The 72,089-nt window shown below is 40.5% G+C and overlaps 2 long non-coding RNA genes across 2 annotated transcripts; both read right to left on the reverse strand.

Annotated features, from left to right (window-relative positions):
* Nucleotides 1-11,299: 11,299 nt before the first annotated feature.
* Nucleotides 11,300-16,139, reverse strand: LOC137471910 (uncharacterized). Its single transcript, XR_010997922.1, has 4 exons — nt 15,293-16,139; nt 13,741-14,564; nt 12,663-12,856; nt 11,300-12,374 (listed from the first exon to the last, which is right to left on the reverse strand). It is a non-coding gene; the product is annotated as an uncharacterized lncRNA (long non-coding RNA).
* A 3,176-nt stretch (nt 16,140-19,315) lies between these two features.
* On the reverse strand, nt 19,316-22,137 carry LOC137471911 (uncharacterized). The gene is made up of 2 exons (XR_010997923.1): nt 21,572-22,137; nt 19,316-19,500 (listed from the first exon to the last, which is right to left on the reverse strand). It is a non-coding gene; the product is annotated as an uncharacterized lncRNA (long non-coding RNA).
* Between the last annotated feature and the right edge of the window lie 49,952 nt (nt 22,138-72,089).

Here is a 72,089-nt window from a genome sequence, read left to right on the forward strand (position 1 = left end):
AAAGCTTTTCATCATTCCCAGCCTCACAGGGAAGCACGGGACATTAAGAATATTACAAGATATTGACAAATAAACTTTTGAGAAAAATTGACTTTAGTCCAGCTATACATTTACTGCTCAAGGTTCCAAAGTACATTAAGTAAAAAAGACAAAGACAATTAGGAATTTTAAAAGATACTTCAAAATTGTTCCCGGCACAGGCAAAATGAAAAAAATCAAAACAATAATGAGCTTTTTCACCTGCTTTATTGGAAAGCTGTAACATCAAGTGAAAAGACCCCTGACCCAAACTCAGAGTTTTAATTTCATTGGAATTCCAGTACTAACATACTCATTTTCTTTGCAGAAAAGAAACTTCTTTGGAAGTAAACACCAGCCAGAGAGCTTTTCAGGGCCAAAAAAGAATCTGGCAATTTCAACATTTTCTTCCAATTGGGGGCAGGGACAGGGACGTGTTTGAGCAGACCAGAGGGGTTTCAGAATTCAAAAGCCAGCATATTATCTCAATGTCTTATCTAAGGAGAAACTTAGGAAAGCCAAACCCAATATTTCAGACAAATTTCCTCACTCAGTTTTGTCTCCTGAGCAGTTTGGGCATGCACAATGAGCCTCAGTTGGTGCCACTGAGCATGGTGAACATATTTGTCCCAATTTTCATTTAGTTAAATATTCCCATTCAAAACACTGCCTAATTAAAGTATCCATTATAATTCCATAATGACAAGTTAATGGAAAAAATCTCCTCTGGAACTCAATTAAATTATTTCTGTTAATAATTGGTGAAAAGAAACCCTGTTAAATGCATACTTAAAATGCTATACAAAGTCATTGCTTCATAATATACAACAGGTTCAGCCTATTTCTATGAGGGATGTAAAGGTTAATGAAATACCGCCTAGATCATGCAATTTTCTGGGAACTTGGGCATGTAAACATCAACTCAGCAGTCTGAGGCACATTTCCACTTGGCCCCTGTATCCCTTGATGGTCAAATATGTTTTAACAAGAAAATCCTACAGCTGTAGGACAGTCCAGGAAGAATCAAGCCCAATCATATGATTCACTGCTCACTTACTGGAGGGGGAGGGGAAAAACAATTCTATAAAGCTAGTAAATTTAATGCACACATAAAGAACACAAAATATCCAACTCTGAAAAGATGTATTACCTTGCTATTTTCCAGAGTATGTGGTACTTTAGGTTATCTTATTTACACAGTTCAGTGAGGGCTTCCTGTAGGCCTACAAAGAGCAAAAAAAATCATGCATTCCAGATGAAAATATTGCACTTTGGTGGGATAAGGATTTTACTCTTGACTTTTCCTTGAGACCACATTTTGTTCGCATGTAAAGGTCAGAACTTACGCTGCTACACTGGATGCCTTCCTCAGACGACAGTGAGAGTCCAATCCTTGTTTTGTAAATCCACTACGTATTTAATTTAATGAAAGAACACACATATACACATATGAAATTTAATTTATGCTTTTAGTACAACTTTAGAACAACATGCTTTTTTAATCCAAGAATGCACTGAAGTCTTAACCACCTCGACCAAGAGTATTTCTATTTTTTTTGTTTCTGTGTTCTTTGCCCCAGCACTGCGTCTTACTTGCTTTTTGGGGGTAGAAGGACTTTTTACAAGAACATGTAGCAATAAGACAAGGGGGAATTACTTTAAACTGAAAGAGGGTGGGTTTAGATTGGAGATTAGGAATAAAGTCTTTCATGTAAGAGTAGTGAGGCACTGAAACAAACATTCCAGAGTTGTGGATTCCCCATCCCTGGGAGTGTGCAACACCAGTTGGGATGGGGTTTTGAGCTGCCTGGTCTAGTGGAAATTATCCCTGCTCATGGCAGGGATGAGATTGCCCTGGCTGGAATGAGGTGATCTTTGAGGTGTTCCAACCCAAACCACTCTGTGGTTCTATACTGGTGGAACACTGCCCATGCAATTAAGACACGGGTAGCAGGTGGCTTTTCCAAGTCTCACTTACCAAGGAACAAAGGAAGCTGCGGGTACAAGGGGTCTCACGCAGACCTGTCCCACTGGATGCAGCTCGACCATGAGCCAACCACTCTGCTGCACAAATACAACAGCCTGAGAGCGTCCCCTGAGCTGTCCCTGCTCACATCCCCTGGGGCTGGGACACGTCTCAAGGTGCCCCCCGAGGCACAGAGACCTCTCTGGGAATGACACGGACAGGTCCAAACTGAGGTCTCTCTAAACTGCAACTTGAATGCACATCCCCTCCCGCTGGGGTGTGAGACCCCTCACCTGACAGAGAGCCTTCCTTAACCAAGGCAGGGGAATCCTCTATTCCCAACAGATCCTCCCTAAGTTCCTGATTAGTTGTATGCTAAATTAATACTAAATAAATCCATACAATTAATTCCTCTAGATATAAACTGCTGTCCAAATCTGAGATCAAGATTGGACCTAGATGTTAAGCTCCATCAGAAATTTAGAAAGCTAGGGCATCCACTCAACCTCACAACTCAATGGGAGGGCCTCCCTTACCCTTTTATATATCTGGAGTCTGTGTAAATCACTTTAAACCCATTCTATCTCGATTTTCCTTTGTGTTTCATCTCACTAGTAAGCATTACAGTGAACCTTGCCATCAAACTTTGTTAAGTGACACTTTTATAAACTCATATGAACTATTTTTGTTAATACCTTTCATGGTATTTTTGGCATTCAATACCTGAGAATGACAAAGTAAATACATACCTAAAAATTACAAAAAAATTATTTAATACTATTAACTGCCCTTTTTAGAATCACCTTTCAGAAATCACATCTTTATTTTGCATTCTGTAGCAATCTCATTTGGTCACACTTATAAAAATACTGTAAAATCATAAACACAGAAGAAAGGGAATCTATTCAAATTAGGAAACAAACTGTTTTACCTTCAAGTTAAAAATGAAAAATCATAGTATAAAGATCAGCTATTGCTACTGGAGTCATCTCCAAGACATACAGCAGAAAAATAAAACCCAGGGTGTTTCACATTTCTTTGGGAGCCAAGTCAGGCCCTGTGCAGTCAATCGTTGCTATAGCAACATATGAATCAGGGAGAAGATAACACATCTGAATGCAGAAAATTAACTTACCTATGATCATCCCGTTGCATTTGATAGGATGTGTATGCTCATTTGGAAGGGAAAGATCATTACATTTTAATTACAATGCATCACTTTCAACAATATCCAAAAAAATTCCTGCATGAAATATTTGAGGCCAAAGGGAATATTATCCATTGCACATCATCCTTGCACTTGGGGTGGTTTGATTTTTATTTCACCATCTTCCAATAACAGAGCAGTGAAAAAGTGTAACAGCTTTTTATATATCCTCTCTCTCTCTGACATTAAATACAAAATTAGATCCCAATGTTAGGAACTTAAATAAGTCTACAACAAGGTATATTGCAAACCTAATCACTGTGCTATTGTTTAGAAATTTACCATGGTTGTGAAGGAAAAAAGGTCAGATGGTAGAAATCCTCATTTCAATGCATTTTTAATCCAAAATAAAGATTTACTTTGCCTTGAAATCAAAGAACTGATAACAGTTGTTTAAACCATTTAGTATAGAAAATGAGAGGAAAAGGAGAGTAAGAACTCATGTATTTGAATTTTTTAGAATCTGTTCAGGATTAAATCATATTGCCCCAAGCTGTAATCAATATGTTCAGCATATGAAATATCCCCTGCCACGAGAATATAATCCAGAATTGCCATCCTAATTATCCAACAGCTTTGAAACCACCTTTCTTCTGCTAGAGGCTACACTTAAAAGTTGCCAACCCGCACAGACACAATGCAGAAAGACAGCCTCAGACATCAAATGCTGCAGCCACAGGCAATCAGGTAGCTGGGTCCCACGCAGCCTGTTTTGTCACCCCAGTCAGACCTTTTGTCCTGAACTTTCCTGGGAAGAAAGCACGCAGGGAGAGCTTGCTGCTGAGAAATCTGTGCTGGGAAATCGGATGCAGGTCCCAACAAACAAGCCTCACCTGCAAGCAGGTGAGCTGCAGGAGGAAGAGCTAATCAAGTGCAGGATAATGTAAACCTGCCGCACAGAGGAGAGCAGAGTCTTCAGCAAATTACATTTGAAGCTCACAGAATGAAAAATGCCAATTGTGTCAGCTGCCATTGACACGACTCTGAGCTGCTGGTGGAATTAATACCACCAGGAAAAGCATGAGAGACCCTAATAGAAGGCAGTCAGAGGAAGTTACTAGAAATTACTAATGACATTTCTTTGTACCAGCCAGACTTCATAAACTTCATCTGACTCCTAAAAAAAAAAAAAAAATCTTGCCTAAATCTCAGGATTGTTAAAAAGTTTAGTATAAAGAGACATACGGTAGTGGCAAATGAAAATCAGCTTCTCTCTTACAAAAGCAGAGATGGGGAGAAATGGGAGTTGCACATCAGCCACCTTCATTATATTGTGGAAAAGCAGAAATGTAACTGAAGGCAGAAGCAACTCCTGCAAAAGTTGCTTTTAAATGCTGGACAGAAACCTGCAAGGACAGGTTCCAGCTATGAGACTCTCATGAAAGTCTCACCAGCTACGCACTTGTTTCTTCTTTTTGCTTTGGCAAACTCAGGGATCCCTTTTAACCTTCCCAAAGGAAAATAGCACTTCAAAATATCACCACCACCCTGCAAAAAGAAAACAGATGCAACTCAAACCAAACCTTTTCCCCAAAACACTCCCCCAGACTGGTGCTAGAGATGAGAGGTTAGAATTCAGTAGGATTCGCTGCTGTGATTCCCAGAATACCTCTTGCTGTGGAAAATTAGCTCAGTGCCTGACACAAAGACAGATTTTACAGCTTTGTCCCTATGGTCAAGCACAGAGAATCATTGACACAAGACTGCAGTACAAACAGATGGGAGAACTGGAGGTGCTTTGGCATCCCTGAGGTGAAATAACTGCAAAGCAGCCCAATCAAAGCACAGAAGGCAGAGGAGCCACAGCAGCCAGCCAGGAAGAAACGCTTCCTCTTTTGCCACAGTTTAGGGGAGCTTGAGGGATGCTGTGAAAAAAATGTTTTGCACCAAAGGGAATCCTCTTGAAGCAGTGACAAAATGCCAATGTGACCAGTAAAAAGGCAAAATGAACCACAGGCCAGTAGGCTGGATTGATACCCACCCTTCCCTCACCAACGTGGTTTTTCCTCCCTTCCCCGTTAGCATTTCAGAACTCACAGGGCGTTTCCTGCCTGTGTTAACCAGTCAAAACACACAAAAGACAGAAACACACAGCAGTACCATGACCCAACTCTGTCTGCTTAGCAGTTAACAAAAAAAAGAACAAATTTATGAAGTGAAAAAAAAATCAAATACTATCTATGTATATATATATATATATATACACACACATCCCACTGTATAAGAAGTAAAAGAAGAGGGTGAATGCCTTTCTATGCAAAGGAAGATGAAGAGCTCTTTCAATTGGCAAAGAGGAAGGATATGGGTCTTGATGTTTGCATTTGATCATCTTGTTGCAGTGTAAATGTTTATTACATCTTTTTTTTATCCAGAAGCAGGAATGAATTCCATCCAAGCTAAGAGTAAAGCCACATCAGTTTCAGATGCCAAGATTACTTCTGGCAAAGTATAAAAGCAGTTTTTCTTTTACATTGTGAGCTCCATTTGCTGATATACAAACAGATGTGAAAGGAGCCTCCAAACCACAAAGTTCCAGATCAAAAATCGTTTGCTGTTTGGCATTAGCTTTCCTTGAGGACAAACCTCCTGGGAAATCAAGTTGGGAAGCCAACAACCTCCAGCTTAGATTAGAGAACACTTGAGAAGCTTAAGAACTTTTCAATGAACTGATTTTGGCTCAAAAAAAGTTAATTGCTGAGCATTTGGTTCAGTGAATGTTTAGAGCTACTCCCTTACAGGAAGGGACCTGCACCATGCAGAGGTGGGTGCAACCAGACTGATCTGGGGTCAGCAGCAACACAAGCTGGATAAATGACCTTTGAGGGGCTGGGACAGCTCCTGGTGACCCACACACGGTGCCATGGGGACATCCCACCCAACCCCACGCTGAGCTCTGTGTATCATGCTGTTCTGTACAGTGCAATAACCAAGCTGAAGTTCCTTCAGCTGTGCCCACCAGGGAGCTGCACATCGATGTGGGGAGCAGATACCAGAGGGAATTTATCTGACTCGGCTGAGTACAAGAATTCAGCATCCAAATCCAGCTCCAACATTTATCAGAATTTCAAATCCAATTTCAAATGGACTAGAAGTGAACACATCCTCTATGCTGGGAAAATTCTTAAAAAATAACTTAAGACATATTTTGCAACCACCATGCCTATACAACACAAATACACAAAGGGAGCTACAAATCCTGCCAATTCAAAAGCTGGTTCCCCCCTTCCAGTCCTACTGACCTGTCAGTAGTCAAACCACAGCATCTGAAGTTCATCCATTATTTATACCCTAAGCACTTTGCTAAGAAGCTGGATTTAACTTCTGAGTTACATCATTTATGCAAATCTCACAACAGCAAGAATAAACTGCCTGGGTGACAAAAAGCCTGGTCTTGAAAGGCAGGGCATCAAGGTGCCCCCCTCCTCCACAATTTTATTGCAAACCAGTCAGAATTTTTTAGTCAGAAAATAAAAATTGTTTCCTTCCTTTATTTTTTTTTTACTTGTAAGAGCATAAAGTCATTTAGGCTGAAAACGCCTTCTCACATCCAAGTCCAGCCATTAACCCTTCACTGCCAAGTCCACCACTAAACCTGATAGCCTCAACTACACATCTTCTAATTAATTTGAGAGATAATGACCCAAACTACTTCCCTAGACAGCCTGTTCCAATTCTTGACAGCCCTTCCCGTGAAGAAGTCTTTTCTAACATCCAATCTAAACCTCCCCTGGTGCAACTTGAGGCCATTTCTTCCCATGCTGTTGATTGTTACTTGTGAGAAGGGACCATTTTGTAACAACCAAAAAGGCAGCAGTGCTACAGCATCATGTGGGAAAAGCAAACACTGATGCTTGTTCAACAAACATATCCCCACATCATTTGTTCCCCAAAGTTTACACAGTGAAGTTTTCACCCTTTTCTTGATTTTGCTGCTGCCCTAGGAAATTATTATTCTGCTCACTGAGAAAACATTCCCTCATTTCCCTCTACCCTGGGAAAAATGTAATATATTAAATGGGACAAAGTAATGTTGGTGGGGAAAAAAAAAATCTTCCACTGAGGAGCCAAAATATCAAAATATTCATTTTAGTGAAGACTTTGTCTGACAATAGTTTAACGTTTTTCCATCAGATCCAGCAAGAATTGGCCTTCTGCCTCCCTCAGGCCAGCCAAGCATCTCTGCTGCCCATCTTGCATTGCCCACGGACTACAAAGTGTCCCTGAGGGGGCATCCCAGCAATCTGAGCTTTTAAAGAAAAACAGAGACCACCAGACTTACACACAGCGTTGAAATGCTTGCCTGACTCCATCTGCAGGGAAAGCTATTCCATTGGAAATCTGGACTATATATCAACCACCTCCAATTCCTTCTGGGTTTGTACTTTGTCATTAAAATTTCACTTTATCGTGGCAGAAAACTGTCACAAATTCCAGGGTGTGAGAGATGAGAGTTAAGCCAGATGTGGCACTGATTGCAATAAAATATTTGCAGTAGCACTGTACTACAGGTAACACATGCAGAAAATCAAATATTCTTTGCATATGTCGTGCCCTGACAGCCCTTTATTTTAATTAAAAGACACTTGTAAATACTATGTGCAATCTTGTAGAACAGCAGGAGCATGTGTGTATAAAAGGAAAAATTCATACATTTCCACAGGACAAAATAAAGAAGTGCCATGGGAAAATGCTTTGCTTCTTCATTATCCTGTATCAAACAAATGTGCAGTTCAGATGAAGGCTTAATGCAATTCCAGCCTCATTTATATACTTCAGATAAAAGTTAGTAATAAATCAAATCAGCCAGGAGATAGAAACTTAATGCCTCAATAGCTATGGTGCATAGATTAACAAAAAAGCAAAAATATTTCAATATTAGGACACATTATCGATGTGTATCTTTTATAAAACTCACTCAAGGCAAATAATGAAACAATTTTTGATAAAACATTACATGTGATCTGAGGCATAACATGCAAATATATCAGCAGCATATTGACCCAACTTTTATTTTTACAATTTTTCTCTGAACTATAAGGAATAATGAGACATTGGCAAGAGTAGTTTGGTGTTTTTCCCACAATATGCCACTAATTTTTAAGATTACCAGTCCTTAATGGTAAAAAATATTTGTTTGCTTCCTTAATAATACGACTATTTTCCCATTAAATACTCAGCTGCATCCATTTAAAATTGTGAATAGGAGTTTCACCAGCTCCAGCATTAGACTTTCTTTGTTTACCTCCTCACAATTTAGGAGACTGAATTCTTTATGTGAGCAGTGGTGAGAAGTCAATGGGACAATTCAGAGTGGCTCTGTTAGATGCATGAGTCAGATAATGTGAAGACCTCCCCACCGTGCTGAAATTTGAAAGGTTTATTTGAATAGCAAACAGATTATGTCTATTCAAGACACAAAATCTGAAAAAATCCACAATTTGATTGAATTAGATTTCAAAATAATCAAAACCATGTCATTACAAACATGGTGCAGCTTTCTGTACTTCAAGGATGTTGCTGTCTGGTTTTTTGAGGTCCGTTATGAAGAAAGCCACTGATTTGGGCCATGCAGTTAAGGACAATGAAACACAGACATCTCTTGGTATTCAGTAATTCCAAAGAAAATAGTGAACTTCAGAACCAGTTGGCTCAATCTGTCCTAAAGGGACGGACTGACAGCTGGCATCTTTACATTTTCACAAGCAGCCCCTCTTCCTAACAGCATCAGATTTTGGATTTGCCAAACCTCTCTAGGTCTAAATGCATTCTTGATTCTTAACTTCCATGCTTTGTGCCTGGAAACCCTGGCATCTTTTCCCTTTAATAAAATTCACAAGTCTGGTATTTCCTACTTCACCCACATCTTTCCTTTGACCCTCACCCATGGAGTTGTCAGCAGCATGACTTGAGTAAAAGGCAGGACATCATCTTCGTGGCTATTTTCCAGGCAGACTTCCTCTGTGGTTTACAGAATTTTTATTTAGCACTGAGCTCTGGTGCTGCTGTGAATGTTCTAGGACGTGCCGGCCCCTGACAGCCAGAGGACTGCTATTGCTGTCTCCAGCACACCTTTCCTTCTCATAAATGCCTCCTTCCCTCAGGGGAGACAGCATTACACTTCCAGCTGAACAGCTGTGCTGGTGGCAATGCTGGTGCTTCCCCTAACAACTGGCAGCAGCCATGCTGCTCACTATATCTAATAGCTGTAAAAAATTTAACATCCCAACAGCAGCCAGCAAACAGTTGGCATTGCTATGACTAGGCTGCTTGCTAAAATCCGTGGCAGGTATTTTTATTGCACTTTAATTGCAGAGGGTAATTCAGAAGACATACCTGTAATTTAAGTCTCCAAATTAGGGCCTGTGATTTATTACGAGGGCGCCAGCAGAGTTTTATTGCAACATAACTGTAAGCATCTGAGCTCAGGCAACCCTGATCTCCAAGTATTCTCTGCCAGAGGAAAAATATCAGTGACAGGGCAAACAAATCTAACTGGGGGATGGGGAGGAAAAAACCCACAAGCACACAAAACACACAGAAGGAAGACAGCAACTGATTTTTTCTTCATCTAACTGGAAGAACAGGGTTTTCCTTCCTGTAAAACAAAGCAGCCCAAATGCCAGAATTTTCTACATTGTACATGGCTTGCAGCACGGAGCTACTTACAGGTGCCACACACCTCTACCCCTGCATGGTCATCTCCTTGCAGCTCTCTGCTCATGATCCTTGCACTGCAGCTACAAAGAAAATTCCTATGGAAGGTTTTCCTGTGCGTGGGGGGACCTGTGGGATAACAGACCCGCACAGGATCTGCTCGCTCCCTTCACACAGCAGTGACCACACAGAGGTTTTTTAATTAACATCCAGGGCCTAACTGACTGTCAGCAGAAGGAAAAGACCAACAACATTTGCTGTGCACAGCTTTGGGGCAATTGAAGAGTTTTTCCAGAAGTGTGGATTTCCCTGGAAAAGCAGCAGCCTCCACTGTCTGACTCCAGCACGGAAAGATTTCAGTTACGATGATGCTGTAGCAGGAAGCACATAAACACATTACTTCCTAATTATTTGAGTTTTGGCTGCTGTCTACTTTTGGTTTAGGAAAATGAGAGGGAAACCTTCCTGCTCTTCTGATTACTTTTTTTTTTCTTCACACAGCTCCTATAAGCCAAGTCCACAGAAATGCCTGTGACTGGCCACAGATTGTCACTCCTAAATATCTCCCAACAACATAGCCACCAACCACGAGAAATTCCCTTTGTCACTTTACAATATATCTCAGCAATAAGAAAGCAGTGCTTAATGCTCCCAAATCCACAGGTATCCAGTGACAAAAACATCCTTTAGGGGAGAGGAGTGGGCTTTGGATCCAGAGGTGGACACAGATAGAAAACTCAGCTGCCTGTGACCCAAGGGTGGTGTCAGCTGTAATCAGGAGCCATGAATTACTGAATTACCACAGCAGTTCCAACAATATAAAATCTACTATTTTGATGATTAAAATTATTAAAATTCCACAGTTTCTTCCAGCATCCTCTTTAGTTCCCCCAGCAGCCTATTAGCTATGTTTTCACCTGTCCACATTTTTCCCCAATGGGAGAAGATACACTTGTGTGAAACAAAACCATTCTTGTTCACTAAAATGCTGAAGCAAAACACTAAAACAGTCTTAGCACTGCTCCATAATCCCAATCTATATTTAACAAAGCTAAATTCTATTTATGGATTCAAACACGTAAAACATGTATAGTACCAAGCAAACATCTCCAATGTCATTATCCCAGTGACAGAACAATATAAAACCCAACAACAGCTTCTCATTGATCAGCTAATCAAGCATGTTTCTAGGAGTTTGCTTACCATAAACAAACTACAATATGGCCAAATCCTTAAATATTTTCTTTGTTAATAATTCTTTATTGCTGTATGTCTGCAGTTTTACAGATTAAAGTCATACTTCGGTCTTGTCCTAAAGAAGCAGATTACATGGTCATAGCTGATTGTTATCTCATAAAATGATGAGCATTCATCTTAGACTGGCTGTCAGGCAGTCATTGGCATTTCCATCTCCATCCCTATATATTCAGAGACCAAAATAACATCCAGAGATGTTGTTATTTGGAATGCTTTTAATCATTTTTCCACCAGAGCACAAGGAGAAGCAATGGGGCCCAAAAAGTCACAGCACTCAATCATCTTTCAGCCCTGGTTAGAATCAATCAGCAGCTGTGAATGGCCACTCTTCTGACGATGTAGGCTAAAAGAAAAATAAGAAGGGGGGGTAAAAAAGAGAGAGAAAGAAAACATTAATCACTGTAAATCAATAGAATAATGAAATCATCTTGCATTGGAAATAACAAGAAGGGCACTTCATTTAATCACAATTTCCCACAGTCCAGACCCACTTTCTACCCCAAGTTATGTACACACATAGAGAGAAAGATCAGCTGTGCTCACCAGCACCACACACTCATTCATCTTATGGTTTTTTCTTTTATTTTTTAATGGATATTTTTTCTCTTGCCTCAAGGGTATTTTCAAAGACAAACCCAAGGCATGGTAGGAGACACCCAGTTCTCACCATTAAGTCATTTGCTTCCCATACTAAGAAGTTTCAACATGTTTTTCACCTAATAAAACCTGGATTCTAACAGTAACCAGCTCTGCACAGATGATCAGTTGCTTTTAGAAAACTGGGTGAGAGTTTAGCCAGGGAGTAAATGTTTCACCATCCTTGTAGCCAGCATTAGCGGTATTGACCAGAGAAAAGATCACAGAAACCTATTCCCTGCCTGCTCCAATTACAGGAGCATCAAAAAGAACTTAGAGAGCAAAAAGAAACTTCCACAGCCCAGAACGCCAACATAATTTTCTTTTTTCAACACCATTTTCTTGGTGCTTTCAAAGGCGTTTAAGGTGCAGGAATTCCATGCCAGTGTGTGTTGTGACAGAGGGACACTGCTTTTAGCCACATGAAAGAATCCTTGCTGAAGTGATCCACTCACAGGCTAGAAATGGGATGCAGGAGTTTGTTTTGTCTGGTTCAGGCTTTTGTTGCTTGGCAAAATCCACTTCACCAGTAAGCCAAAATCTCTTTTTAGCCAAAAGTCTTTTGAAAAAGAAGTGATCAGTGTTCTCTGCTACTCTTTGATTACAAATGAGATCAAGTATCAAGGTTGTCAAAATCTGAAAAAGGAAAAAAACAAAACCTCAACCTATTTTTTTAATTGGTACCATTTAATTTCTAGCCAGCCCAGTGAACAGAGGTTTCTCCAGGGAGCCTGAAAAGTAAAAGGTCTGAAGTTCTCAGCCATCCTCACCAACATGGCTACGACACTGCCAGCACCAGGACTTCCCACTACAAAGCTGAAGTGGCCAGGCTGATCTGTTCATGTCAGTTGCCACCTGCTTGCAATAAAATCATATTCAGTCAGAATAGATGGCCCACTATGCTCTTGTTCTTGAAGGGTTTACCAAATTCCTACGAAGATGAGAAGCCTCCTGAACATCTGGCACCATGAGACCTTCAGCTCCCCAGCCAGGCCATAATATGTATAATTTAAGCACTACTGTGCAGGTCAAACAACATGCACAGCCTCAATTTAGAAGTATTCAATAGGCTGAAAGACATTCAATGACACTTTCACTTGGGATGCATCACACCTGTGCTGGGGAAAAAGAAATAGCAGTCACAAATGGGATTTCGAGATAAATTTTCATTTACCATCAAATATAGGCTTTCTTCTGTTGCATTGGGAGCCCTTTTTTTTTTCACCAAATGACAGATATCTGTCCTTATTAAATCATATCTAGGGTGTTCTTTGAATATCTGAACTGGTTCTCACTATCAAAGCCTGACAAAGCTGTGAGAAGCTTCAGAACTGATGAACTCTGATACCTCCAACAGGCAGTAGGTGTAAGTGAACATTATCAGGAGGAGCCACTATTTTCAATTTGTTTTGGATGCTTTCTAGCAGCTTCCAAATCTGAGAACCACATAAACTCATCTTTACTTGATTTGTTAAAAAAAACAAAAACCACCAGCATTCACTCAGAAGCACAGTCCTTCATCGATCCCATGCTTTCATCACAGTGCTCCAAGGTGATTCCAATGCAAATATTGAAGCCTGCTCTAACCCACAGTTCCAATTCACCAGGCCTCATAACCTTTTCTGAAAAGCTTGCTTATTCTTTCTTAGGTCAATAATTTCCCAACTTCTCCATTCTCCAGTCATTTTTACGTAACAAAAAAGTTCTGCTGTGATCTGAGACTGCAACTCTGTCTCGTTTTCTCTGCCATGATCGAGTATCCAAAGGCACAATCCTTTCCTAGTTCAGTGAGTCAACCTTCCTGAGGCCTGCTCATCATCAATCTGCCACAGAAATTTGAAGTAAGTTTACAGAACAGTCAAAACAGAGAATGACAAAAACCAACCTTGCTTGATATATATCAACAAAAAATATCAGCAATCCATTTTTTCTATACACACACCCCCCTGAATTTAGTATCTCACTCCAGAATTAATTAAGGGCACTGAGGATTTATGCTTACCTTGAACAATAACACTATTTATTTTTAAAATGCTGGAAACAGCAAGCTAGATACTACACATAACAACTCTTGACATTTTTTCTGTCTTCAATCTTTTCTCCATCATGAGAAGCACCATTTATGGACAGTAATGTCCTGGATAAGCAACATCCCAAATGATCAAAAGTTGCCCTAGAGAATTGCCAGCTGAAACCTTCCACAGTATTTATTATTTTTCATTATGTGTTGGCTGCTGAGATCACATGGCTTTATCTCAACTTCCACAGGGGCATTATCTATTCCCCAGGTCTGTACAGGAGAGTTGAGATGATAAATTATGTCCTTTCATCCCACTGAGAAAGAGGAGGTACTCAGTCAAGACTAAAATTATATTTTGAGTATCAGTATAGCACTTCACTTTCCCCACTTGTTTGCACCACACACCACCCAGTTCATCACAAGCTCTGTCACAACATTGCATCACAAACATGCCTTTAGCTTCAGCGTCCTACCTATTACAATCAGGAAGGATTTTCAGTCACAACTGTGTTAGACAAATTATGCCAAAGCCAAGGTTTGCACATTTGTACTCAGAATCACTTGAACGAAGTCATCTACAGCAGCTTGACCAATCAAGAACTAAAGTCATGGTCTGGAATGCTTGCTTCAAAAGAAAATTAGGAACTGTTGTAGTGTATACTGCCAAATTATCTTCCAGAGGATTTCCTAGCTAAAATTCCCCTGCCACACTGCCCACTGAGGGAATCCCAGGTGTGAAGCTTCAGCCTCACTGCTGTGTTAATGCCTTGGGCTTCTCCTGGACAAAACAAGGATGTGCAGTATGCCTGGTTTAGGGAAAGAGAAAAGAATGTCAATATTGCCTGGGAAGGGGAGAAACAAAAGAGAACCAAAAAAAACAAAACAAAAAAGGGCTGTTACTGTGCTGAAAGGCAAGATTCACTCCATTGAGACAAAGAATTTAAAGCATTTTAAGGGTGACATCATTACTCTGATGCTTACAGAGTACCTGATTTTTTCTTGAACAAAACAGCCATGCATTTGGCGCCACACAGCTTGAAACAGAAAACAAAAACACCCCCATAGAATTTGTGCTTTCTAGAAGCCAACCATACCCCAAAGATGCATTTCTAGTTGGCCAAAAGAATGCCCGTTCAGAGGGGTAGGCTATTAATAAGGAGCTCAGCTACAGAATGTTAAATAAACTTAACTTCACTGCATAAAATTCTCACAAAATTCTCACAAAATTCTCTTTTCTTGATTTCATCATCAGAAATTGGGAAGTTTATGCATCTAATACAGATGCATGTGGACCTCTAGCTTATTTGCTAATACATCCAGGAAAGTAAGTATTTATTAAATATACTTTATAGATAAAAACTGTGAATTAATATCGAAATCATCCATAGCTTGTCAAAAGGATTTGATCAGGGAGAAGGTGCTTTTTCAAAAAAAAAATCATAGGATAAAAAAACCTGGAAAAGAAAATACTTGGAAGCAGCCTTCACAGGCAGGATCAAGGCAAGTGGCAATAATTTCCAATCAATCAGTTTACCTGCAAGTTAGAAAAATGAAAGAAAAAGGTCCAGTGGGCACATGTGAAGTCTTTTATGATGTTCCCCCTGCTGGCTTTAGGATTTCACTTACACTGACAGATGAGCACATCTAGAAAAGCCAAGACAAAAAATTTTCAAGCCTAAAGTTTGCTTCTATATGAAGAAACGTGGTTATTATAAGACGTATTCCTGCAATTTGACACAACTAATGACAATCCCATCTTCAAATTCCTATATATTCCTTATATTTTCTCTTTCATCACAAATACATAAAACCAAACATAAGTAAATTGTTACAGGTCTTCTTTCTTTCATTGTTATTGTTTCCTCTGCCCCTTATTATTTACCCATAATTTATCACAAAAATATGTTATTTCTCTTTATTTAAATGCAGAACGCCAAAGTCATGCAGAATTGACAGCAGTGAAATATGGGGCTTAGCACAGAAAATTCCTTTCTGAAAGAGAACCTCAGAGCAGCTTTCCCAAACTCCCAGACTTCTACAGAGAATTCAAGCTACCTGCAACTTTTCATATCAAGCTTGAAGAAGTTTTATTGCATCTGCTCCAAGAATTTTAACAGGTGAAAAATTGACAGCACATAACATAACTTGAGCGGATATCTAATATTCTGAATTCATGGGGGAACTAATTCTGAAGACTATTTAATTCCTTGTTCTTGGAAAATTCCCACTGAAGTCAATGAGACTGTGTGGGGTGAATTCAGAAACTATAATGTAAAATGGTACAATAGCAGCCGGCCCCCAGGAGAAAAGAACTTGGGTAGAACTGCACTTGCAACAGAAGCTGAACTTATCAAAACCCTCACATGGCTTCAGATTCCACTTTAATTAGAAATGAATCAAGCTTCAAAACGGTTCTTGAAGTGTATCAAAATTTTAAGTAATGCTGGGTTTATTTCCACAAGCAACCTCCAAAGCCAATGTGTAGATTTTCCCAAAAAATAATTCTGAGAGAACTGATGGCTTCTGCTTCCTTCAGTTGTTTTGAACAAGCTGTACTTTGTGAGGACAGATCAAAGGAAACAGAATGAGGCTATCAGCAGCTGCCATATTCTGTCTGCAGGGTTACACCCAGACAAGCATCCCAAGGGCGCTGCCAGGGGCTTCAGGGAAGAGTAAGGAGAGCAGCTGCTCAGTGACATTTGCAGATCCTGGCTCTGGTAGGCTCTGCTTCCTTTGATGGTGCTGTAAATTAGGGCAGTACAATGTGAGCATGGCACAAACCCTCCCCATGACCCAGCAGGCCATTTCCCCTTCAGAAGCCTTGCAGGATAACTGGGAATAGCTTGTTCAAGGAATATTTCACCTAAGGCCCAGCATTTAGGGAGCTGGCTTGCATGGGAAGCATGCAAATGTTTATTCTTCTGGCAATGCCTCCCTGATTGGAGCATTTAGTTAGAGCAGGCCTGTTGGCATCACCACATGGCAACCTGTATAAAGGGTAGTTCTTGGAGTTTGTTGCTTGGTTATTGGTGGGAGTAATTGGGAGCATTCTGGTAGATGTCTTTCTCATGCAAAAAGGGAAATAAGAATCATTGCTTTGAGAAGATATTTCAGTAGCAGGGCCAGATCATCAGGCTTCCTGAACTGGCTCCTAGAGCTGCACTGACTGGCCCCCTGGGCAACATCCTACCTTGATTCCTGCTGGTTCCCTCACAGGTAGGTCTTGTCACCACCTGATTCCTCAGGCACATCTTGTCACATCCCCTGCATCGCTCTTCATGAAAAAGAAACAGCAGTTCTTTTGCTCAGCCCCAAAGTTACAGTAAAAGCTCAGGGCAGAACGTTTTGCTCCGTTTCTCTGTTCATCAGTGTGAACAATTACTACTGAACCTGCAATGAAATAGAAGAGTGAAACATCAGCCTCACTTCCCAGCTTACTCAAACATGCTCTGGAATATCAGATCCTCCAGACTTATGTGTTTTAAATGCATTCATATCAGCTATGATGCTGCAAAATCCAACCATTCAAAAGACAACAATTAAAACTTGGAAAGACTGAGTAGAAATTTTTGCATAGACTGAGCATAGCAAAGCTAAACATATTCCCATGTATCAAGAGCTTGTGGTATACATGAACTGTAGCAACTCTTCAACCCTAAAAAGATAATTGGCATAGGGAACAAAGTGGTTTTTCAGTCTGGATGTATGGAGTTAATGCTGGAACTCCTGAAAAGCTCTTGTAAAACTGAGAAAAGTCACAACTTTTTTTAAATCTGTGAAAAAAAAATTCCTTATTTTGCTTCTGAGGCATTACTACACTTCAGCAGGCACCAAAAACTTGAAAGTACTGGAATTGGATCAACAGCACATTTCTTTCAGGAAGCTTTGGTTTTTTTGTATCCAAGAAATTAATCTTTTTTTAAATGAAACACTGCTTGAAACAAAGCATTCCTCTCCCTGAGACTCAGCACGTCAGGTTTAGTGACACAAGAAGTTTGTTTGCCACATTAAAAAATCTAGTTTTGAAAGAGAAGGAAGACAAAGACAATTCCCATCTCAGGTCTTGTTTAACCACCCAAACCTTAGAAGAGAGCTTTGACATCTACATTCACATATTCAGCAAAGGGTTATTTTTTTCTAAGCCAAACCATGAAAGAGCCACCATGTGATTTCACTTATGTTTGGCTACAAAGGTTCCACATTTACTTTGCTTCGAGGGTTTCACCAAACAGAAGAGTTCAGATATATCCAGCCCTCATTAGAGAGAACATATTTTCATTGGACCTGCCACATCCAAACAGACCTGAACCACGGGACATCCCCCAGTAAGAGCAGAATCAAGGCTCCAGCAAGCTGTGATTTTTCAAAAAACAGAGCTGGCAAAAGCTGTGAAATATCTCCACCACAGAACAGCATACAAGGTACAGAAGTAACAAATTCTAGTCTAAAAGTGTGTGCCATTCATCAGGCCTTGCAGTCACTCACTCCACCAGGTGGTTACACTGCAGCATCATAAATGAAGTCAGAAAATTTTAAATTCCCAGGGTGGAAATACCCAGCACATACTTTTTGCGATTATTTGGCTTTGCTGTTACATATCTCGAGGAAGCATCAATCAGGATAGCCACAAACTTCTGAAAAGTTGCAGTCTAAGCACAGTTTTTATAAAGACTTAACTCCAAATATTAAGGGGAAAAAGAAAACCAAACCTCACCACTGACCACTAACATACTTCTTAAGTTCTCAGGAACCGCCGTTCATTGGGAATAAAGAAAAGTGAATTTACCCATTTTAGGAACAGTGTCTTCTAAAATATAAAGGAATAAGATGGAAGGAGGAACAGATCTGACATGAGTCAACAGGAAAGGAATTCACACTGGGCAGGTTCAGAAACTCTCCTGCAAGTTTTATGTCATAAAACTTTTTTTAAAAGAAGTTTATGTAAAAGGTGTCTTACAGATTTTTAGCACTTCCTTCTTCCAGAGCAGCTGATTCATTTGACTGTTCTTTTCAAGGTGATCTCTAAAAGGCTGGACTGACACACCAGTCTATCAAACCAATGCTAACTTTTGTTTAATGATTTTGCCACAATCTAAGTCCAGAACTCCCAGGCATTTCCAAGGTCCAAAGTCAGTCTGGTCTCATGAAGAAAGTCTGAGAGGGTTGATGTTTCCTAATGACCTCAAACTGTTCATGGAACTTAGCGATTTTGGATCTACTGATTATTCACTGGTTGCTTCTTGTTGTCGTTGTTGATGCTTGTTGCTGTTTCACTTGTTAATAAACTGTTATTTTTTTCACTTGTATCTACTCATATTTCATTTCTCCTTATTGGTGGAAAGGAATTGGTTGAAACTAAGGGGAGGTAACTCATTTTAGAGTGTCCACCTCTTAAACTGTCTTAAATCAAGACACAGAGTTGAAGCTGCAGGATGAGAGGTTCAATCCTCCATGCTATTGTTACAAGGCTAAGAGAAGCTGACTCAGAAATTTCTCCTGGGACTCTGTGGTTACAATCTCCTTCTCACCTAGCCAAGAGCTGATTTTTCTTTCTGCAAGCTTTATCCATCCAACCATTGGGTTTTCCACTAAACCAGCAGGAGAGCTCTGAAGGGTGAAATGGGTTCTTTATTCCACAGCTGCTTTGTGGGTGCTTCTCCACCTTTTCACTCACTGAGCAGAAACCAGATGAGATTCTCATCCGTAAATAATCTCATCTGTGTCTCTCAAGAGTGCATTTTTCTGTAGGGAAGAACAAAAAACATGTCTGGTGTCAGAAAATACTTTCATAATTGGTGCAAGATTTTCCAGCATTAGTTTATCATGTCAGTGGTAGTGATTTCCAGCCCAGAAAAGAAGCAATTATCAGGAACACAGTGACCTAGATGGAAGACTTTGGATTACATGTAAAACCCTCTCATATCTTGCCATCTACTTTGAGAAAGGAGAGTTAAGTATAAAACTGACTTGCATGAAAGAAAATAATTCAGAGTACACAGACTCAAGCATGCAACTCCTCTCAGATAATTGAGATACTCCTAAGTAGGAAGTATATGTGTGAGGAAACCTCCTGCGTGCTTGTGGCCGAGACACCTTTCAGGACTACCGTTCCTCCATAGTCATTTTTCTCCAAAGTTACTTACCACTGGATAATTCCAAAAAGCAGTGAACCTCTTAATGTAGAGCTGGTTTTGTCATTTAACAGTCCAGACTACTCCACCAGATATCTTGGCATAACTGACATAGTGAAACCCTATGGGTTTGGAATGTTTTATTTCAGATTCTATGCAGCTGGTGCTTCTTTGGATTTCCACTGTATTTGTAAAGAAAAAAAAACTTATTATAATGTTAATCTGAAAATAAAGATGTAATAAAAATACTGCTTTACAAAATAACTTTTTTTAACAAGGCAGAGAACACTTGAAATGCTGGATGGAGCCCATTACCTCAGCTTTACATCAGAAAAGATTAAACCTGGCCTATGTTTATGAAGCTGTCTTCAAGGAAGTGGTTGGAGAAAGTAACAGAGACATCACAGATTTGGTTTGCACGAAGCAATAACAAGACATTCATGTTCCTTTTGTTTCTCCCAGTGAGATATTTTTAGGTTTAAATATCAGACACAGATCCACTGTGTATGTGGGAGAATGAAACGTGAAAGTGTTAAACAAAGCAGAAAGCTCATGTGAGAGATTAAACTCCTACTCCTTACAGTTGAAGCACACATGAACCTCCCAGACTTCCAGATTTGCTGAAGAGAGAACCTGGAAATTTCACACATTCCTGAACATCTCACAAGAGGGCAGAAATACCACCGAGAATACCCAAACTGAAAGAGAAATCATCTCCAGAGTTAAATGTTGTGCATATACCATGTTATGCAGCCATGGCTGGAAGTGCTTGAAATCCCTTTGGAAATCCCTTTGGAAATAATGCCAGCATTCAAATAACTCTTTCCATCATGTGAGCTCCCCTCTAGGCCTCAATCAGATTGTACCACCAATAAAATACTGTACCTGAAACATTGCTCTGTCTCTTTGCAACTAAGCCTGAACAAATATTTATGCAGCAGCTTACATTTTTAGCTGGTAAAATAAATCCACAAATAAACTACACAAAATAAGCTACTCAGCTTTTAAAATTTATGCTTTATGCAAGAAATTATCTTCACTCCTAAAAGACTACAGCTGCCATAAGATTTGCTTCTATTATGGGGGAAGTTTCTGTGTGAAGAGAGTACTGTGCACATGTAAATCACCCTAAAAGCACTTGGGTGTCTTTGCAACAGCAAACCCAGCAGTTTTGAGGGGATTATTTTAAAAGTATCTATACTGAAATTAATTTAAATCCAGAAATGTCTGCATTCTTAATCATATATCAGCAAGTATGTCACTGCTGTCCCATGATTAAAACTCCAAGCATGAAAAGGCTGTGAATATTTAAATGATGAGATCAAAGCACCTACTTTATCATTAGTACCTAAACTATCAATTCACTTTCTCAAAAAGTGCTCAAATTTGAGATAAGTGTCCTGATATAAAAACAAGGAAGCATATGAAATATAGCAGCTAGAGCAAAACTTCTGCAGCAAAATTCTTGAGTAACCAGTAGAGAAATGCCAAGTGTCCCTTGTGCAGGCTCATGTGATCACTGAAAGGGACACTGGCACTAAATTAATTTAGTAATAAAATCAATGTAGCTGGGGAGTGAAATCTCACAGCCAGAGAGGAGCAATGCTGGATTTCCTTAATTTCTAAATAAGAAAATGGACAGACACAAACATTGTCAAGGAATATTAGCAGTTGGCTAATACCTGAGAGTTCAGTTTTTGGCTTCCAAGTATGTTTCAGCAGCCTTGTTATCTGTGAAATAATAATAATCAACATCATCATCATCATCATCATCCTCCTCCTCACTTGCAGGACAGGATTCAGAATTATTTTTTTCCTTCATGAGCATAAAGGAGCTTTTGGAATAAATTATTTTGACCAAATTCACAAGAGAGAGAAGCTGGTTTGGGCTTGAGAGACATTAAAATTTTCCATTTAGTTCTGTCAAAATCTAACGGCAAAATTCAGACTGAGAGAATGAATAACCTGCCTGGACAATCTTGAATAAGGAGGAAGTTGAAACAACACCCAATTTATTTTGTCAAATTCCCTTTATCCTTTTGGTGTCTGTTAATTACAGAAAGTTTTACAAACACCAACTCGTCTCCCATAGACAAGGGCTTACCTGGTTCTTTATTCCAAAATGAAATTAGGATGCAGGCTAGGACTTTCAGTAGGAATTTATTCTTTCTCCCAAAACCAGCTGTAACACCTCAAAAGTTTTGATCACAATGACTTCCCAGCAGAGAGTATAAAATAAATTCCCACGAGCTCAGACACCCAAGGCTAAATGCTTCGGAACAGCTCTTGAAATTGCTTTGGAATGAACAACTGCTGGAATTCTATCAGCCCTACCCCAGCTGTGTGCATTGCCCTGGTACAGCTCAGCACTATTGCCTCATTTGCAGGCTTGACAATATCTAATCCTGAGGAAAGAGACAAATCCATCCCATTCTGGAGCTCAGACCAACCCCCATATCTCCTGGGCTTGAGCTAACAGCTACAGTACGGCCAAATCTAAATTCTGGTGCTTTGAAAGCAGCTAATAGCTCCAGAAGATTTCATGGCATAGCCAAGGTTTATTGCAGAATAATATTTAAAATGTGGTGGAAAATAATTTTTTATTCCTATATGACATTCAAGGTAATAAAAGCATTAAGCCACAATAGACACAGAAGTAATTCCTATGCTTATAGGAATTACAGAGCTTATCACTGAGAAGAATTTTAAGGTTATTTTTCATTTCCTACTCACAAATACTACACCATTTTATTGATATTAAAAGGAATAAAATAATAATTTCCAATTATCAGTTCATCATGGTGAACATATAATATGATTTACTTTTTAATTAAGGAGTCATTTCCAAGGCTGAAATAGTTCATTTTTAATCAAGAAGAACATTATAAACTTTTTCCTATAAACTCTGAACTCTTGAAGAGTTTAATGAGCTACAAGGCTGACATTTCCACCACTAAATTTTAACTGAAAACAAAATATTAAGGTTTATTTTATTTAGTGATGCATCTGACACGATACTCTTTGCCAGTGTTGGTTTTGGGCATAATATGGATCAGGGTTTATAACCAGCAAGAAAGGCAATGCAGGCTGAACAAAGCATGAGAGGGAGTCAGAGAAGCTGGAGGGAAAGCAAACCCATTTAAATCAAATCACAATTCTTGGTCAGGACCAGCAGCACAAAATTCCCTCTTCCACTTGTGAAATATGGTTATTAAAGGTAAATAGAGGCTCTACAGGCACCTCGCAAATTGCAAACAAACAATTTTACAATTTGGAGAACAGCTTCATGTGGGGCATTCCTTATTTAATCACCTGGAGATGACTTCACACAGAGGAAAAGGCAGATTCCGCTTCAAATTATCACCAATCTGTAAGCAGAGTCTGCCTTTCCCTATGCCACTTATAGACATTTGAAAAAAAAAATACAGATTAAACCAGAAGAAAACATCAAGTAGGGACAAACAAAACCACTCACTAACAGCTGTGTGTTGTGAATCTAGAAAAGATCCTCAGCCACGGATGTCCTCAGGCACCAAAACAGGAGAAGAGCGGGGTTGAAACAACACCGAACAGGGGGTGAGCGCTGAGGCGGGAAAGTTAAATGGAGTTTAAGGACATAAAAACATCTGAGTGCTTTTACTTGAGCACAGCCACTTCCCCCTGAGCCTGAGGAGAAGAGCAGAAGCCTTTCTCCAATGACCATGTGGACATTTAGGTGCAGGCAGGGCAAAGCAGGGTGCCAGCCCTGTGAGCAAGGGGCGACACCCGGCCAGGCTGTCCACAGCACCAGGAAGGGCAGTGCCCAGCAGAGTTCCTCTGTCCCCCTTCCAGAGCTCCCACAATTAGACAGGCGCCTTTAGGTAACCGAGAAGTGACTCAGCAAGCCCAACAACCAAAACTGCACATCAAAAGAGAGGGGGGAGAAAAAGATATGGGAGTGAAAGATTGACAGGTATTGAGTTTGCCTGCTGACATTGGTACAAGCTGCTCCACAGGCAGAGGTTTTAAGCATAAATTGTGGCTAAAATAGCTGCTTTTTTAAAGTAAATGTCAGTAAATACAGTTTTCTGCTTCGCTGCGACGAGTGGATTCTGTTTCTCTACATATACAAGTACATAAGGACAAAATCCTGGATGAAATCCTTCAGATAGGTTTTGTTGTTTTTTGTTTTTTTTTCCAGGCTGCCATTTTGATTCAGCAAACAGAAATCAGAATCTGAGCCAAGGCACAGTGTCCAAAACACCTTCCTGAGACTTCTTACAATTACAGACATGATGTAAATAATTGCAATTTTAGTTAAGATGTAGTATTGGACATATGGAGGTTTTTTATTAATTTCTAGTTTGCAGAGATAAATCCCACCAGCGTGCAAGCAGAGCCAGTGTAGAGGAGGAAAAACTTCAACCCAGGCTGCCATACCAACCTCACATTTGCTGGAAATAAGGATGATAGCCCACAGGAAAAAAGATCTGATAGCATTTTTCATTAATTATGCACTAATTTCTTAAAATTATTCAGAGCAGGTTGGACAAGCCTTGAAGGATTTCAAAGGCCATCCTGTGTGTACGTATTAAATAGCCCACATTTATTAAAATCCAGCTTTTGGCTATGCAGAGTCCACATTGCCACTCCAATAATTTTCCATAAATTGAAGGCCTTGCAAGTGTAGATTAATTGAGACCATGAAACAGCAGCTAGAGTAAAGAAATTAGATATTCCCTTTCATAGTTCCTTCTCTTGAACTTTCACAGTGGTGGGCAATTCCCAAAAATCAGGCAGCAGGGGAATAAAAGCTAAAACAGCATTTATTAAATCCAATGGTGGAATTGGTAAATGGTTGCATATGGACTTTGCTTTCTATCATGGTTGTCACTTTGAAACAATCAAATAAACAAATATTTGAGTTTTGTGGTTGGGCACTGTGTTTGTGAAAATAGTCAAGAAATAATTTTTTGTCAACCCTACTGCCAAACCACAGATGATTTGGGAATAACTCTTTTTAAGACAACCAGTTCATTGTGTTTAAAAAAAGAAAAAAATCCAAAACCGAACAAAACCATCACACTATAAAAGTCCAAAATCCCACAGAAATCCAAACAAACAAAAAGAATAAATCCAGCAAGGCTCATGTGCTATTTAATTTCCTGAACAGATTTGGGTGCTTTACCTACACATGCAGTTTTTAATGGATGATTTCTTACTCACCTGGTTCACCATGGCTCCAAAATGTGGAGGGCTTTTGTGATTTGACAGAAGACAAGCACCCAGGGGTGAAAGCGGGACCCTGCCTCCAAAAATTGGGGATGTCACAGGATTGCTCCCACACCAAAGCTGCCAACACCAGTGGCTCTGGATGGCCTTGGACTCCTGGGTGCTGCCTATCAGCTGCCCCCGAGGTATTGGGCTGCAGGGTGTTCCTTCTTCCTTGGTTTAAAAGATAAATGTCTGCCAAGGGAGGTGGGAACCTTCCTGGAATAGAAAGAAGACCCCTCCCTCCAGATTTTTACTAACTCGGAAATTACAGGGCTTTCAGGCAAAAAATGCCAAAAAAGGAATTACAGGCCTTTACTAGAAAAAATATATATAGACATATATATATATATGGATATACACACACACACACACACACACGTATATATACGTATGTATGTATTTATGCAAGAGAAAACAGAAAACCAACAGAATTTGGCAAATTTTTGGAAGTTTTAAGCCAGCCTGACACTGTTTTCCCCTCCTGGTGTAGCTGTGGCCAGGACATGCTCCATGCTGGCTTGGAACATCCCGGGTGGGTCAAGAAAAGGGGGTTCCTCCCCCTTCCAGGAGGCTTCTGCAAACTCCTGCAGGTGGCAGCAATTCAGACTATAACCCACTCCTTATGATGCCTCAGGTTTAGCTTTTCTATTTTTCAGATTTTGTTCTGATTTAGTGTGTAAGTCTAGGCTTACCTGTGTGGCCTAATCCTCGCCATCCGTCTTTGGGAGTCCTGCTCCAACAAGTAAGAATAAAACCACCCCCAACATGAGACAGCACTTCATACTCCCAGCATCCAAGCAGTGATAAAGGGAAAAAGTCACTGAGGTGCCTAAACCCACACCACATTCCCATGGAAAAGGGCTGATATTGGCAGCCAGGCATCGAGGAACGAAAGCGGGATTCTGCCTCCTAAAATCCTGAATGTCGGAGGATTACTCCTGGAGCAAAGCTGCCAGGAGCCGTGGCTGTGGCCAGCCTTGGACACCCAGGGCCTGCTTCTTAACCATCCTCAAGACATTGGGTTGCCAGGCTTTCCATGCTATGGAAATGGCTGATATTCGCAGTCACGTGTTCCCAGAAGTGGGATTCCACCTCCTAAAATTGCAAACATCAGAGGATTGCTCCAACACCAAATCTGCCAGGACTGATGGCTCTGGCTGGTCTTGGATTCCCAGGAAATGGCTCTAAACTGCTCCCAATAAATTGTGTTTCTGTCTTTTCCTGCCTACAGAAAAGCGCTGATATTTGTTGTCAGGCACACATGGCCCTAAGTGGGATTCTGTCTCCAAAAATTTCTATCACAGGATGTCTCCCAGACCAAAGCTGCCGGGACCAACAGCTCTGGCTGGCCTCGGCCTCCTGGGGACCTCCTAGAAAGCTCCCCCAAGGCGCTGAGTTGCAGGGTTTAAAGCCTCTCATCCTCCAAGGCCAGCCAGGGTTGTCAGTTCTGGTTAGACCAGGCTGCTCAGGGCCCCACCCAACCTGGCCTCGAACACTTCCAGGGATGGGGCATCCCTGACTTCTCTGGGCAACAACAGGAAGAAGATGCCTGAGTGAGTGGCGAAGCAAGCTCAGCAAAGCTGCAGACACAAGCTCCAGCAACATTCATTCGTTCGTTCGTTCATTCTTCAGCTTCTTAATCATAAACTTTTGTGTTTCATCACTGACCCATAGTTGCACTCTCCTCCCTGACTTCTGTACACTGCCCTTCCTCCACTCAGGTCAGGCTATATCTGATGTGGGGCACTTCCATGGATTTTGAGCTGCTCAGGAAATGGAGCATCTTTCCTGTACATCAGTGTTCTCAGGATGCCTGTGCTCAATGAACTCACTGCTACATGCTGCCTCATTTCAGATAATGCATGTAATAAATACCTCTTTAATTATGAAAAAACACGTCTTTTTATAAATGCATACTTCCATAAAATATAAAGTAACGTTGAAACTTAAACCAAACCACATCAAAACACTCAGACAGTGAATGTAGAAAACTAAAAATGCCTACAGGCATTTGGACAGAATATTCTTGTATTGCTGTCAAATTTTAGGAATATCATTTCAGTGTATTTTTCTTCCCTCTGCTGTTTTCATCTGCCAGGAACTCCTACTGAGGGCAACCAGCTAGCCAGTGGATTTGGCAGAGGAAAGCTACTCCTTTTTGAGGAGTTCTGCTCAGCTGCTGCAAAATCTGATGGATGGAAACACTCTTTCCACATCCATACATTTCCTGACAATTTCAGACATTTTTATGACCTTCTTGTGCAGTGAAACACTGCAGTCTCATTCCAGCTCTGCATCAAGTAACAGGCAAGAAAGAAACAAATAAAAAGTCTTACCTTCTGGTACTGCTGATAGCGCCTTTGGGGGTTTTTATCAGTTAAAGCACTTTCCTTGCTAGCACTGCATAGAAGCCATGATTGTAAGATTTAATGAGACTGACTTAATGAGTCTTATATTTGTTCTCCAGGAACTGGCAGGTTTTCCTTGCTATGCCCCAACTCAGTAAAAGGAGCAAAAGCAGGGATATATGACCTTCCTCCTCCTGCACAATGGCTGATCTGCTTTTATTGGTTGTTTATCTTACTATGCAGCGACAAAATCGGTCAGTTACCATCTTATGAGCGTGTTCACCTCAATTCAACAGAAGGCTTGTACGCAAGTTCTTGTGGCTAAATGATCTGCAAGCAGCACCCACACCGTCTTTATGGTGGAGAGCTTGGGGTTTTCTCCCACCCAGGTCTTCACTTTTGTTTTACTTTTCTGCCTCACTGCAGCCAGAACAATTATATGCAATGCAGGTCATGAAAAAAAATTAAGGAAAGCAGGACTGAGCAAAGGCTCCGATTCCTCTTTACCCCAGCTGTGCAGGCAGCATTGCACTGCCAGATGTTTCATGGCTGAGCCTGGCTGGAAGAGAGACACTGTGCAGTCCTCACCAAGGGTCACACTACCAACCAAGCACCACAGGATCTGCACAGCAGGGAAATGACAGAAACCTCCTAACAGGACAAACTCTCATTTTAATCAATCCTATCCTGTCAAAGCAGTGGAGACAAATTCATAAAACGTCAGGCCTCGTTTGCTCCAGTGCTCAGAGAATTATTCATTTAACGCTGTTTCCTGAGGTGGCTTCAATTCTCACATTACTCAATAATTTAGCCAATATATTCTTGGACTGATTATTTTATGAGACAAATTAAAATGATAAGCAGCAAGCCTCACTTAAGACAGCAGTGTTTGACACGTGGTTGTTTAGAAGGACTGGGTGTTGCTATTTGTTGTTTATCCTCCTCCTCCACTCACACAAACTTTTTTTATTAATATTAACTTCCTCTGTGCTTTGGAAGTCTAGACCTGACAGCAGCAACACGAGCTGAGCAGTGCAGACTCCCAGCCACCACAAGAGCTCTCTGCTCTGGCTGTGCCCTGCTCTCTCCAAACAGTGACAATTAATCTGGTCAAATTGCCCCAGTGCCAAAGCACTTTTATGATGGCAGTAAATACTCTGAGGGGATTTGCTTCGGACGGAGACAGAGATTCATTTCAACTGGTGGCCTCAGCAGGGTCCAGGCTCAGAGGTAAAAGGTTGTGGGACTAATTTACTGCACATCCTCCATTTCTGCAGGCCTGGGAATATGAGGTCATGATTTTGGAAGGAGAATTAATATATTTCACTGATTTTAACAGATGCTGGCCTCATCCTGTCATCTTTATAAGTAGGAACGATTCATTGGCTTTCATTAAAGTACACATGCACTGTGATTTTGTGACAGCATGTCTGCTACATAAAAATAGGAGCAAACTTTCATCTACCTTCCTTTTTTTCTTTGTAATGTTAGATTACATTCCAGTATCTAATTGAATAAAATTTCTTTCTTATACTGAACTGTAGGAGCTGGTCAACAGTTCTGGTTAATTCCCTAGACAAGATATTTTGGATTTTTTTTTCCTTCTTCTTCGTCTTCACAGCAGATCATTTTAATTCCAGCCGAGACTGAGTGAAGCAATGCTGATTTCCCCAGATGGCTCTGCTTTCTTAGGCAGAACCCCAACAGAATGATAATTAAAGGTGAGGAGACAGGAAGAGCTGTGAAACAGATGACAGAGAAAACAATATCAACATTTCACCAGCATGCACCAGCTAGCTGAAATGATCCTATGGTTCTTTATTGGCCTCATGCATGATGCTGTCATGCATTTCATTCTCCATTAGATTTCACTAGTCTCTTCCACACCTCTTTTATATGATTCCACAATGATTGGCAAATTCCTAAAATAAGAAAACTGTTTTCCTTTCAACTTCTCCCACATGAGAAATGAAAAGTATCAGTAGGGGAAGAGTCATTTATTGGATTATAGGAGATGTTACTTCTTGCTACAGGAACATCTGAAATTCCTTCAGGAACATGTGAAATTCTTTTTAATTTGGAAGTAGCTCTGCTGAGCTGCCAGTGGGAGTCCTATGCATGATTCCAGCAGCCAAAACCTAAACAAAATTCATAGTGAGCTGACAGATGGGTGGGATCTGACTGTCTCACTACACTGACAGCACAGAATAAAGACGTGATATTTGTCTGATCCTAGAAACAGAACAAGGACTAATAACAGAGACTTAGACTCAGGAAGAGAGGAGAGTGTTACATGCAGTCCCATCAGGGGACATGAAGTAAAACAGACTGTTTTGGTGGCAGAGACTTGGGGGAATGGCTTTGTACACTCACCCATCCCGATTCTCGAGTACTTTCATTTTCTGAAGGTGCTGTTTCAACACATAATTGGTAACAGCTCTTTACACTTGCAGATATCCTTAGATATTGATGAGTCCAGCCAGTAATCGCCCTCAGGTGTCCATGAGAGCTTCTCTGACTATGCCAATTTCTTTCCAATAAAAGATTTTCCATTAGCATCAGAAAGATGTGCTTGCTTTCTTCCCCCACCTTGATTACAGAGCTCAAATCCAGCTTATCAGGGAGTGCTCTTGGCAGGCAAGGCCCCTGTTAAACAGGTGAGTCAGCAGAGCCACAGCTCTGCAGGCATCCATATGGGAAGCACCTGCATGGAGTGGTGCTGCCTCATATCCTCCACATTAAACTCCTAACTAGACTTCAAACTCCTAACTTGAATGTACTACAATTTATCCTGCCCTCCAGCTGAGGTTATGGAGGGGCACGCTGCTCCTGGGGTCATCATTATTCATTACTATTTTTTTATAATGCCTCCTGGCATGGTTTTAGCAGCTGCTTGCAGGAGGGAACACGTGAAAGTCGGGCCACCTCTGTGCCACCAGCACTGGGACATGCCTCAGGAAAGGAGGGCAGGCTCAGGATGGTGCTGGGTCCCTGTGGCAGCACCAGCACTGTCTCCCTGCAGGCTGTGATTGGAAGCATCACCTTTTAAAAACTGAACTGAGCTGACCTACAGTCAAGCTTGGATTTGGAGGCTGCAGACTATGGCCTGGTAAAAACTTGGAGAAGGCAAAAGTACACAATAATGCATAAAGTAAGATAATAGATTAAAACCTTGCTAGAACACATTTTAAGTCATTTCAGAAACAAAATTAAAACTCATCTGATTGGTGTAGTGAAAAATACTGTGGAAAATCAGCAGGTGAGGATACAGGCAATAGGTTGAGAAAGACAGGTGGAACTTCCTGTATGAATGCACGTGCAGTTGTGCCAGGAATCCTCTCTACAATCTCCTTTATAACAAAACCAAGACATTTTTTTCCTCTTCAGCTTGCGTGTTCACATTCCTAGCTCTTCTCTGAATCCCAACAGATTCTTCCAAATAACAATCATTCACATTTATTTCTATTTCATGGACAATTTGTGAGTCTGTTCTTGTTCAATCTGTTTTAGAAATAGCCAAAGACACATTGATCCTAAAATTCCAGAGCCTGAAAGGGTTTTGGAAAGTATTCTGTATAATCTCTTGGGGTGAAAAATACAACAAGTGAAGCACAGTGTGACTTTTTTCCTCTCTTAGAGAAAAGAGGCTGTCTCTCACCTATTCCTGTCAAACTGCACGGGGGGCTCAGCAGAACAGAGGCCTTGCTGGGTGACAGAAGAGGCAGGTAGGACTTGCCAGCCCTTCCCTGCACATCCCTGAAGGGAGATGCTGCCCATTTGCAAAAGTGGATGTGCAGAGCAGAAGGAAAGAGCATCCAAACCCTATGAAGAACAGCAGAGTACGAGGGAAACCGGGCAAGCATCAAATTTTGGTCCTGCTGCTCTGTCATTATGTGTCATTACTGGCATTGCTTTAGAGGAAAAAAGCTTATTTGCAGCTCAGTTGCTCTAGATCTATGTGCAAGACAGTTAATAGTGGAGTATTCCTCAGGCAGCAGAGCATATGGATCGTGAGACCCAGTAGAGACTTGGCTGCATGAATCCAGAGCCACTACAAAGTGCACTGGATTCCCACAAAGATCAGTCATTACTCCCTCTGCCCTCACCAAGGCACTTCTTCCCAACAGCCTTGCCTGTGACTGCTTTAAAATCCCACCTCTTGTCAGCTGGCTTGTCTTCTGAAAGTCATTTCTTCCTGTCTCCAAGGAAGGGCATCAGAAGGGAATCTCTGATTGCAAGAGCAGAGAAAGGGCCTATAACAAGCAATAGAAAATAAACTGCAGAACGTTGTCCTAAGGCCTCAAATAACTGCATGCAAAGATAAAATGTGAGGGTCTTCACACCTGCCAAGTGCAGGACAAGTAGTACTTAACAAATTTCTGCCATGCCAAAGGTCACCAGAACCCTTCGGCTGTCAGCAACACTACTTGAGTATGTGGAAAAATATTTAAACCCCACTGGATTTACAGTGGTGGTTTTAACAACAGATCTACCAGACCCAACAGGACAGATGGGCTCACAGTGCATGTCAGTCGGAATAGTCAAGAAAAAAGGGAATTCTTGGCAGTATCTACTATTCTAAAGAAAATCAGTTTATTCTAGCACTTCAGTGAGCAGGGTCATCTGCAGAACAACAACTATGTTCTAGTAAATAACATTAACAATTAATATACAATTTGCATAAGCGCTCTAAAGTATTCAAATTTTCATTGGCATGAATAGATATTCTGGAATCAGCTTTATAGGTGTTACAGTAAAAAGAACTGGATTTCATAAAGCCCTGAATAATTACTAGTCCATTGTAAAAAAGTAGATTATTTACAACAAATAGGCCGACAGAAGAACATGACAAGCCAAAAACATCCACTTACAGACAACATAAGATAGGCAGAATATTAATCAGAAGACAGGAGTTACTCAGGCCAGGGTGAACCTTTTCATGGAATAAGACATTGCTATAGGTGCCAGGCAAGTTTTTTAACCTCTATCTCAAAACCAATAGAGGACTTGTCTGGTATTCACTGAAATTACACTTCTAACTTGTAAATTGCTCACTATAAGGACAAAACTGATGCTAGATACTGTCACGTGGATACTAAGTTGTGACCTGAAAGAGGTCATCCAGTGATGAGGGGATTCAGTGGTAAAAATAGCAAGCAACCATACACTCCAAAGCCAGGTAGCTATAAAATGCCAGCCTTTTCTCTTTCATCTGATGTAAAACATAGCTCCTTTTCATGCTGTTTTGCAGTGTTTTCATCCAATTCCAGAATATGCATCAGCACAAAGTTTATATGATACACTGAGCACATATTGGGGTTGTTAGAGCACTTATTACTTTAATCACCAGAAGGTCATTTCATGTTTCTTTTTACACTGAACACAGTGAAAAGGGGGAACATCAAACAGTTTATTTGATATATTTATGGGTTTAGCATAATTACAACCATTGCAGTTACTACAGGGTCTACAGAGCTCTCTCTCTTCTCACTGTGTAATGACAAATTACTGGGCACACAACATTCTACTCTCTGCAAAAGATGTAGTAGGCAGGTACAGAGGTTATTAGCAAGTCACAGATATTCCAGAGTTAGGGCTGCATCCAAATCATCTGAAAATGAGGCCTACAATCCTATTTTTCTCCAAAAGGGTAGAGCTTTAGGAATGAAATTTCCTACCAGCTTAGCAAACCAGTCTCTCAAAATTTCTTACACATCTCTGTTTGCTTTTGCTCCATAAATACTTAATAAATGGCCTTTAAATTGAACTCTGACTGATTAGTTTTGGGGTGGTTTGGTTGGGGAATTTTTTTATGCTTTGGCTGTTCTATTTTCCTTGCTGTTAAGTTGCAAGACTGAAAATTTTCTGAGGATGGAGACTAAGAGTCTGAAACTTCTCATTCAAATAATGATATGAATGCAAACAATTCTCTTTGATTTATCAGTGACTCATCCTACAAACTGCAATGTTATATTAAGGTACCAGAATCGGCTGTAATCCAAACAGCATTTTGGAAACCAGGTAGAAAAGATGCTTCCCACTGTTTCTGGTCCCCAGGCTAACTTGAGTGGGTTTAATTAGAGTGTCTGTGCTGGTTTTAGATGTAATCCAGGATCTAACAAATTCCATTCAAACTGAACTAGCAGGTGGGGGTGGTCTGGTCTATCAGTGCACTTTGACATCATCCAGCTTCAAGAATTTGAAATAATCCGGTTTGCAATGTCACTTCCTAGAGCTGTGAACTCTTAAACTTTGAACTTAAACTCTAAACTGTTTAACTTTGAGACTAAAACCAAGAAAGGAGGAAAATCCTCCCCACTCAGTGATTTCAAAAAGGTAAAAGTCCCTTCATTGCTGAGAGGTTTGTTACTCCAGGAGAAGCTCTGGAAAAGATGGAAAACTTTGATACTCTCAATGAATACCCCAGTGCTCAGACACTAGAGTTCTAAAATATCAATCTGTGAAGCTTCCACCAAGATAAACCCATTTATTCTTTCTGCCCTGGGAGCCACATGATTTAATAGCTCTTACAAATAGAAAAGAAGACATAACTGGCTAAGACATAACTTTTCTCCAGTTTCAAGGCACATGTGGTTGGGATTTTTTTCCTCAATTTTAAATAATTTTTATGACCTTGGTTGTTTTTACTAATACCCAAATATACCTTTTCTACACCAGCTGTTTATAGTCCAAGTAAAAATGTGGGAATAAAGGCTAAGGAGGGAAATAAAACATAAAAGGGAAGGAGCAAAATTTACCCAAAGGGTTCAGATTTATAGCTTGGATAAATATGTGGCTTATTGCCATTATATCTCAGTGTTTGGTTTGGTTTGAAATGCATCTTATCAGGGTGAAATTTCTTCCATTCCAACTCAATATTTTTGGTGTCTCAAAAGCCATTGTTTGTTTAGGGAATGCTGCATTAGCCCTATTTTTCATGGGCCACTGCTAAAAATGCCTTCCTCAATCTCCTCATGCTCTCTCCTCTAACCAGTTGGGCCGTAATGAAAAAGCACCTCGGGCTGATGATGTGCTATCAATAACTGCAGCTCAGTTTCAAACCCCTATTGAATCTCTTTTGTAGCACTGGCACTATTACTTTCCCTCTGTTGTCACTTTATCAACCTCTACTTTAGCTGCAGAGTGTACATTTTTTCCCCTTTATGTTGTCTCATTCCAAGGCTGGACCCTCAGGCAATGTCAACTGGCCTATCCCCATTTCCTTTTGGCCTTCCAACACAGAACCTGGCTAAACGGATTTTCCTAATTTCACCAGATCGTGTGTCAAGTTTTCCTTTCTCATGGCAGCAATAAATATTTCTCTGCTAAAACAACTGGAGTGATTTTTCTTCCACACATGGTTCTGACCAGCAGAAATGGACCGAGGGCATCATCAGTGATCAGACTAGACACAAGTTAATACCTTTCAAGTTTTTGTCTTCATTCTCATTACTGCCGTGTCTCATGGTGTTAAAAGTGGGCTAAAATTTCAAGACCTTAAAATTAAATTTCCATCCAAACCGAAACTTTTCATTCAGAAAGTTTAATTCACATAAAAATCACTTAAGCATGCAAAGTGCATCCTGCCATCTTTCAAGGACCACCACACAACAAGGATCAACAAACAGGACAACATAATTCAACAGAAAAATAAAGTTTTTAAGTTACTAAAAATTTCTCAGTTTCAGCAAATGCTTTTATAAATCTGAAATAAAATGGTTCTGTTCTAAATAAATCGTTAAATAAAAATTCAAAATTTGGCAGTTTTGGTACTTTCAACTTGCCAAGAATCCTAGGTATGGGAGACATGGATGATGGAGATACAATCTTAGGCTTGATATAAAAAACAGAGGATGAAGTTTCTCCCATAACTATGAAAAGAGATGGCAAAATGGAATGTAATATTGTAATAGGAAAGTTCACTGAAATAGTTGCAGAATTTACTAGAGAAAAGACAGTACAATCAGGAAATCAGAAAGTAATTCATTTAAGCAGATATGGAAAATGAGATGTAAGAGCAGCAGAACACTGATCAGGGATAAAAGGAGGGAGCCCAATTGCATTAAAATTGAGAGAGATAAAAGAGCTGAATAATTGCTAAGGAAGTTCTGTATTTCTAGGACTTGTTTCAAATGTTTTCATTCCATATTTTATTCAACAAGAAATAGCAAGAAAAAATCTGGGGTAGTAGCAAAAAGCAAGGCAGCTACAAGAAATTGAACAGAAAGCAATAAAGACAGAAGGTCCAATGATTATATTCAGCATACTGGAGAAATTCCTCAGGGCATAGACAGAGAAACAGCAGCACGAAGACGTGGGACTGTGCAGAAAGCACTCTTGATTAACCACACCTATTCCACAAATAGCTAGGGGAGGAGCAAGTCTCACTCACTGAAGCAAATCTAAAAATATTTAGGGGGATTTAGTACAAGAGACAAGCAGATCCTCAGCTACGCAGACTGACCCAGCACCCTGCAGTGTAAGTTCCCCAGCTGCCGTTACTGCTCCGTGACAATCTGTGGCATACACACACTGAAAAGAGAAAACCCCATACAGGGATTTTTCCATGTGTTTGCAGAAGCGCCTCTCCCAGCGATCTCCCAGGGCTTGAGAAAACACGTTTTATTTCAAGGAACTGTGCAATGAGTTTCCTGAAAAGCGTCCTCTCCTCTGACACACCACACTGCCTGCGTGGCCTGTAGATGGAGGTGGAGATTAATGTAGAGACGCCAGAATCTGTGTTTCAGGGAAGAGCTGTCACTTGGCTTGTTCCCTTCCCTGATCCAGAGGTAATCGTTAATGCTTCCCTAGAGTGCTCCTTGTAGACTACGCATCAGGTTCCACTGTGAGTTTTCCAAAATGGCTCATTTCCCTCCTCTCTTTCCAGTCTCAGGTGTGGGTTGGGCTCCCAGCTTTCTGCTGGATTTGCAGCACAGTCCTGCACGTGTCACTCTCTGACCCAAACACAAACGGGCCTCTCAAAAACAGCAAGAAGGAGGCTGCCTTCCTGTGCAGGAAGTCCTCTGGGGCCAATGGATGACAATCAGGAATTGCTTCAGTGCTAAATGTTGTACTGAGCAATTTCCCAATTATTCTAATCGTGTCTTTGGTATCCTTAATTAAGTGTGTTTCCAGAGTACAGTTTGAAGCTCCTTTTCCCTGGCACATCCCCTAGCTCATCAATAGACTTGTGGGAAGTAGCTTTACTACCCATAAGTAGACAAGAGTAATATTTCTGTCATTGCCTCAGAGGAAAGCAAAAGAACAGAAAATAAATACATGCACTGTTTGTATTTAATGACAGCAGGGCATTAGCTGGGAACAGAACTGAGCTCAAAGCTCTCCAGACAAGGCTCCACCAAGCCCTGTAATGGGACTGTCAATTAATGTGCTGGCTGCTTTTTCTTTTTTCAGACTGCTCTCTTCAAGGCTTTTAAATCCATAGTTTGAAAGCCAAAGGCCCCTGCAGTAAAAAAACTTGTGCATGAATGTTGCTCATGTCCCTTTATTAATACCTACCCTGATGGGCAAGAAACACATGGAGCTTGCTTCTAATGTGATCTCCTTTTAGATTTTTCCTTTTAATACCCTCTGAACTTCTGCTGACTCACTGTGTTTCTTTATGGGAGATAGCAAGCAGAGCTTCTTCATCATTAGTGTCCTTTGATCCTGCTTTCTGTCTTGCCTGCCTCTCCCTCATCCGTTCTGTACATCCTCTAAGTGCCCTTTGATCTCTTGTCACTCATCTCCCTCTTTCATTCTTGCACTAGGAAAGAAACTGCCTCTTCCAAGTTTCTATTTCCAAATTTACAGTTGGACCTCTCCTTTTGAAATAACCTCTGCATCCACTATAACTTCTAATAGCTTGAAAGGTTATTTGTTTTGTCTCTACAAGGTTCAGTTTCTTTTTCTTCACCTCCAGCATCATCTCCTTTGTTTTTGAGGGCAGGTTTTCCCAGCCCATGACTTGCTTTGCTCTTACATATGCTACCCTGAGATATAAATGTATGTGTGTATGAATGAGATATCTGGAAAGATTGCTAGCATTTCTTTTACCTCTATACTTTAATTCTCATTTATTGGAAGGCAGCTGGGGAGTTTGGTTTGGAAACTGGCACCTCTCAGCTGGACCACAGGTGCTGCACACGCACTTCTCACCTAAATACCAGCTGAAGGATGGTGGAGGAGTGACAGACATCCAAATTAACCAAATGTTCTTACTTTGAGTGCAGAACATGCACCATCCTCTTGAAATGCTACTACTGAAGTAGCATTTACTGCTATTTACCAAAGAATTCTCACTTCCCTGCCTGGAGGCTCCCAGTGTCATCAAAGTTCCTCTTTTGTTTTATTTTACTTACAGAGAGAGCAGAGCAGAAGGGGCAGCTCTTTCTGTAGGAAGCCCTGAAGGGTAGGTGTGCCTCCTGCCTGCCTACCTGACACCTTTACTCTTCCCCACAGAGCCTTGCAAATCCAAGTTGGTGAACCCACAAAAACCAACCACAGGAAGCTCGAAGAGCAGGGGGAGCATGAGGAAGGGCCGAGGCTTCTCTGGGATTTTCACACATGAAAACAGAGGGCTGCACTGTCTGGAGCCTGCTGCAGCCTCCAAGACAGATTTCAGTGCAATCTCTTGTTCCCACAGCCCTTGAAGTCCCTCCCAAGCAGCTTCTTGGATGAAGTACCTTTTCTTTCCCATGCTTCCTACAGAATTTTATGCGTTATAACATCTCTGGAATATCACCCAACCAAGCTTGCTAAAATCTTGATAAATCAGTGCAAACAAACTGGCTGTGAACACCCCAGCACTTGAGAGCTCAGCTCTCCCTTCCAGGGATAAACCATGTCCCACTAAGTTCCTCCAGCTTTGTGAGGATTGGGATGGACAGTCCTACAAAGGAGGCCACTGACCTTCCACCAAAAATGCTCAGACAGCACTTCCCTGCAGCACTAGAAACACAGAAATAAATGTCCCATGGACCAAAACCAGGAGAGACATTCAGAGTACAGAAAGTCCCACAGCTGTCCCTGGCAAAACATGGACCCACACTATCTCTCCCACTGATTTTTAAGATGCTGCCCTTTGCTTTTAGGCATTTAATACAGACTGTTCACATGCCACTTCCAAATCTCAAGTCTCTCTATGCATTTGCCTATTTTTTCTGACTTGTTTTTCACCTGTTTTCCCATCAGTATGTGTAGGTGCTCAGCACAGGCTGGTAGAAAATATCCAACTCCTTTGCTTTCAAAAATTCTAATTTTTCAATGCCAATAAGCATGACACCTCCAATGGAGTCATTCAAAAGTCTTTTTTAAACAGCAATCTGACGAGATGGCTTTCAAACTTTTTGTCTGCCACATACTTACTGTGATGTCTGACAGAGAAAAATGTGTGTTGGCAACACTGCTTAGTCCACACAGAAAAAGGAAAATTGAAATGATACTTCTAAGAAGATTAGTTAGTGATCAATAGTGACAGGTAGCTATAAACACAGTAATGGAGACCCTCTCATATTCTCTCTCATCTGGTGCAGCCCTCCCAGAATTGCATTTCAGGAAAATTAATTTGTTCCAACTCCCACTCTGGGCAAGTTCCCACAAAAACAACATGAGACAGAAAAATAAAGCCAAAGAAATGTCCCATAAAGAGAAATATGAACAGCTGCAATGCTAAACAAAACCACACCAACCCAGCTGTAAAGGAAAGGAGAAGATTTTCACAGAGGGGATTTTGAAGTCCACGGAGTAAAATAAGAAGCTGCTCCAAATGGAATCTCCTCTGTTGGAAATGAGTAACTGTAGAGTAAGAGGTCGCAAGAGAGAGGAAGACCAGAGGGAGGAGGCAGGAGAAAGTTTATTTACAGGCTGGAAAACACTTCTGGCAAATGCCCAAAGGTTTGACCACTAGGAGTCAAGATTCTGTTTTTTTTTTTTTTCTGACATATTTATCACTTAGTAATGCTCCATTCCCAAAAGCATTCTCAATAAAAGCAAACCATGATTTCCACCTGATTTCACATTTCTTGACTTATTAAAAAAACCTTTCCTATATAAGAGGTCAAATTTTGGGCATTCTTTGTTGTATACAAAGACACCATTTCTCAAAAAAACACCACTTGAAGGTATGGATTTTAAATTCAGGAATATTAAGCAGTTAACACACAGATAATGACAGAATCAGGACCACTGCATAAATATCAAGTGTATCTTTGAGGGGAAATTCAGAACTGCTCATCTGATCACTCTTAGGCATAACTTAAAATACAAAAAGAGCCTAACAGAAAGTAAATTGTCATTTATAGTTAATGTTGTTTCTCATTAAAAGAGCATAACTGTAAATTTATAGAAAGCAAATAAACATAAGCAAATAAGAAATCTAAATATCTTAAATAAGCTATAAAATTAAGTCAAAATGCACTAATTAAAGTGAAACTCCATTAGCCAATTATTTTATGGTCCAAATATAAGGGCAACAGTATAACAATGAAGAAAATAATGCAGTTTATAGGAGTAAAAAATAAACTCTTTTTTTTTTTTGAGTCATGGTAGAACTGACAATGCAGCACCATCAACTCAAATTAAGTTTCACCACTCATTTCAGAACAGACAAGGCCCCAATCTCTATTTCCTGGGACCTAAAAATTATACTTTAAATCAAGATATGCACGGGCAGACAAAACCAACATTAGTCTCTCTAAAAAAAGTACCACAGTGCTCAATGCCTTCTTGAAATCTTAGACATAAAAGAACTTCAACATTTCTTCCGGGTGTCACTGCATCCAGAAGAGGCTGAGTCTGTTCCTTACATCCTAGAACTCCAGAAAAAAAATGGAAAGTTTGCCAGACCCCCTTTATCATTCAAAACTTTCATTCTGTGTAGGAAATACTGTACCCATTTGAAAAGTGTATCAGTCAATACCTCCTCTGCTTTTTCTGCAGAAAGACACGGAATAAATGACATATGCAATGGCAGTTCTACTCAATAGACGAGGCAAGCAAGTTTGGGTTGTTCTGGGAGTGATTTTTCTTCTGGATTTGTCCTACTTTTCACCTCTACAATCTGATAATCCTAGAACAGAGGTGCCACACTGCTCCAGCATTTCACTAACAGCCAAAGTTCTGGCTTTGGTCCTTGACAAAAACACTTCCTTTACTCACAGTTCCTAATCTACTTTTAAGGAAATGTTATCACACCGAAAATTCTTTGCCAATGCTTTGCAGAGCTGCACTACCTTTGCTTTGCAGCCTCATTCCAACCTGTACAGTGAGTTTCCATGGAGATGTGTGAAGGAAGAACTATCCCTGCTATGTCAAATCTGGAGATCACAAACATTTTCCTTCCAATATTTAAGGAAACAGATCCAGAAGGAACATCTTGCCCTTAAGGTCCGTTCCTTGATTCATAGTTCCGGCCTCCTGTCTGATCTTGGGAAAAGTTAACATCTTTGAGCTCCAGTTTCTCTTAAATTACTTATAACAGTTCTTCCTCTCTGCCACACTTTGTCTGTCTTGTATATTTTAAAGGTATGATCTCCAGAACAAAGAGGCTCTGGCTAAAATTTTGCACTTCACTTAGAGGAGAAAAAGAAAAAGAACGGAAACATTCTTCGTTTGAGAGTTCTCTGAAGGATCCACAGACTGGGTTTCATACCATTTAATGCCAGAATGATAGTTTCCTACAAGTGTGGTAACAACTGCTGGTCTGTGTCAAGTTCAAAGCAGAACCAGCTTAATTATGGTGATATGTCTGCATGTTTAATCAGGTAATGCTAAATAAATTATTAAAACAATTAACGCATCTTGTAAGGCACTGAATACACACAGAGCAACACTAAATTGCTTGCAAACATTACATGTGGTTTGAGTTCTTATACTTTGGGGAAAGCTGTATACACTGGCAATAAAGTGATCTAAGATTTTTGGCTAATACCACATGGAAACTTTAAATAGCAGGGACTGAGGCAAAGAGAAGCATCTAAAGAAACATTAAATGCCAACCATTCTGTTCCGAAGGAATCTAACTCCTCCTTCTGCCTCGAATTCTTTATAGATTTTTGTCAACATCTTACACTTTTCACCCATAAGAAAGCAGTTTTCTCTTTCCTTAAGCTTGAAATACAATTTCTCCAAGGTTGTCTATCAGCACATTTTTATCCTTTGATTTCTTTTTACATAACTTCATCAAAGCAGGGCTAAGTAAATTGAGCCTAAAGAGCAGTGCAAGATGAAATGCTGCAGAAAACGAATATTCTCATTTCCCCCTAACATTGCAGTATATATTCAAGATGAATTGGAAGAAAAAAAGTAATTTTATTTACCATGCTTAGCCTTGTTCCTACGCTTAGCTTAATGGACATCAGGGGTAGAAAGGCAGTTGAAAGAATAGGTTTCACAATTTTATAACATTCCAATTTACCAACATTTCATGGTATATATCTAAAAGTTTTAAACTTACCAGTCAAAAACTACAAATCCATTTATTCCCCTTCCTGTTTAAAACAAAAGATCTTTAGAAATAAGGAGTATTTCCTTCCTTTCCTGTTGTCACCTCCCCTGTATCCACCTTCCCTTTCAAAGCCATGAGTGCATTTTCATACTGTTACCTTCTCCAGTGTGTAGGGCTGGCAATAAAAATCCTGCATGGGAAACATCAGAAGATTTTTGGAAGACACAAAGGGATAGGAATCTTTTGAAAACTATTTTTCACAAAACTTCACTAATGAACTGATCAATGCAGGGCCGTGCGACTTCCAAAAGGAAAGAGAGATGAGAATGGCAAAGCAGTTCAGTGTGTATTTTAAACTGCAGCACGGTACATTTATTTTGGCACTCAAATTCCTCATTTCCCCAAGGACAAAGTGTGCACATCTCACGTAATGATGCCCAGATGTTTCAAGGATATGGCTTAGCAGTCAGGCTTCTTGCTGGTATAAACTGGCAGTTTCCCTGAACTCCCAGATGTGCTGTTGAAAACTCACGAGCTATTTCATCCACACCAACAGGACCAGCAGTCTGCCTAAGCCACTTTTGCAGCAAGAATATCTACCATTTTGATTTTGGAATTTACTTCCGGGAAGTTTGCAGTATTTACCCAAAATACATTGCTTTGTATTGGACCCATTGCACCCATTTATGCCATTAAAAGTCTGCTAGTGAAAGAAAATCTCCAAGGAGAGTGAATGCTACCAAAGCAAATGTGATACCACGTTAAGGAAATACTTGCAGAATTCTTTCAGCACCCACCAAGCTTTAGAGTCAACATATTTGAAATCACTGCAATTAGCAGCAAGTGAGGCTTCAAGATGGTGATGTAGGAAAACATCCTAAAAGAAGGGAGGGACCTTTCTTGACTTGCTAAAATGATTAGGGAAGAAGCGAACAAGCAGCACATGGCATTTCCAGAGTTACACAAGTTTAGCAGAAAGAGCTGCTCCATTAGTTCACTTAATAGAATATTCTGTCACCCCCAGCTTCCCCTGTGGCTGTGCAGAAGAAAAGAGGAATTATTTTCCTTTAAATAGAATCAAAGTCTATTCACAGAAGAATATATAAAATAATGTCATTATTCTGAGGCTGAGCTTGTTGCCAGAATTGCTAGGACTCAGCCTATACTTGAGGCACAGTTGCATTATCAATTTAAGGCCATAATCAGTATATGCGTTCAAACCTAGGGCAGCTTATATGGAAAATGGACACTTCTTGATTTCCAAAGGAAAGGGATTTAGTATTTTTTTTTAAATCTCTAAACACCACTGAAAGTCTACAGGCAGATGAAATTCATCTGTTTATTTCAGTCACCACAGAATTCAAATATGAAGGTACCTTCTCTTTCCTTAGATTATCTAAATCCATATCAGACAAAATATATCCAACTCTCTTAATGACATAATAAAGAGGAAGGCAAGATCAATGGTGAAAAATTGGAAATGGAAGGGGAGAAAGAGGAAGACAAGAATAAATGTGGAAAACATTATTTGCAATAAAGCTTAAAAAGAAAAACCTCTCCTTGAATTAAGAAGCAACACTTAACCAAGTAATAATTTCATATTCTCATAGGAACACATAATTATTCACACAATGCAAAGGTCTGAAATCATGGAATTTGCTGTAACTCTTGATTTGAAGCTAAATAGCTCGTGAGTTTTCATGAAATAAAAGCACTTTTTTGTCTCATTTGCAAACAGACTCTTGAGCACCTACAAGACAGTGACTGGGCAGAGCACATCAGGGCAGGATTATCTTCCCTCTTATTTTCTTATTATCAATTTACTCAAAAGAAAATTACAGTGGAAAGGTCATCACACTGGGGAAAGCAGCTCAGGGTTTTCAAGACCAACAAAACACACAAGCCTGCCATTTGCTGTGAAAATTTAACAGTAATCCTTCTGAAAGAGCAAGTTTTAATCTTGCTGCCATTGCAGCTTCTGAATTTCCGCCTCTTCCTTGTTCTTTGATTTCCATTCAAATTATTTAATGAAAGGATGATAAATACTTGACCTTCCTCTCACGAGCATTCCCCTCTGACATTTGGTAATGCTCTCTGATAGGACAACGTGCCTGGCAGGGATTAATATTGTATATTAACCTTCTAAACTGAACCCATTAGAAGAATGTAAATTAGGCAAGCCCTCTTGCTGTACTTTCACCTTTTGAGAATCCACCATTGATAAGATTTCTGAGGCTAATCAAGAGCTGGAAGCTTTCTTTTTCATGTGTAGTGCATTTTGAATGTTTTCTGATATGCTACAGCTTGTTCTGCTTCCTGGGACGATCACAAAGGCGTGTTAGAGCCCAGCTCTGTTGTTGTATAAAGCCATACAACTGTAGGATGCTTTGTTTGTTTTGTTTCTTTTTCAGTTTCAGTTTTTTGGGGGATTTTTTATTATTTTTTGAGGTTGCTACCACAGATCATGATGCCAGGACAGGCTGCTGTGGTGTGTGACTGGCTTCATGCACAAGGGAAGCCATGGGACTCTTTTGAAATGGATTCTGCTTGCACTACCTTGTGCACTCTCAGGAGCAATCCCATTCTTCCTTTTTAAAATCCCAGAGGGTGCTCAGACCACCACCATGCAAGTCAAGCTAAAGTTAATTATATTCCCTGTTCACATGTTTTATTTCACCTCTGAGTTCGTCACCTTCAGCTCCCAGCCTTCTGACTTGGGTGTTTTCCTCCCTGCCCGACCAAACAGCCAAACCCAGTAAGGCTTCCCTGAAAGTCAAATCGTGAAAGTCTAAGCTGCTTCCAGGACTGGACTTGGCTGGGTCAGTATTAATTTGCCCTCCAGCTCATTAGAGAGCACAGGTACCAAATGTACAGATGAGGAACCTCCTGTGCCCCAAAGGTGTCGTAATTCCTCAGGTACCAGCCAGTGCCTCATGGTCACAACATCATCCTCATTTCTCACCTGGCTGGTGAGAAACCACAGAAGTCTCAAGATTTCCCCAATGCTACTTGCCAGAAGAGAATCCTCTATCCTAACTGTCACTGCCTCCACAGAAGAATTCCCCACTAAAAGGCAGTGTTCTTTGCTCTTTTCAGTATGCCAAACCAAATCGGGTTATTCCCATCAGCCATCTTCAGAAACTGTCAAATTCCCAATACTCGCACTGCTTTAAACTTCACCCCTGTTACACACCCTTTGCTAAGCTAATTCTAGAAAGAAAGGAAAGATTTCAGACAGGAGCCACGTCTTCCTGTTTCCAGGTCAGGTTTGGGGCACACCACTTAGCTGTTTCTCATCCATAGATTGTACAACAATTTGATTTTGTGTTATTTTTATTCCTAATGAGAAATCTGTGCAGATTTAATGTCAGTCTTATCAAAGTTTAATTACATTGCCATTAAATTATCAATGCTTTCAAATCAATAGTAACAGACTCCTTTGTCCAAGGCAGATGCTAGACTGATTGGTCAACTACCAAGAACTGTCTCTTTAATGTATTTAAATGTTGCAAACTTGTTTTCTTTTACTTCAGGGAAGTTTGTCATGATTCTTAAAACTTGTCAATGACCCGGGAAGGATTTTTGCAAATTTTTTAGATCCACAGAATACAGAATATTAACAGTTGCTGTTGAGGAACCCTTTGACCTTGTCTCCTGTAAGGGACAGGGCCCCAGCACCCATTTGAAGACAGACTCAGTAAAGCACAGGGCTCCATGCACATAATGCTGTGTGAGCCCATGAGCAATTGGACTGAAAGGCTGTAACTTGAGTTTTTATTTACATTCTTTTAGGCCCCTGCTGTTCCCTAAGGAGTGCCAAGGGATGAGCAGGGTGCTTATGGAGTGAGTTATGCTTCACTGAACTTCTTACATTACGTAAACAAGCACGGAACCAAAGAGAAGTACAGAATAGCTTTTACAGACATTTTCTGAATATTTCTAGCCAGTTCTCAGTTTTCATTCTTTTTTTCCCTAAATGCAGTTAATGTGGCCAATAATAGTTTCAGCTTTGAGAAACTGGCAAGCTCTGATGTGATTCATCTCTGAGGAATCAGTCTTTTGGCAACAGGTTATGCCGTTTTTAGAGCGATTTGACACTTCTCAGACTTTCCTCACTTGCTGCTTCCTGATTATCCTCTTTACTACAGCAATAAAAACTTCCCCCTCAGGTGTCATTTATAGTAACTCAACAGAATTAATGCCTGTGAGTAAGCACACATTCTCTGTTGTGTTATCCATGAAGCAGTTGAAGAATTTTCATTACAGCACATGAAAGAATCTAGTTCAACTTCTTTGACAAGTTCTGTAAATCCATGGGGCTGCTCTGAATTTGCAGTCCTTTGGCTCTACCGACTACTTTCCATCCACTCTCTAGGAAACCTGAAGGAGGGTGGAACAAGGTTTTCAGAATGGAATAACATAACTTTTATTCAGCACATCCTATTGGGTGATTTGGTTTCAGTATGGCCACTGGGACCCTGGGGATTCCACAAGCCACCATTCCTCCACTGATGCTGGGCCTACAGTCAGTCAAGTGCTCAATACTACCACGGGTAAAGATTTCTAAGTGATAGAGCATTCAGTATCTTAGCAAAAAACCCTTGATTTCATTGTGATGGATTATGACACAATACTGATCAGTAACATAAACGACCATGCACACAGCATTTTTTAAAAAACCAAACCCTACTTTACTGAGAATTTCACATGTGGTAATGCCAACATGGATGATAAGACAACTGTCTCCAGTCTCCTGAATAGGAAGGGTCAGTTTCTCTCTGACAATGAGAATTATTTATAAAAGTCCTTCCAAGAGTGACTCCAGATAATTTGCTTGACTCTCAAACCAGTGGATTGTCACACCCAGGCAGACACATCAATGAGATCCCGGACTACCCAGGGAATTACCAATTGACTTTCATCCTTGTATCTCCCTCACTGCTTAAATTTGATGGCTTATTTGGTTTGTAGACTGTATGCAAAGCTGTAATTTAATAAAACTCAATCCTGCACTGAATTTTAAACTAACTATGTGGATTATTTAAATGCCCCTTATTTTTTATCTGATGATCTTCTGTAAAGCCATGCTGGATATGCCTGGTTACAGACCCAGAATGTCAAGTACACGTGTTTGTGGGATACAGGGGTATTTTTAACAGTGTTTCATGGAGGTTTGGGATACTTTGAATTCTACAGACCTCAAACTTGCTCCCAGCTGTCCCATAGCAGAGCAGAAAGAATTAATTAGGTTCACCACGAAGTGAATCAGAGCATGTTTTGTTGAGGATGCCTCAATATTTTAAGTGTGCACACCTGAAATGCTGCCTACAGTAAGTTAGTTGCACAGAAAGGAAAATCACAATGTAAAAACAAAATGTGCAACGGCATTTTTTGCTGCTCACTGAGTTTAGGAATCTAGTCTGTGTTTTCTGACATGACAGGGGGATTCTTGAAGAGACAAAAGTGTCACAGATGTGAACTACAGCAGTATCTGCTTCTTAAACCTGCCCTTGGCAATAGACACACAGTAGGTGTAGAATACTTGCCCTCACATTACTTCTTGTGCTTTCCCCCTCTTTCCTTCCCCTATAAAATATTTTTATCTTGTCCAATGGTTTTTCTCATTTTCAATCTCCCTATTCTCTCCCACATCTTGCAGGCATGGGATGGGAGAGGGAGTGAAGTGAGCAAGCAACCCTGTGGGGTGCCAGGGTCAAAATACCACAAAAAGTGATCCTGTATCTTCATCCCTTTTTCACCTTAAACGATTGATATACTTCTCTTTAAATATTGCTGAAAGCAGTAATATCTCTAAAGTCAGAATGAATCTGGAAGCCAGCTGGCAATATTCAGGTTATCAGCATGTAAGTTGTAATGACAGACAGCATTAGCTACTATTCTATTTTATTTTTTTAAGTCTGGTCAGAATTTAGCTCAAGGCAAGACTTGCTTCACATATGAAGCAAGAATATCTACAAAGTTCCTTCACTCACCAATTTTCACCCAGCTCTCAGTCTGGTTTAGAAAACATCGTGCATCAAAAGACAATAAAGTCTAGACTTAATAAAAGGGCTGTAAAAATGAAGGTGGCAAGCAAACAGTGACTCGAAATTTACATCAGCCTCAGAGATCTTCATACATCTGAATTTAATGAAAGTGTTGAGATTGACTTCTGAGGTTAATACAATTAAACCTTAATAAGAAGACAATAAAAAAAAAATCAATGAACACAAACTGAGTGATTACACATTTCCACAGGCCAGGTAAATTGGAATATACTAACTTTACCAGGATGCAATTTTTCTAAGTATGCCCACCTAAAGGAAAAAAAAGGAGCAGCAGAAGCTGCACACAGTCAGCTGTGTGGAAGCACACAGTCAGCTGTGCTAGGTATGGAAAATAACTGCTTTCTCAAGCTCTCCCATACATTCAGTGGTATGGATTCTGTCCTCTTCTAATTTTGGAAGATAAGGGAATACCCCATTGTTTTTTAAGTCTTTTACTTCATCAGCAAAATTCAATCTTGAGAGAAGCAGAATGAGGCCTGTAAGAGCAGAGAGTCTAAAAGACAGGAGAGATGTAACAAAGATGTACCATGGACAGAAATTATTAAAGGCTAAATTGGGGAGATTCTTTTTTTTTTTTGCTTTCCTGCAGGCATCTGACAACAAGAAACATTCTCAGCAAGACAGATGGGACTCAAAATCTGAGTTCAGGAACGGCAGAAATGTATTTCAGGAGGCTGTAAGGGACAATACAAAATGAAGTTATTCGCCACCAGTTCACTGAAGCTCAAAAAAAGGGAAAATGTCCTACCACGTGTAGATTGCAACTTTCCTGTTCCTGGAATCTGTTACTAGATTCTCCATGATTCTACATGATTGGGAAGCTTCAATTACCCCCTAGTTTCTGTATGACTGTAGCCTTCCCCTGAGAACAAGCCAATATTTACTTCATGTTCCTCTCTCCCTCGTGGCAATGGTTTTTTAAGCAAGGGGCACACAGATCACTGCCTTAGTTCTGCTCCTGTTCCTTGGTGTCCAACATTTCCTGATAACTTCATCTCCAGGGAGAGGAGGAAGATGTAAAAGCCAGGCCCACCTAACACCTATGAGCACCACTTTGAATCCTTATGGAAGCCTCCCAGGAAATCTTGCTGTTTCATGAGGCAGACAGTAAATGTCACTGAGGACATTTTCCCCTACCTACAAGCAACACCCATTCTGTTTCTTGGTGGTCAGCTAATCAGAGATGTCTTCAGGACCAAAAACTTTAACGGCCCCGAGCATCGTGCACTTAAAATTCTCTGAGGAAGCAATAGCCTAAGCAGCTCAAAATGCTCAGGGATCACATTTGCAGAGCAAAAAGTGTAAAGTGACATTTAAAGTAAACACATTTTAAGCATATATTGCTGATTGCAGCAGTTTTCAAAGAACATTTAGTTTTTCCACTTTGCAAATCTCTATCAGCATGTGTGGGGACTGTTGCATGCAGGTTTAGCAATTTAAAGAAACAGAAAAGTCAGGTCTGATGTGATGTGACATCCACTACCCTCAACCATGCTCCAGTCAAAGTGGCAAAGATCTGAGCTGAACTGGAGAGTGGAAGCAGGCTGAGTCAGCTCTTCACCTGACACAACCCAGCTTTCCCTGGTGTTTCTTTGCACTGTACAAGAATCATAAAAGTGCCACAAGTGTGAAGATATTCTATGTAATTCTAAGATACTACAATTAAATTGCATAAAATTCACATAAAAAATTATCTCCTCACTTTGTTTACTAGGCCAACTGATTGTTCATAACAATGTGGATTGAAGATTGCTCTAAAAGCATTTAAAAATGTTGATTGTTTCGGTTTTGTTTAGAAGCAAAATTACACCCCATTACATTTCCCTTTGATGTTCTGGCTGGGTCAGTACATGCTGTCCCTTATTTTCAAAACAAGGACATTTATCTGTGGGCACAAATCAATAATGAGCATTAAAGATAAAATACTGCAGAAACAATCATGTAAATTATTGCAACATCAAAGTAAGGCTCAGCATGACATCTAGTTTTTGGTGTCTGGTGTGCAGGGAGGAAACCACAGCTATATTTTAAATGACTGCTGAAGATAGTTTTATTCAGCAGGAAACTTAAGGGAAGTCTGGAGGGAAATGCTGAGCAAAGCCACTGTAAAGTCTGAGCCACTAAGGAGAGATATTTAAGAATATTTTCCAAAGAGAAAAAGCTTGGAAGACCTCTTGCAAATTTTTGAGCACTTTCCTTTAAGACAGAAAAAAAAAGCTGTGCCTGCCTTTCCTTTAGCTTACTTATGGTAAAGTCATGCCACTCCTTATCCCATTGCCCATTTTCTCATGTGTCTTAATTAGTCCTTCCTTCAGACTTTGATCTGAGCCCTGCATGCAGCCGAGGTGAGATTAATGGCCTGTCCTTTCCCACATCACTTCTGCTCCCCTCCTAAATAAAGGTACTGCATTTGCTATTCCATAGTCATATCCATTCTCCCCAGAGGTTTATTAAAGATGCTCAGCCACAGTCCTGCAGTTCCATGTGCCAGCTCTTTCAGCATTGTGTGATGGAAATTAGCTGGTCTCCTGACTTGACAGGATTAAGTTCTTTGTGTTCTCATCTAGAAAGTGGTAATTTCTATTTTTATAACCTCACAGCTGCTTGCCTTTGCTCAATGGTCATCACCCTAGGACTGCTCAATCCCAGCACAAACCATCCAGTTCAACTCCTATCTATGCTTGGATTATGCTTCCCTCTCCTACATCATACAGCAAACTAGTCTCTTTTTGGTTTCTAAGGCTGAAGAGTATTTTGCCATTTCCTATTAATATTTCTTTCAAGGTATCTCTCAGTCTGGCCTGTGGCAATTGACCTTTTATTCCTGTATTCCTTGACTTCTTGTAAAATCTGGCTTATGGAGAGAATTTTCTCCCTTTTGCTGCATAAGGATTGTCCTCAAATCTTTACTTTCATTCTTTGGGGTTTAAATCCTGACTGGTGGTGTTGGACATCATAACCAAGCACCAAGAAAAAGTGAAGTAATACAGGAGTAAATAATGAAACCTATGCATGTGTGGCATGACATCAGAACACACAAAAGGGGTACCTGGAGTAGCTCTTGCCAGGTGAAAAGAAACCACAAAGATTGGCAGATTTGACAACACAAAAGAAATCCCAAGGATCCCAGGCATAGGATGGTTTATGTGTGTAAGACTTTCCTCTTTCAGCCATTCATAGCCAGATAAGCTCCAGAGAAGACAAAGGAATCCCTTCCCATTAACTGTGGAGTAATACAGGGGGGAGCTGGGACTGCTGGAAGGAAAGGAAAACCAGTCAGAGCAGCCACATCCTGACTTGAGGCCACTGACAGCCCCCTTTAAATGGATCACCTGCAAGCAGGGACTAGAATTGTAGAAATAGATAATCCCCCTCTGCTCAGCTGCAGTAGCCCAACACATTTAATGCAACTGGAGGAACATTGAGAGGTGTATGGTTTAATACTCTGTTAAACTTATGCACCACAGACTCTGGGGGAAAAAAACCACTGGGTAAATCTCAAGAGTGTATTACACAAATTCATTTAAGCCTTTCCTGTAGATCCTTGGCAATTTTCAGGTCCCTCATTAATTCCACTCACAACTCAAAGTAAATCCATTGTAAATAGCAGTGCAGATCTCATTTAAATGTAGTTCTAGAGTCAGACCAGAAATCACCAAAACTGTCCCTTGGAATTTAAGGGAGAGGATAAGCAGCAGGTACCATCTGGCTGAAGAGGAGCTGATTTTTATTGACAGGAATGACATGAGGCATTACAGAATACATGAGAGGAGATTTCTCTCTGGGTGTGCTGTTCTGACAGCTCTCTGAAAGTGGCACTAAATGCCAAAGTCAACTGAAGTATATTCATCCTCACTAGGAATAACAGCAGAAAAGTTGTGCACAATAGACTTTGCCATTAAAAAAGAAAGAATTATTCCATCTCCAAGTGTTTGTGTCCCTCTCAGTAAGCAATAAATCCAGCTGACCTCATCCTGGGAGTAGGAATAACTGTAGCTACAAAGGAGCACTAAAACGCAGCCCTCTGGCTGCACGCTGGGCTGGATGGAAGTGGATGAATCTGGCTTGCTGGACCTGCTGTGGAAACAGGCTCTGGAATCTGAATCCACTTTCCTACAGAACCATCCCTCCTCTCCTGATGTATGCTGCCCCAACACAGCTTTGCAGGTAGCTCTTCCTAAGGTTCTTCACGTCCCCCAGACTGGGTGGCCTGCTGCTATGTGCCAGCTTTTCCCCACAGGTGGTGCTCAGGCACTGGGGGCCTCTGTAAGCACACCCTGGCCCGAGCCACATCATCCACCTCGACACAGCTCTCTTTTCAGAACTGTGCTTCCAAAAGCAATTCCAGTTCTGCTGAAATGATGGAAAACAAGGATGGTGTGGAAGAGGATCACAAGGAGCAAACACAGCTGCAGGTTTTTGAGGTCTGTAGTAAAATACAGGTATTTAGCAGCAGAAAACCAACAGTTTAAAAAAGCTTTACCCAATACTGCTCTTACCTATCAGCAAGGTTCTCTCCGGCTCTCTCACTGTGAATAGCACTAATTCCTGTGCACCAGCACCACCACCACCATGATGACTCTTTCTTTTTTAGTCTCACCTACTGCTATTTACCTAATTAACACTTCTCTCCTCCTTTTCATCTCCTAATCTGGCAACCCCAGATGATCCTCATAACCCCCTTTTTCTCTCCTCAGAATTTCTGAAGGAATAAAACAAGGTCAGGTGTCTGCTACAGGTTTATCCTCTCAGCATTCAGTTCATTAAGAAAACCTCTCCTTTGCCTTGAATTAAATCCCGTGTTGCCATGGGTGTGGACTGCTTTCCTGCTGTTGTAGGGAGGTATTTATGTTTAATAAGAGCACAAATGGATCAGGTGAGCCTTCTGGGATTCAGATTACTCAAAGCTCCATCCAGCCTGGCTTTGAACACTTCCAGGGATGGATCATCCACAGCTTCTCTGAGCAATCTGTTCCAGTGCCTTCCTACCCTCAAAACCATATCCCCTTGCATGTGTTTTATCACTAGATCAGCTTTTCTGGTTTCTGTGATTTTATTTTCTCATTTTCTTTACTCAGTTTATCTCTGAGCAAATCCAAGGGGTTTCCACCTCCAGGACAGCCCAGGGAAACACGAGATAAGAAATGCAGATACCTTCACCTTGCCATCACCCCAAGGACCTTTGTATACCTCATATTTGTCTCCTGGGAAATTCATATCTTGACCAAAACCTCAGTGATTCTTTGCCATGAAGGGAAGCACAAGTAAACCTAAAGAGAATTCCAAATCCCTCCTTCTCACAGGCCCTTTCTCACCATTATAACTCGCATTTCGCTGGTTGCTTAGGATGATAAAACCCTGCCTCATCTACAATTCTGAGTGCACGTTCAGATTTTGTAGAACTAGCTTGTGAACAACTTTTTAGTGAAAACCATTCCTCTCTGGCTACTGTCATGCTGCTAAAATTCACTTTTAGACTCCCTCTCCCATCTTGCCCATTGTTATATAATTTAATTTGGCTTTTAAAAATAAAAATAGAGGTTCATAGCCATTTGAAACATGGCAGGAGGTATCCTATTCCTATCCAATCCCTTCAACTATACTGGCTTCTTCACTTTGTATTCCTCTGTGGACTCCATCCTCTCTCACAAAAGTCATCAACTTATTTTCCTCCTTCACTTTTAAGGTATTTCATTACCTCTTCCCCAAAATCTTCCATTACCTATTGAAAGACTATTTTCAGTCCTAATTTGGCTTATGATCTTTCCCACCTCCATTTATTTGCTGCGGTTTTTGGAATTAGCGTCTTTCCATTTGTCTTCCCTCTGTTCCTTATGACACCCTGACTGGAAACTGTGTATTCTCCTCAGCCAGCAGCAATATAACCAAAGCCAGACACTGAGATAACAAAGCACCAATTTCCTGTTTCCTCAGTCTCTAAGGCAGCTGCGTGTGCTCACCTGTGGCCTCCAGCAGCAGCATCATTACAACAAGAGGTCATTGAAGTCTCTTCTTTGCTTGTTGCTTTTGCCAATACCTGGGTGAAAAAAACACTAAAAAAAAGCAGAGATGAAAGTTAAGTCCAGTAGGAAAGTGCAGGTATGAACATTTGTGCTGACAGGAGCATTTGCACTACAGATGCATTGCATGCTTAGAAATATCTGACAATTCACTAAATTCAGAGGAATCAAAGTGAAATGATTCCGCTTCCTAGCCTTGACCTCCTCTCTTTGCAAGTCAGCAACTCCTGTATTAGTCTAACATGAGCTAAATATGTGTTATTCTTACTTGGGTTATGTCAACACACTCTGCACTTGGACCAGGGCCTCAAAGCTGCAGGGCTATTCCCACACAGAACCAGATGGAGAACTCCTCCCCAGCTACCTCTGGGTGTATCCTGAGCAGCACCACAAGCCAGGTTTTCAAAATCAACTCTCAAAAATAGTCTGTCAAAAAAAAAAAAAAAAAAAAAAAAGAGGGAGAGGGAAGGAAGGACTGTCCTAAGTGAGGATCATTTTGCACGCCTTCTGCGAAGTGCTAATTAAACACATCATTGTTTTTTGGCAGGGTAAGATATTTCAGAATGATATCTGCAAGCCACCTGCCAGCTCTTACATTCTTTACATCACCAGCAAGAGATTTTTACATTTTTTTTCCTTAGGTAAGAATCTGCACTATGCAAAAAAAGTTAAATTTTCTAAAACTGGCTTCTTAGCATATAACTGAAGTCAAGCAAACTCCAAATGAATTATTTTGATTTGTTTAAAAATGCCATATTTTAAGTCATGGTTATAATATTGCACACAGGTATTAGGCAAGAATTTCAACAGGTGCTTTCTGCTGTATTTTCTGTATCTTTTGTGTGATTTTTGAATAGAAACAGCAAGGACTTCCTGTGATAAAAATGAAGTACCATTAACAATTACATTATGCAAACATCTTATTTTTCGTTCCCTTAATCCAAATCTTTCTATTTAGTACTTGCTTAATATGGTATTGTTGGTTTGGGGGTTTTGAGGGTTTTATTCTCCTTGTGAATCATTATTATTTTTATAAACATGAAGAGTACTGCCACAGTATTTTACTGTTCTAACCAGAGATTAGCAAGTTGCAAACTACTGTAGAGATGCAAACCAAAAGAATTAATTTCTCACACAAAGAGGGTAAAATTGTGTTTAAGAAATTTAAACACAGAAGAGACATTTTGAACACTCTTTGAGAGATAACAGAGGTGACAGGAAAATGTCTACTAAAGGTTCTTGGTATGTAGCTCCTCCAGAGTCACCCATGTAAACTCTGTCCTCATGCATAACACCTGTCAGGATATCTGAACAAATATGTGTAGAAACAGAATTGACAAGAAAACTTTCCTGAAACCAGATTCAGCTTGAGGGTGGTGGAGGAAAGGAAAGGGAAGAAATATGTACCCCAAGCCATCCAACCTTCCACACCCACAATCCAATGGGATACTTTCTACTCCCTCCTTAGGAACACAAGCTTCTAGCTCTGCCACCCTCACTCCACCTGATGGAGTTCTTATACTGTCAAAGATTATATTTCCATTGCCAAAGAAAAGGTTGGCTCTTTGATAGCACAACAACAAACCTGATTTAGCTAGGACATGCAGTAAGAGAAACAGCTATATAGATTATATCATCTTAACAGAGCTGGCTGAGATCAACTGCAGCTGAGAAAACAATACATTAACTTCATCTATGTCAAGGTAAGAATCAGCTGATTCCAGCTGGGATTTTGGCACAAACCAGCCATCTGGAATTGCTTATCCCACTACAAAAGCAAACCATTGTGGAGAAATGTATATATATTATCATTGGACACACAGAGAGTTCGCAGAGGCCTTTGAAGAGAGACATTATATCCAAGACAGGCAGAAAATACTCCTGGCAGATGGAGAAATTGAAATGGTGGACAGTGAATAGCTTGGGCTACACTCACACATCTCATCAAAAGGGCAAGAAACTGCATGGGAGAGGAGAGGAGAGGACCACTCGTATTCTGGAGTGGAAATGCTGGAGAACAGCAAGTGGCTCTGTGGGGGAAAAGAGACGGGAGAAAAAGGGATTAAGTGAATAGAATTTCCTGTATTGCCCCAGCCAGCCACATGTGGGGTCAAGAAATTACCATGTATTTATGAAGTAACATGCATGTTACTTAATCAAGGCTCAATGAGATGAAAAAACATCAGCAGTGCTCATCAGCTGGATACCACTTCTTCCCAGTAATGCACGCAGCGTTTCAGGACTGACATCTCATTGGAAATAACACTGCCCACTTCCCAGGCCATTATCACACAGAATCTAAATCACACAAAGAACACACACATTCAGAGCTGGAATATCACATTGTGTTGTTTCTCTTTCAGAATATATACATTTTTAAGGCATCCCACAAGCATCTCAGTTTGAATTCCCACTAATTCATGTTCTATCCCCACCCCAGGTTGCCTCTCAATGCCAAGTCTAACACCAGCAGAGCTGAGTCAGAAACAGTCTGTTGAATCCACAGCATCCAGAAATAGGAATATTTAGGAGTGCGGACACCAAATCCAGTGGCCAATGCAAAAACATCATCCAAGTGCTCAAGGCCTTTCTCACACAGAATAACCAAGGCCTCTCACACGTAGAACACGACCCTATGGTTATTGTGCAAATGTTGTCATGCAGACTCAGTACCCCCCAAGAATTTCTCTATTGCACCAGTTACACAATACCCTCAGCTACTTTTTCCCTCTTTACTTATTTTGTTTTAAAATAAATACTCTTATGCTTTGTACAAAAGGTCTTACTTGCCAGTTACAATGTGGTTTTCACCTGTGACACAAGCACTGCCTCAATGAGCTCCTCTGGTATTGTTATCTTGTTATTGCAAACATGTACTTCACCATGCAGTCTCCAGCTGTTATTAAATTTAAAGAGAGAAACAAGCCCCACTTTAACTCTCTGTCCCTTGGAAGGAGAAACTTGAGAAGATAATGAATGAAGAAACCTTTAATGCTTTGAAAAGACGTGTACCACCATAAATCTTTTACTGCCTCTCCTCTTGTGTATGTGCTTTATTTCTTCATTTGCAAAGGTCACCTCTCTTAGAAGCTGAGGCATCAAAACAAAGCTAATGACTGGAACAGAAGAGGTTGTAAATCCGACTTCGATTTTGGTTCTTCCCCACGCTACAGAGTTGAAAGCCTTAAAGCAATTGCTCATCTGCAACCACTGAAGCCCACCCTCCTGGATATGCCTCTGGATTCCTGGAATTTGGACTGTGAACTAAGCCACCTGATGGGAACTCTTCTATCTCTCTCTTTCTCTCTCCACCTCACATTTACTGTTAAATAAAATCCAAAAACTATTGTTTTTGGCCAAAGGGCCTTGTTTGCACCTTAATTCGGGCAGAGGCATCTCTAATAATCAGATTTTAACATACATTACTGCTATGCCTTTTACATTTATAACCTGACAGTCCTTGTCCTCTCTCATGCTATTTATTATGTAAGTAATATAGAAAATCAGTGTATAATATATAAACAATATATGAAATCAGTGTATAATTGTTCTAAATTAATTAAGGCTGTTCCAGCTGTTATTGTTGTTGCTGACACAAAAGCATTCCTTTTCTCCTCCATGGTAATTCAAAACTCTTTCCCAACACAAGCAGAGAAAGCAAAAGAAAAAAAAAAAAAACTTTGTGTACACATCCACCATCTTTCATGCATGCAAATAACCAGCAGATGAGTATTTATATTAAGGATTAGAGCTTTTAACAGACAAACAGCAGATAAATGTGTGCCCTCAGTATCTAGGTTACATCCTTTAGGAATTCAGCCTAATATTCTCATTTCATAGGAAAAAAAAAAGATTTGAAGAAACAATGAGAAGATGAGAAATGAGCTTACTTTGCAATATGGCAATAATGATACACAAATGCTTGCCAGAAGCACATTAGTTGCATTCTTGAAAAGGTTAAAAGTTCAAGAAATATAATATAAGGTACAAGACATAATGAGATGTAACAAGTGAGAACCAGGAATAGCTATGCTGTAAGTCAGAGGACTGTGCAAGCTTATTTACAAGTCAAAGGGAAAATAATCACCCTCGCATTCCCATAAAAGCCCTTTCCAAAACTCCCATGAACTCTGTTGGTGCTTGCTGCTGCCAGGTTTAAAATGACTTGGCCTTCATGTCACAGAACTGATTCACCTCCAGTTGCAGCCCTTCTCCCAGGTGGGCCACTGGAGAAGGCCCTTCCCCATCTTTGTAAGGACTGAACCAGCTCCACAACTGACATTTTGGGGAACTCCAAAATCTCAGAGATTTGGGGTTTGTTTGATTTGTCGGTTGGGTTCTGTAGTTTTGGTTTGGGGGTTTTCTTGTCCGCGCTTCTTTCCCTGTGGTAACTCTGGCAATTTTTGCCACTACAGAGAGAACATCATATTAGATCATTTTATATCAGCAGCTTCAAAACTGGGAGGCAGCAAAAAAAAACAGCTGACAAGAACATGTAAAAGCAAAGCTCGAGGCCAAGAGCAGAATTTCAACCTGTGTCCTCGAGTGCTCTGCGTGCCTTGAAGTCTTCCATCACTGCTTCTGTCTCGCTGAAGGGCCTTCAATGCACCCTGTATACTCTGCTACACAAAAGAAAAGTTTTCAGTGCCGCTCTCAGTTTGAGCAAGAGGAATATCATGTACACACACCTTTTATTGGCAAACAAACAGAGGTGAGAAATGGCTGCAGCACGGACGTGCGGGAGAGAAAATGCAGCTGAGCAAATGAAAGAGAAGCCAGGGTAGCAGTGAATCAAGTGGACAAAAAGGAATCTGCCCATCTCCTTGTAATTCTGCAGGGCAGCTCAGTTTGTCCAGCTCTTTGTGTCAGCCTTCTTGCTCTCTGTTCACTACAGGGAACTGGCGGCATCGTATTCCTTTTTTTTTTAAGAGAGCTCACATGAATAGGTACTTTCAAAATAGTCCCAAAATGATCAGGCCTGCCAACAAAAACTCACTACATGGAAAGCAACAAAAGGAGAGTCATATTGGTCAGCTGGGCTGCTCAGCACACCATAAAAATAATTAAGATTTTAATTTAGAAAGCTCTTTTATTTGGAAATGATTTGTGATTTACCTTCTTTTAATTTTTGATTAGCCCAATCAGGGTGATTAACCAATACCTTGAGAGTCCTGGGCCTACCAATTTCAGGAGCAAAATTCTCATTTTAGTTTCACCAAATCTTTGTTTTCACTTCCCTGTGAAAGGGAAGACCTCGAAGAAGATCACATATTTTGCAAGCCTCAGCATCCGACAGGGTGTAAGAACAAACACTCTCACAGATTTGAAACGGTTCATGAATATCTACAAACACTCTCAAAGATTTGAAACGGTTCATGAATATCTGCATCAAATACAGTAAATAATTCAGTTTCCATCCATCCCAGTACAAACCACTTCATGAACCCTGGTGAAGGCACACAGGCAGGCACGTGCCTAGAAACAGTTAAATAGATAAAACCTGGGCTAGGGTGACTTCCCCTGCGGCATCCCCTGCTGCACCACTGAATGTGAGAGGTCCTTTACTGGCGTATCCCCTTCTGCTGCCGGGCTCTGTGTGAGCCTCAGCTGATGCCTGTGGCTGAGGTCGTGTCTAGAGCAGTGCCACGGAGTGAGGAGACGCCGTCTCGCGCTCCCTGGCTCCAGTGGCTGGGCTGGCTCTGTGAAAAATGCATACTTTAGGATCGGCTTTTGGCAAATAGTACAATGAATATTATGTGTGTAATGTTAGAAAGTTATGCTGCATTAATTCTCTTCAGTAGCGTGTTAAATATAGTTTTGGGTTACAACATAATGTTAAAATAGGAACTCTGCGATGTAGGATTTTTTTACTAGCTCAAGCAAGAGATGAGATAATCAAGAAACTCTTTGCACAGAGATAACAGCGACAGGAAATCTAAAGGGTTACAGCCTCCTTATCGGAAAAGACAGACATTCTTCCACCTTCTCTCCATCTTTATGGAACCACCAGGATTAATGGAAAGAAGTTGACAAAAACCAGAAAAGTTCTTAATTTGTAAGGAATTTATGCATCATGTATGAGATATATGAATATGCAACAGGCTGTTGCTTTTAAGGGTAATCCCTTTGTTCACAAAATATGCTTTTTGTGGCTTAAGTGCCCGAGAGCATCCGGACGTCGGCAATTCTTTGCTTTTTATTGACTTGTAATTGTCCTAAATCTAAATTTTTATTACTCTAATTGTATTACTATTTTAATAACATTTTATTATTACAAAACTTTTAAAATTTTAAAAAGCAAGCGATTGGCGTCTTTCACAGCTCCCACCACCAGAGCCTGACAGCTTGGCATTTCCCAACAGCCTGCTGGATGAAAAGCACAATCTCTGCTCTTCTCCCCGACGCCCCGCAGGAACGACAGGGAGCTCGTGAGATAAAGCTGGCAAGTTCAAAGGACGCAGATCAGAGTTTGAGCAGTGTTTTCTGCAGCTCTAGTGATCTTTAGTTTCCACTGGCGTCTTTCACAGCCCAGGAACGGTACAGCATTTCTTCCCCTAGTTAATAGTTTTCTTCTATTCCTCATCCCCAGCCCCTAGCACGGCAGGGATCTCAGTGGCTTTGTTGGAAAGGGAGACCATACCCTTCTTTTTACAGGTGTCTGTCAGCGGCTGCCTAGAGCACCCAGACACCATTAGCTGCAGGCTCAGTCACGGAGAATACCCTGCCCAAATCCCCACTGGCACTGGGGGGATCAAACCCAGGGAATTTTGTGGCTCACAGGTAAAGGATGAGGCTCAACTGGTTCTCCCAGTCCAGGCAATCATTTTTAATGCTACTGCAATTTAGAGATGTGATCATTTGAATCTACATATTCTGTGAACTTATTCTCTAGTCTGAGTAAAACAAAGAAAATGCTGCAAAAATATCCACCACTATTTCTTTTGCTATTTTACGTCCTTATTCAGCCCCTCTTGAGCCCTTTTGTTTGGTTCTCAGAAAATGTTTGAGTGATCTTGTTTTTCTGACCAAAGGCTTTGGAAAAATTTTCAAAACTCAAGTGTTCCTAGCAACCAAGCTTCATCTTCACCCACACAGTTATTTGAGCCAGAGTGCTTACACGTTTGTCTAATCAAGGAGCAGGAAAATAATTAAAAAATGCTTCTAATCAATAGTCTGTAGTCACAGAGCTCAAACACTGAATATTCACCAACAATCAGGAGAGCAAACATTTAAAAGCATTTGCTGAAAAAAAATCAAAAACCTGAGTAAACCAAAGTCTGCTGACAAATTTACTGCTGAAGCAAAAAGGAAAATTCTTCTAAGCACTATTCTTTGCAAAGTATTAATTCCTTCCCCACTATGCACTTAAGTTGCTTAATTCTTGCCATAAATAAAAGAAATGTTCTGGATTTAATATTTTTTTTCAGGTCATGAAAGAAAATCCCAGTTAAAAAACAATTATGAATACTTAGGTCTTAAAAGAGGGGACATTTAGGAGAACTTTGACATTTGACATCACTCTTTTAAACCAACCACAAATGGCAGGAATCAACAGATCTGTGCTATTTATACAAGCATAGCAGTGGGCATGAGAAGGAATAATATGCAATTATATTTGTGTATTTTCCTATTCAAGCAAGATGTCCTTCAGAATTTTAACCCAGGATGCTTACTTTGCAAACAATATGTTAAGCACAATTTATTTTTACTCTATTTCTCAAAAAAAAAAAAAAAAAAAAAAAAAAAAGTCAGGCGCCACATGTGGATAATGTAACACTACATTTCACTTGCAACATTTAAATTGTGGGTATGAAGATTATCAAAGAGACAGTCAGCTTGCAAGTAAACAAATTATTCATTTTGTTCCATGTGTTTCAAAGGAAGGAACTCACATTTACACTTCAGCACTCCAATCCCCTGGGACACAAATGTGATTGAGCAGTACCTGGATATTGTTCAGCTCTGTACATGCCTCAGTGCTTCCCTGGTTTGCTGAGCCATCCTGTGGTGCACTGTTCACACTCTGCACTGCTATGACTCCATCCAGGTGACAATCTCGAAGCATTTTTGAAACATGAGTGAATTAATTCTCACCCACTGAAGCAAGGAGAGATTCAGTGACTTCCTCAGGGAAACAAAACCCAGCCTTGATTCAAGCCTCAGGCTGCAGTCTAGCACTTCAGTAGTCTCATAGTCATGGAAAAGTCCAAAAGTTCACCCTAAGTCATCAACAGCATTCTGCTTTGCAGCACATCTTACTCAGGTGATGCAAATAAATGAAAGGGTTGTAGCTGCAGAACTGACCCTGCTCATAAATCATACAACTGGGCCAGAAGTCAGATCTCTCTTCCTCCTAGACATCACACCGCATTTTCTGATGTCTGCAATTAGTTGGGACAGCAGAAGGACCTGTCATCCCATGCTAAATAACACAGCTAAAAATGAACAGGAAGCATCAGCCTATTGTCCCATCATTGCCCAGCTAACACCAAAAAGGCTGGAACTGAACTGCAGAGAAAGAACAGCTTTGCTGTGAGAACAGCAAATGCCCTGGTGAGACGTGCCATACATATCTGAGCCATCATTTCTCCTTCTAAGCCAAATGGACAGCTAGAAGACCTAAGGGTTAAAACCACTACTGCAGATCAAAATTCAAAAGGCAAGCTACTTTTCCAAGAAATCATAGGCTTTCATCCTCTTCTCTCCAAAGAACTTTAAAAAAGCATTTAAGGAAAAGAGGTAGAAAGAAAACAAGGCAGAACTTTTATTTCTCCACATACTTTAACCAGTCCCACTTTGAGATGCTCCTGTAGCAGAAGCAAAGAGCATCACTGTGCAATGAAATACAGCATTGGCTGTCCAGACAATAACTAATGGGGCTATTGCAGGACTAGAGGAACTATCAGTTCCCAGAGTGCTTTCATTTATTGGTTTGCTTTCAGCCATTTGTGGCAAAGGCATGCTATTCAAACAATAAAATATGGAAAATACAGTGAAGGACGTGCATCTAAAGGGTAAGAGTTACTGGAGGAGTCAATATTAACTTAACTGCTCTCATGTGTTCACTGCTCCAGTACACAGCTCATCCTTCACAGCTGCACTGCAGCAAAAATACAGTAATTCACTTCTTAGCTCTGAGCTCTGTATTCACCCTATTTTTCTTTTTCTTCAAAGAAAATATTAATTTCTTATCAAGGAATGCCAGTTTCTCTTAACTTGCAGGGATTATAGGGAGCATATCTTCTCTACCTGCATGATAGACCAGAATATCAAAGTTTCTGGTTCACCTCTTAGCTGAAGATGTTTTCTGCATTATGTCTAAAACCTTTAAGCTTCAAAGATTGATAAAGCATTAACACATTGCTAAAGCAGGAGCTCTGGTGCTTGAGAACAGACACTGGAGTGAATAATGTTGTGGTGGAGATAATTCTGGAGATTTTAACAGAAGCTGAGCACATTCACCTCACTACCTATGGAAACCATCTCTTCCCACTAAGTTGCTTTTATCTATTTCCATATAAACAACAAGTTTGTGAGACAATGTAGGCGGTTCTCCCAGGTCAGGAAACAAATACAACTATCAATTATAATATATACAAACTGAGCATATGACCTCTATTTTCAGTGAAGTGACTCGAGTCTCTCCAAATGAAAGAACACAGGGTCTGAGAGGACACTTTGCTTAGCAGCAGGAAGACAATTAGAACAGTTACAAAACATCAGATTATCCTGCTGTGTCTCATCTCATGAAACCACTTTTTGCCCACTTTTTCCTTCTTAAATGACAAAGCATGTCATGTTAAGATGCACAGTTCTTTTGTAACATCTCCAGTCATTTCCAGTTTCACCCAGGGCGTTGCAAGAGGTGAGACCCGGCACTGCAGTGTGCAGCATCAGGAATTGAGCTCTGTAAGCATGGACTGAGATGACCTGAAGAAAATCACCCAAAGAAGGAAGGGCTAAGGCAGCTCAGACCCATCTCACTGTCAACAATATAGCTCTTTCAAGGTGCTGCACACTACACAACTTTATAATGAGAGTCTGGTTTCATTCTATTAGTGTTTGTTTGAAACATCTTCACTGTGACCAAAGAAGTTAATTCATATTTACCAAGGTCGGTCTACATTGTTACTTGTGGCATGGTCATATTAATTCCCCCTCATGACTGACCCCCATGCCACCAAAGAGCAAGAACACCAAAAATGTTTGCTAGAACAGTTAAGAAACGTGCTTCAAGCTATAAAGCAAGATTTGGCCTTTTACACTTTCTTTTTTCTGAATATATATGATCAGCTTTTTGGTGCTTTTTATGCCAGGGTTATTCTGAACCCCACTTATGGCACCTTAGCACTGTGTTCCCCCAACTACGTGGAAAAGACTCAGTACTAAAGACACAATTATTTATGTAAGACAAAAGGTGACAAAGGGACAAATAGAAGCACAACACTCACTCTTGAAGTGCCAGCTTGTGCCAAACAGATTGTGCCAGATGCAGAGATCAATTATTCTACAATATTGCCAACTGTCTCCAGCATTTGTTCAGGATATTCAGTGGCAGTGGGTGGAGGCCAAGGGAAAAGAAAAGCAGCTCGTGTTCTAACTGGGCTATTTGGTGTTTTTCAGGATGGCAATCGCCTCTCACTCTAACGAGCAGAACAAATGCTAATGGGCCCCAGTTCACTGCAGCCAGGAGAGGAGGTCAGGCTGAACAGAGAGCTACAGAACTCCCTGCAAACCAAACATCTATTTAATCAGCACAATGAGCCCAAGCCCATTATCCACAGACAATCACATTGTTTCTCAAATACACTCTGACACGTTAAAACAATAGTCCAGCACAATGAGAGGCTCTTTGTGCTACTGTGGGACACTCTGAAGATGCGACTCAATTTTGTGGATTTGTGTCAAATGTTCAGTGCAATAAAAGATGTGAGTGATACCCCCTTCAAGTCTCCCCATTAAGTGAACCTCTGTGACAAAGCACTTCAACAAAATCATGCTGAAATACTTGGGCAACAATGTCACACAATTATGCTGAAGATCTCATGTAAATGACATGACTGAAAAAGGCACCAGGCAAAGCAGAACAAAAGGGTTGCTCTAGCAGGTCTTCACTATTATTTCACGGGGAAAAAAATACAATGCATCAGCTCAAATAACAACTCAGTGAAGAGAAATCTTTAACACATTCTCCATAATTTTTATATCATTTTCTTTTCCTGACCTTAGGGACAGCAAATACCTACAAATACATTTATCTTATGCATAAGTATGGGGGTCATTTCATTAGTAGCAGATACCAGCATTCACAAATATTTCCACAATGAGATGCGAAAAATATATCTAGTCTAATAAATTGACCTAATAAATACAATAAGAGCATGTCAATATAATTCTTAATAACTGCTAACTCATTTTCTTAAAAGTATAAATATGCCAATGCAAAAGGCAGACATTAATTCTCAACCTGGGCATTATTATAACCACAGTCACTTGAGCCCATCAAAAAGCAAATGTTGCACAAAGTGTGCCACTGCCATAGAGTGTGAAAACAGGGCAGAATCTGCCCCTGATTGAGCCAAGGAAATTATACTGGGAAAATCAGGTAGCATTCCATATTTTCAATTATGGTTTCCTCCACTGCCCCCAGTTTTTTTCTTTACAGCCTGCTGTATTCATTATTTAAGGCCTCAAAGTGTTCTTTCTCCTTGACTCTGAACGCTGCCCCAGTTTGTGCTCAGTTTCCAATTAGAATTTAGCTGAAGACAACAGATCAGCTGGAGACAGTCAGGAGAGGTGCAGGTCCTGCTGGAAACACCGGGCCCTGCAGATAACCTCTCAGAGCTCCAGCATCATGTTTCCATGCCAACTGAGAGCACTTGGAGAGGTACTGAAGGAACTGTTGTTGGGAAGAAAAAGTATCAGGAATTTTACTTCACCTGCCTTCTGGAAGGATCAAGGACAATGAAAATTTACAAGCAAATATGGTGTGAGACATTTAGGCACATGGCTTAGTGGTCAGTGCTGGGTTAATGGTTGATTCAACAATCCTAGAAGTCTTTTCCAGCCTAAGTGATTCTGTGCTTCAAAAAGCAAAAATGAAGTCTTCACCTTCCAGACAGTCCCACTTTCTAGAGCTCTAGATTTAGGCATTCCAGGCAAATCTGCTTCCACATGAGTCTGTCCCCAGGGTTTGCCATGCCCAGGTCAGAAACTAGCCTGCCCCACATTTAAACTGCTCAAGTTGACCTCTGGCCTTTGGGTCTCTCCACCCTGGATTTCAAACCCCTGCTGCCCAGGGGTGCAGGGGTATCCTGTACCTTAGAGCGTGCTGGCCTCAAGCCAATTCCAGTCTTCTCTCTTCATTCTGTGGTTATCACAAGTCACTGCTGTGAGTCTCCTCTTCTTCCTTTCCAGGTGTGTTCGGCTCTGACCACATGAAAGGATTACTCGGACATCAGAAGCAGAGCTGAAATAGCAGGGTGCAATGTGATGATGTGGGCATCTACCTCACATTTTCAAAACTGATCCTCTTCAGCATCCAGCACAGGATGGGCCACATCCCCCTTGGTTCACCAGCTGACATTTGCTGAACAGTCTGGTCCCTGAAGCAGCTTTTTCCAAAGTCTCACAGCTCCTCTGGCCCCATGAGTGTCCCTGCTCCAGGGCTGCTCTTAGCCCTGTCTAAAGGTCCTTATTCCCTTATTATTTACATCAGCAAATGAGAGGCCTTGACTATCTCACATCTCTAGAGCCTGCCTGGTGAGTTCCATCCTGGTCTGAGTTTGAGGTGCATTTACATGACCGGGCAACACAAGCAAGCCAAAATGCATTCTGAGATAGAAATTAAAGTCGTGCAATGTGTCTTTGTGGGAATTTGGAGTTATGCTTTTGTCTTGGTTTAAGACCATTTAGGGGGCAGACATTCGGAAATTAGTTACTTCCCCTTGTATTTTTAACCCCTTCTCTTTCACCCATAAGGAGAGATGAACGTAAGAAGACATAAGTGACAAAATAACAGTTCACTAAAACACAAAACATCAACAACCAAGACATCAGTAATAAGCACCTGACAGAAAAATGCTGAATGCCATGGACTCCAAAGGAAACCACATGGCAGAGAAAGCCCCTCTCAGCTCAACCTTCCCCCTGGAAGAGAAAAACAGGGAGGGTGTACAGAGAATTTCTGGCAGCAAATGCAGGGAACTGACTCCATCAGAGCAGTTCCAAACCTGCAGGGCCAATTTCTGTGAGAAAAGTGAGATTGGCTGGGGGCTGTGCCACATATGGGGTAGCTCATAAGATATGAATGGTGTTAATTTGTCCCTAAAGTTTGTACCTCCTATCTCCTGGCTTCACTAATGATCTCTGTCTCTTTAAGCCTCTGTTTAATTACATCATGCCCTGTTCATGTCATATTGGTCATTAATGCCTTTATAGTTTAATGCAGCACCACAAACGAACACAGAGCATTTCATAGAGCTGCAAGTACAGTAAAGCTTCATTTGGTATTCCTATCAAATGGAAATAGAAGCAGCAGGCAGAAATGTGCTAGAAATGCAAACAGGCATAAGGAAAATATTTGGTGTTTACGAGTCGTGCACTGCTTCAAGTGTTCCGCGTTTCTGTACACATCTGACTTTTGATAGCAGTTTAGGTTACAAGCGAATTAATTCCACAAAAAAAATCTTCAGATTTTTCTGATTGCTTACTTACAAGACTAACCCTTTTACCCATCCAGGCTGAGAAGATGAAGGAGTTGAAAGCAGATCCTCTGAGAAGGACTTGAGGGGACTGGTGGATGAAAATCTAGACACAATCCATCAGTGTGCATCCACAGCCTCTGGGGTCTTCAGCACAGGAAAGACAGGAACCTGCTCAAGCAGGTCCAGAGGAGGGACACAGAAATGATCAGGGGGATGGAACAGCTCTCCTTGGAAGAAAGGCTGAGAGAGCTGTTCACCCTGGAGACAAGGCTTTATGGGCACCTTGCTGAGACCTTTCAGTACGTAAAGAGGTCTTACAGGATGGTGACGGACATTTAATAGGGCCTACAGCAACAGGACAAGGGGTTTTAAACTAAAAGAGGGTAGATTCAGAAGAGACATAGAGAATAAATATTTCATGAGCAGGGTGGTCAAACACTGGGACAGGCTGCCCAGAGAGGCTGTAGTTGCCCCATGTTTCCATTCAAGGTGAGGCTGGGTGGGACTCTGAGCAACCTGATCTAATTGAAGGTACCCCTGCTCGTTGCAGGGGGTTTGGACTAGATGACCTTTAATGATCCAATTCAAACCAAACCTTTCCATGACCTTTGGTTCTCACTTCCCCTTCTGCACTGAATCCACAAGTCCATTAGTGCTGCTCTCACTTTCATCTTTCCAGTGCTGCTAAAATCCCTCCTTTACCTGTGCTAACAAGCGCAGGAATACACTGGAATGTTCCTCTCCTTCAATCCCACAGTATCCTCTTATCCACAACTCTCTCTCATGCCCCCTCTGCTATGTTTCCAAAATACTACTCCAGAATCAGCTTCCCAAAACATCAACCTTCCCATACATTTTCCCTAACAAAAATGAATCTCCAAAAAAAAGGAGATGTAAATCCCACGGAGGTGGCTTTGTTCTGTCTTTTACTGTCTAAGAATAATCTTCATTATGCCATGAGCAACTTGTTAGACAACTGCGTGACAGAATCATTGAAAGATTACATTTATAAATTAGCTGAAAGTGTTATGAAGCTGAATAAAATATAATTTGGACAAATTTCAGAATTATAGAAGATGTGTTTTGGCAGTGCTTAATATAACCACTGTGCAACTGGGTACTGGGTGAATGCAAGTTCTAATACTGAAGTAATTTTTTTTTTAAGATATTAGTTAAAAAATTACAGTATGATGCGCAAGAGCAACACTGACATCTTTATATAATCTTTGGAGCACTACAGGACAGTCTAGCTCAAAAAAAGAGTCACATACAGGCCTTTCAAATAAACTAGCATTGAGCTTTAGAGACATTCATATTGCAAATAACATATCAGCCAGGACCCACCCCACTTAAGTGCTCAGTGAAAACACACAGAGAAAATAAAAGCAAACAACTGCATTTAAACAGCAGCCAAAAAAACCTTTCCAGATATAAAACCCCTTGAAAATGTGTGGGACTACTGGAAACATTTGAGATTTTTTCTGTTATGCCTAAGTAACAAATACTAAGCATGAAGATAAATGTCACAAGCAGGTTAGCTTCTGACAAGAAAATAGTTTTGAAGCCTTTTTCATAGGATTCTTATTTAACTATGAATTATAGCTAGCTTGTATGGCTCATGGTCTCCTCTTAGCACTTTTTCAATACATCTAAGAACAGAGATCCCATAGGCTTTCCAAACATGTTATTCCACCCTCACACATCACGGGGTGTTTGACACATTTGTGGTTAAAGAAATAAGGAAAAAAAAAAAAAAAACCTCACTGAAAAAGAATTTCCAAATTAGGTGTTTGTAAATGGTAAAAAGATCTGCCATTTTTCTGGGCAAACCAGCACCTACAGTTGGCCTTCAGTGCAACACCAACAAAGTAGAAGATGAAGAACAAGGTGCTCCCAAACTTAATCTCCAAGAAATACCAGTTTGAAATCCTTCCACAAGTGCTGGCCATTAATTAGAGCAGCTATGGATAGCCAATATAAATACTTACTTTATCATTTCATAAATATTATGTTCATGATGTCAATAGCTTCCTGTGTCTCAAAGTTCTACAGTTAAATCAAAAGTTGTACTGAAAGATATTTTATCAGTCCTACATTTCCCTTTTTAATATAATCATATTTATTTCAGCCTGCTAATTTCAATTTGATTCTTCAACTGAAGTTAAACATATATAAAAGGATAGTAATAATAACAGAATTAGGTATAAAACTGTTTCAAGGCAGTCCCTCTAATTTTCTTTATTGTCCTTTCCTTGGATGTGGATCTTAAGCATCTTAGCCTCAGGCATTCCTTTTCCTAGTGAAGTGCAAAAAGGAACCACCAGTTACCACAACATGGGCACTTTGCTGTATTTTTTCATTGTTCATGAAGTAATCCATTAGGGATACATCCTTGTACTCCTGCAGGTGCTCTTTAGTGTTTTATATTCATTTACAGGATGAATTATTTCCCTTCCTTCCTGCAGTTTAATAAGGATTAGCCAGTGCAGTTAGTGCACAAATAAGCCAAACAAAAATATTTCAAAAAGTGTACTTTTGTTTAATACCAAACTGTTTTGACAACATGCATGCTCAGCTCTGGAGCTGATGAGTCTTCCCACAGCTGCTGAACCTATGAACTTTGATTTTCTCTCCCTAGAGGTTATTATAGATTTCCATGGGTTCGTGCACTGAGGAAATCAAGACTGTATTTTCTGTCGATTTCAGCCCTGCAGAAGTCAATAATCCTAAAAAAGGGCATTTAAAAAGATCCTATGTGGGCTTTGTTGTAACTGTTCACCTATTTTTATCCATTAATTATAAAATACTGTGCAATTCAGGGGGATAAAAAGTCAGTTTAAAGGCACTGTTGGAAGGGGAACTAAGCCTTCTGCAGTCAAAGAGCTGGAAAGCATTGAAAGCCCCCAGGACAGCCCACGATGTCCATCTGAGCACTGCTGCACCACCACTTCACTGCAGGAAAACCTACCTCAGTCCCACAGCCCCCACCGCCTCCCAGAGTTCCAGCACGTCCTCCCTCTTGAAATAACATCCCAAATTCCTGTATTTCGCCTGGATCCAAGAGAAGTTTCCCTAAGAAGGAAGAAGGAGCCAGCATCTCAGTCAGATCAGAGTGCAGGACGTGAGGCTCTCAGTGAGAGAACAAGGCACACAAGGGGTGCCTCCTAAGCAGCATTCATTTCTGTGCTGTGAAAGGATCCTGCCGTAATAGACAGTCCAGAAAATCCATAGACAATGATTTTTTGGTTGCTGTTCTTTAGTGTATCCCATTCTGCTTTCCCACTACGGCCTGCCTGTCAGTATCATGCATGCCCACCATTCAGGTGCACTTGAAATTTTTATATTTTTTTTACTGTTATTGAAGGAAAGGTTTAAAAAAATTATTTTCTTTACTTTTCTCCTGGCAGGAAAATCCCTACCCTGGTCAGGTCTAACTCCAAACACAGCATGGACATTTATGGACAAAATGGACATTTATGAAGTGTAAAATAATCTGCAAGGGAAATTTAACCTAATTTAATCTAATTTGATACTGTACCAGAAGTTTGCCTTCTACCATTGTACTTCTTAAGTAGTTCAGACTTATTCAGAGAATCAGGATTCATATCAGACACAGGAATAAAAGCTAAATTGGTGTCTTGAGGTCTGGGGCTAATTTAAAATCGATTTTTGAATTCTCTCCCAACATTTTGTCAAGCACACAAACCCAAAATGCAGTTACTCAGCACTACTTCACAATCACTCCCTGCCAATGCTCAACCTGCTTGCCCTAAATAGGATCTTTTTCTCTGTACCAAGAAAAATTAACAGATTATTGCCATGGGGATGTATAATAAATAACTCAAAATTCAGTGGAAATCTACTATGCAGGAAGCATTCACAGGCACACTACAGATAAAAAATAACAAGGGGACTGTGATTAAAGGAATAACAGGAATACTTTACTTCCAAAATACTTTCAAAAGATGTGGGAGAGGATCAGAACAGAGGTTGCCACAAGAACCAAGACTAAAGAAAGTCAATATGGCCTTTTGTTTGCAGATTACTGAAAAAAAGATCAATAGATCTACAAAATCAGGCCAGGGTCCTTCAGATGCTATTTTAATCTATTCTCATGTTAAAGTATTACTTGTGGTGATTCAGCTATCAGAAACTACTTGAGTAATTTAGCCCACTTGCAATATTATCCTTATTTTAGTAGGGATAAGTGTATAAGAATTGATGTGCACACAATGCTTGGGAGATTCTTTTCTTCCAAATCACACACAAATGCCCAGTGATACTTCCAGATTTTGTTTCTACTGCTATAAAATAATCATATTTTATATTTATGACACACATAGGATTACTGAATATACC

Source organism: Anomalospiza imberbis, chromosome 3 (assembly GCF_031753505.1).
Source record: "Anomalospiza imberbis isolate Cuckoo-Finch-1a 21T00152 chromosome 3, ASM3175350v1, whole genome shotgun sequence".
NCBI lineage: Eukaryota > Metazoa > Chordata > Aves > Passeriformes > Viduidae > Anomalospiza > Anomalospiza imberbis.